Here is a 72089-nt window from a genome sequence, read left to right as displayed (position 1 = left end):
CACGGAATCCACTGTGGTCTCACAGAATCCACTGTGGAATATGCCTCCTGATGCTTATCAGCTTCGCGATTATGCTTCTCTTGTGTCCTTTGGATAGAAACTTTTACATGAGTGAAAGCTATATCAATGTCTCTAAGAAACTCATTTGCAGTACTAGAGTGCATCATGTCATTGTATTCAAACTCTACTAAGGGAAAATACTTTTCCCATTCTCTTTTATTATCAGAGATATAGGATTTCAAAAGGTCCAAAACAATATAATTAGCACTTTCACTCTGCCCATTCGTTTAAGGATGATAAGAGGATGAAGACTTTAACTAAGTCCCAAGGTTCTCGAAGAGAGCTCGCCAAAAGAGGCTAGTCATGCAGGGATCTCGATCACTTATAATGGACTTAGGCATGCCATGATGCTTGAAAATATGATCAATGAATAGCTTAGCCATATGATTGTCTTTGATTGTCTTTCACACATGTATAAAGTGAGCTTGCTTTACTGAATCTATCAATGATAGTCTAGATTGCATCGTTGTGTGCTTGTGTGTGAGGAAGCTCCATGATAAAGTCCATGGCTATGCTTTCCCAAGGCTCATTAGGAATAGGTAATGGCTTCAATAGACCAGGTAGTTTATGCCTATCATACTTTACTTTTTGGCATATCTTGCACTCACGGACATATCTTTCAATGTCAGCTCTAAGAGTGGGCCAAAAGAAATATATTTCCAATGTGTGAGTAGTGGGTAGAATACTCCTATGTACAACATATGGAGATGCATGTGCTTCATCCATTACCTTGTGTCGCAATGGTAATGCTATATAATTTTCTTGATGATAATACAAATAACCATCTTGAATCGAGTAAGGTGTAATTGAGTGACCTGAGTTAAGCTGATCCCATATGGTTAGAAGTTGGAATCACCTGCATACATTTTGAGTAAATCCATGAATTGGTTATGGTAAACAATTGCGATTTCATTCACTCAAGGTTGCTGTGAAAGAGAATCTTCTACCACATTCTTAGTTCCAGATGTGTGAAGGATTTGGAAGTGAAACATAGATAAGAAATTTTCCCAATGCATCGGTTTTCCTAAGAGCTTCTTCTAAGTGAGGAAGTATCTTAGACTTTGGTGAACTGTTTTAATAACAAAATTTGCACCAAGTAAATAGTTATTCCATACTTGAAGAGCATGTACCATATCCATAAGCTCTTTATCATATACTAGAGCATGTAGCTCATGATCCTTGAGGTGTTAGCTCTCAAATATTATTGCATGATGCTCTTGGTTAAGCACAGCTCCAATGCAATCCCTAGAAGCATTACAGTGAACTTCAAAAGGTTTTTGAAGATCCGAAACTATGAGAACTGATTCTTGAGTCAATTCTTTCAAAGGCTCGTAGTTGCTTTGATCCCCAGTGAAAAGGCATTCACTTCTTAGTAAGGTCATGTAGAGGAGATGCAACATGCGCAAAACCTCGTATGAACCTCTTGTAGTATGAACATAGGCCCAAGAAACTTCTAACTTCATGTACATAAGTAGATGTAGGCCAATCAACAATGGCTCAAATCTTCTCAGGATCCATTCTCACCAGATTGTGAGAAATAATATGGCCCAAGTAATGAATTTCTATGAACTTTGAATGAGGTTTGAAAATTCTCTCCATCATTCTATTGAATGTGGCGGGTGCATTAGTCAAAACAAATGGGCATGACTAAGAACTTGTATAGTCCAAACGTTGTATGAAAAGTTATCTTATGAACATCTTCAAGTGCTATCCGTATCTGGTGATAGCCGCTCTTGAGATCAATGTGACTAAAGATACTAGCCCCTTGCAAATTATCCAAGATATCATATATCCTTGGGATAGGAAAACAATTCTTGATTGTGATCTTGTTCAAAGATATGTAGTCTATGCATATACAAAAAGAACCATCTTTCTTTTGAACAAATAAGACTGGGGAGCAGTATGGAGAAAAGCTAGGTTGAACTAATCCTTTTTCCAACAATTCGTTTACTTGTTTTAGGATCTCCTCTTGCTAACTTACACTTATTTGGTAAGGCAGTTGGTTAGGTGGTAAGCTGCCTGGGATAAGATCAATTGTGTGATCTTCTGCGCACTTAGGAGGTAACTCTCTTGGAAGTGAATCACCAAAATAGTCTTCATATTGTTTAACAAAATCATGTCTCGCTTGATCAATTAAAGAAAGGGATTCTTTTAAAGTATGAGACTTAGAAGCATTAGTTGGTATTGTGTGTTTATTAGATGCATCAAAGTGCCCTTGAATCATTAGCTTCTTTTGACTCTCTCACAAAAATCATGTATGTAGAAATAGCTTTGTTCATTTCTTTAGAAATACTAACATGACTAACCATTGGCATAGGCCAATCTCCATCATCTGCAACGTTAGCTATATATAGTCTGTCTATATATAGTGCCCTAGGTCCCCTCTATATATTTCTATCATGTGTGCTCAGTTGACACACTTCTGGGGTTCCAATTTCAGTGTCTCATATCTCTCTTCTCTCCTCTCTTCCTTTCATCTCTCGTCTTCCTCACAGTTTCCAACATGGTATCAAAGTGCCCCTCCATCTTCATGGCCTCCAACCATAGCTCCTTCCCGGACAATCAGCAGACAGAGCGCTACAAGGTTGTCGCTGCTAATAAGAAGATGGAGAAGCACAAGGTCATGGCCTGCGCTTTTGTCGCCAAGTCCCAGAAGGTGCTGTTGATATCTCCCTCCCCTCTGTTGTGACCTCAAATTGAATTCCCCAAAGTTGCAGATGCTGGCGACGAGCATGTCTCGCTCTCACCTCTCGGCAGTGGAAGCGGAAGCACAGATTGGGAGCTTGTTGCATCCGAGGACCCTAGTTCCCCCTTGCCTCTCTCACCTCCCAGCAGTGGAAGCGGGTCGTTGAGCAAGACAAGCTAAAAACGATGTTTATTATAGTCTTTGGTACCTTTGCGTACAGTCTACAAAAGCAAAACTCTCACTCAGATGGTGATGGTTTCGAGGATGAGTTCATCGGTTCTGAGGGCTCAGATTTTGGAGTTGCACTGGTGAAAACCTCGGATGAGATTGATGCGATTTCTTTATCATTTTAGGAGGTGGGAGGGATCATGAGGTTGGAGGGTTTAGAAGGAGAACGAGCATATCAGGTTGAATCACTCGAGAACAACCTTGGGACTTCTCATGTCGTTTTAACCCATGTTGCGGTAACCCCTGAAGCTGTGTATGATGCTATACATGCACAAGGGATTGAAGAAGACATCAGAAGCACAGAGGAAGATCAGTTGGTTTGTTTTTGAAGAGAGCTCCTCCTCGGTTGTGCAGCCTGGAGACAGCAGGGGTCGAGAAGAGGAGGTGGCTATGCGTAGTGAGGGCATAGAGCATACCTTTGCCCTTCAAGAGTTTCTTGCACTGGACTCGAGATTTGTAGTCACAATATCTGAGAATGATGATTTAGATAGCCCTCCACGGACGATGGGTGATGATTTAGACAGCCCTCCATGGACGATGGGTCATGAGAGGTCATTCAAGTCCAAATTCTCTCTAGCCTGGTTACACAAACAATTGATCCGGTGGAAGGTTTACATTGGCGGTCATGCAAAGATTCTCTGGTCAATTGATTGAAATGAAAGATGTCCTATCAAGGAAATAGAGAATTCATGTGATAAGACAGATTCTGACTTTGGACTAGATGTTTAAAAGGAGTAAGCATGCCCCTTATTATGGTACAGTCGATTATCTGAAGGTCTTGCACAGTTAATACTATGGTGCAGAGCTTACTTTTTGCATTGGCTCCCAAACTCAAAAGCTTGTGGAGATGCCAACCCACTTCCCATCTGCAGCTGATCTTCACAATTGTGGTCTCAAATTCCAACCTGTAGCACCAGGTTACATGAACTTAGTTAGTTTCGATTCTAAGAAGGCCATTCTGTATTTGCCCAAAATAAGAGTGGGAGATGATATAGAGAGGTTGTTTAGAAACCTGGTAGCTTACAAGAGCCACTTAGCAGATAAGCTTCCTCTCTCTCTCTCTCTCTACATTTCAACATCAACATTACTTTTGGATGTGGATATTGACATGCTTCATGATGATCGTCCTCGTTCGTTATTCCATTGATGAGCATTTATATTCTAACTGACGATACATTGTTTCGTTTATATTCTTTCCAGCTGATGAGCATCTATATTCCAGCTAATGAAAAATTGTTTCATTTATATTCTGTTCATGGGGCCCCACATGTGTTATGTTGTCTATAGAGCGGTGTCGTGAACCGTCTCTATAGACCTTGTGTTGTTCTAATGTCACTGTAATGTTTTTCTTTAAGTTTTGATGTGATAGATATACTGCTTACATCCCAAGTTCAATTGAAGGAATTTCTTGTAGATTTTATCTTTTACAGTGATGTCACTTATCCTTATTTTACATGTTGTATATTAAGGAGTGATAAAGCTCTTTTGATGCCTCTCAATAGGCTGTTGTAATTCAGGAGTGATGTATCTATCTTGGTTCTCTTTCTTTCTGAGTATAATTTTTGAACTAAATGCCTTTCCTTGCAAGATAGCTTCTACATACGATTTGTTGTGTTGCACTCTCATCTCATTGTTTCGTATATGGTGTGAAAATTTTGTGATCTCAGATTATGCATATTCTCTTAGCCTGATATGTCAAATTTGATCATTGTCAACGGATTTCCTTCTAGATAACGTTCCATTCCTCACTTTCAAGGACAAGGATTCCTTGGGTGAAAAGTAAAAATGCTGCTAATTCTTGAAGGCAATGACTTGCATGATCTTGTTCTTGGTAATTATTAATGTCCGCCTCAACCAATTGATTAGGCTCATGATAATACCCTTGTAACTGAAGGACCTATCTTTGAAGAATGCAAAACTATTTATAATGAGTGGATCAAATGTGACAAAGTAGCTCGTCAGTAGATTCTTTCTACTCTTCAAGAATCTCTTATGCTTGATCAATGTAATCTTTCAACCTCACAAGCTATATGGGAGTATTTGATAGCAAATTTTGAGAAGAAATCTATTATAGAAATACGTTATCTTCGTAGTCAGCTCACTAATTTACAATACAACATTGGAACTTCTATGACAACACATATCGAATCATTCAAGAATATTATCAATCACCTTGCTGATGGTGATGCTATTCCATGAAAGCAATTGGTAACATAGCTTCTTGATACTATAAATGATCATGCTTATGATAATATTGTTACCATATCATCTAACAAAGATGGGATCCATTTTGATCAAGCTTTTATATCTTTGATTGAATATTCACAACAACATGAACGATGACAACACAAATCAAGAAATAGTTATGATCTCACAAGAGGACATACAATCAGAACAAATCAACCAAGCTTTACTTGCTCAAAGGCATCCCTTTCCACGCTCTACATGTAGTGGAAGTCGTCATGGTGGTAACTTTGCTCATCTCAAGTTTCCTAATAGACATTGTTCTTATTGCAATAGAAATGGTCACACTACAGATAATTGTTGGGCAAAAAAATATGATGAAAAACATGGTATTACAAATAAAGAACCACGTTTATGCAGAGATTATTTTTCTTTTTGTTACTACTACAAAAAGAGTGATCATCCAACCCATATATGTTTCAAGTGGCATTTTTATTCAAATTGTAATAGAGCATATGTTGCCATACATGACAACACTACTGAAGAAGAAAATTGTGTGAGTTATTCTATCTCTCCAGAAAGGATACTTCATGTTTGTGATGGATCTCTTTTTATTATTGATTCTGGTGCTACGGGAAACATGACATATCAGTCCCAATGGTTACATAATTATCATTTTATTTCTGTAAAGAAATTATTTTATCTTGCTCATGACACAACCTACCAATTCAAAGGTATAGGTGATTTATATTTGGGTACTCTTTCTTCAACAAGAATTTTGCGTGGAGTTTTACATGTCGTAGATCTACAAAGGAATCTTCTTTCAGTTGTAAGACTTGTGGATCTTGGTGACTTTGTCAATTTTGACCATACAAACTGTCCCATTGAAAGAGATGGCCAAACCATAGTTGTTTCTTCTCAAAATGGTAATCTTTTTTAGTTATCTTTAAATGAAGATGTTGCAAATGTTCTTACAACCCCTAGTGATCTTAACAGCAAAATATGATATCATCACTTTGTTCACTCTGATATTTCAAAGCTTGTACATATTTATCGGTGTGACCATGTTCAAGGTATGGAATTCAATGCTCATCCTCATATGGGTATTTGTGACTATTGTGCACTTGGAAAGCATTTTCGCAAACCCTTTTCCATTTCCACCACAACTCATTTTGGAGATTTTTTTGATATTATTCACAGTGATATTTGTGGACATTTTCCTCCATCAAAATCTCAATATTGGTATTTCATGACTCTTATTGATGACTTTTCAAGATACACCACTATTTTTCTCTTGCGACACAATCAAAAGCTTTATTATCTTTTAAGCAATATCAAAAAGCTGCAAAACTTCATATTGGTCGTTACATCAAGAAACTTCATAGTGATAATGGTGGAGAATAGATTTCAAATGATTTTGATGATTATTGTAATAATCAAGGTATTTATCGTGAATATATGATTCCCTACTCTCCTCAATAGAATGGTATTTTTGAACGTAAAAACAAGACTATTCTCAATTCCATGTGATGTATGCTCATTCATTGTGGCTTATATTGATGTTTCTAGATTGAAGTAGTGTAAACAGTGGCATTTGTGCAAAATCATCTTCCTACAGCTACTCCTTCTAGTAAAATATAGATTACTACTTAGACATGTGAAATTACTTTTGTTTCATATTTTCAAACTTTTGGATGTTTTGCTTATATTTATGTACTCAAAGAGACTCACATAAAACTTGATCCTCTTACTTTGAAAGTTATTTTCATTGGATATTCAATTTTTTCTAAGGGATACAAGTTTTATGATCCATCTTCCAAGAAGGTAATCATAAGTCATGTTGTTATTTTCAATGAGCAACTTATGGGCATCACATGATCTCAGGAAGATCTTGGGTGGATGTGGTCACTAGAGGACATTGATGATACAAAGTCATCTCACTTCTCTTCCTTTTCTATATGATGATGAATCTCCTTCACAGGATAATATTGACTCTTCAAATTAGGATTCACAACTTGCACCTATTATTGCTGATGATGACCTTGGCTTTGATCTTTATGTTAATTTCCCAATTGATTATGAGCATGGTTCTTGTCATGTTTATGATGTTGATATTCTTGAGAATGCTCTCAATATTTGTGAAGACCTTGTCTCTTATAGTGATGCCATGTCATCTCCACAAAATGAACAATGGCAGGAGGCCATGGAAGCTAAGTATGAATCTCTTCTCTCTAAAGGTACATGGGTTCTAACTAAGTTGCCACTTGGATGTACCACTATTAAATGCAAGTGGGTTTATAAGACTTAAACAAAACTAGATGGAACATTTGAAAAATTTAAAGCAAGGCTAGTTGCCAAAGGTTTCTCACAAATTGCACGAGTTGATTATCAAGAAACTTTCTCACTTGTTGTTCATATTACCAGTATTCAGGTCTTGTTAGTTTTTGCCGTTGAGTTTGATTTGAAATGGATGTGAGACCCACTTTTCTTAATGGTGATTTAAAGGAAGAGATATACATGGAGCAACTAGAGGGATTTATAGTCAAACATAGGGAAAATCTTGCTTACAGACTTCATCGGGCACTCTATGGTCTCAAAAAATCTTCACGAGCTTGGTATCAAAAGATTGATCTCTTCCTTACAAAACAAGGTTTTATCTCTTGTTCTTCAAAACCTAAGTTATATATCAAGCGTTGCAATGATAGTTTTGTTATTCTTGCTCTATATGTGGATGATACCATACTTGTTTCTAAAAATGTCAACTTCCTTCAACAAGTAAAGAAGGTTTTATCTGCTATGTTTGACATGGTTGATCTTGGAGACATACACTCATGTCTTGGTATTTGGATTCAACGCTATTAAGAAAAGGGTGTTTGATTACCGCATCAAACAAAGTTGATTGATGATACTATTGAAAAGTTTGGTTTGGGTTCTGCACATCTTGCTAGTACTCCTTTTCTTGTGAGCTCTACAAAAAATGCTTACTTTTTACATAATGACAAACAATTAGCATTACATCAACCTTATGCTAATCTTTTTGGATGTCTTCAATTTGTTGGCTTAGATTCTCACTCAGACATTCTTTTTGCTACAAATTTTCTTGGACAACATCTTAGTTCTCCATGCCTTAAAACATTGGACTACATCTAAACAAGTTTTGAAGTATTTGAAAGGCACTAAAGATTTTGTGTTGGTTTATCGGTGCCAAAAAAATTGTTATTCTCTACATTCACTTCAACTTTTGGGTTATACAGCTGCAGATTGGTCAATCTCTCACTTATCTATGCATTCTACAAGTGGAAATTTTTTCTTTATCAATGGTTGTCTTATTTCTTGGACTAGCAAGAAAGAATGTTGTGTTGTTGATTCCACTACCGGAGGTTGAATATGTAGCTGCATCTTTAGTGGCTCAAGAGTTAGTATGGCCTTGACAAGTTCTATCAGGTATTGGCCATGCTCCTCTCTCCATCACACCACTTCGATGTGATAACCAAAGTGCTATTAGTCTTGCTAAATACTATGTTCAACATAACAAGTCTAAACATATTGTCGTGCATTATCATTATGTTTGATATGAAGTAAAGAAAGGCACAATCATGATTGAACATTGTCCAAGTGATCAAATGACTTCAGATATATTCACCAAAGGACTCAATGAAGCATGCTTCACTCAGCTGTGCAGGGAACTTGGAGTTGTCTCAACTTTAATCTTTGGGACTTAATCTACTATGACATTGTCATGGCATTTTACATACTCCTTGTAGGAACCATACACTTCACATATGCACATACACCTCAAACCTCTTGGTCATCTTTGTACATACATATTCAGTTTCACTTCACATGCACGGATTCACTTTACATGCACACAATAATCCTTCTTAATATGTTTGTACATTTGTGTATAGGATCTTGGGTTTTTCCCTTGTGCTCCCCAAGGGAAAAACCCAAGATCCTATACACAAATGTACAAACATATTAAGAAGGATTATTGTGTGCATGTAAAGTGAATCCGTGCATGTGAAGTGAAACTGAATATGTATGTACAAAGATGACCAAGAGGTTTGAGGTGTATGTGCATATGTGAAGTGTATGCTCAAGGAGTATGTAAAATGCCATGACAATGTCATAGTAGATTAAGTCCCAAAGATTAAAGTTGAGACAACTCCAAGTTCCCTGCACAGCTGAGTGAAGCATCTTCATTGAGTGTTGGTGAATATATCTGAAGTGCTGTCTTGTAGGTGTTGTTGCTTTGTCCTCTAGGTCTTGTTCAAGCCTTTTGAGCTAGCATTGAGTGATTTTTTGAGTCCTTCCATGTTGAACTAGAACATATTACTGAGTTCATTTATGGGATACATTTATTTTTTTATAGTTTTGCTATGACTAGTGATGTTCCTCTTTTATCATTTTCTTTTTCTTATAATTACTACTATGTTTGCTTCAACCTTATAATAGCTAAGTATTTTCCATTAAGATCCTCTTGCAATATTATTTCATAGAGATCCAAATGATCCTCATGGAGTATTTCCAATAAAATGATCTTGCTATGAGAACTAGATCATGTTGAGCTTTCTAGTTATTCTACTTTCTTTATGAAATTCCATGTTTCTATTTACTAAGGACAATGGTTTGTTTCTAAGGGAGCAACTTTTGGGGAAGGAGAACTTGACCCCAGTACTTAGTATCTATACAGATACAGCTACAAACAGAATCTCCATTCTAAGCTAGAATGTAGATGGTTTGTGCATATCACATATAAAGAAACCTTGTGGGAGATTAATCAGATATTGTAAACTTCATATTATACATTTTTAAGAAACCAAACTAGATGAGAATGATGTTGTGAATACTTAGTTGATAGGGTGCTCTTTCTATAATAATCTTGAATGCAAAGGTAGAGATCATACTAATGGAAATTCATAAGGACTTATCATTGCTTGAAACTTATAATGATAATAAAAGAAGCATTTTGGCTACAAAGAAAAGTATACTAATGAGGAGTTGGATGTATTCTCTTGTCATAAAGCTATAAGTTGGAAATGGATGGTAAGATCCATATTAAAAAAAGAAACTATCTTATTTGGAAACTAGAATGTAACTAAGGATAGCCATGATAGGTGTTATGGAAGTGGCTTGCTTGAATTAGATAAGTTATCATGGAAATCTTTTAAATTGAGGGTTGGTTTGCTAGATAATGTCATACTATCTAGGAATTGCACCTAGACTATCACTTGGCATAATAAAATCTAAGCTTGTGGTAGAGGCAACTAATTGTCCTCTAAACTCTCATTGGGTATATTGGGTGATGTAGGAGATTCAAATCACCTCCCACTTTTAATTATATTTGAAAAAATATACTTAATTAGGTCCCTTCCTCCCTTCAAGCTAAATATCTATTTTATCTTTGAGAAGAAATACATTGACTAATACTACAAGGATTTGAGCTAGTAGCGACGCCGATTAGCGACGGCGGGTAGCGGCGTCACTATTGGCATTGCTTATTGCGTCGTTATTTGCGTCGCATTTGCGACGCAAATAGCGACGCTCCACAGGGAAAAAAAGCGGGCCGAAACCGAGCACGGTTTCATTTCGCATTTGCGGCTTGTGTATTTTGAGAGCGAGAGCGAGGGAGAGAGCGACCGTCGTGAGAGAAAGAGAGGAAGAAGACTTGCCACCGCCGTTGTCGCCGCCGCCGCCGCCGCCGTTGTTCGCGAAGGAGAGGAGGAGCCTTCATCGCAAAGAGGAGCCGCCCCACACTCGCCATATCTCATTGAGTCTCCCTCTCTCTTTCTTTTGCTTGTTTAGGAGAGGAAATGAGAGAGAAAGAGAGGGAGAGGGAGAGAGAGGGAGAGAAAGAGAAAGAGAGGGAGAGGGAGAGGGAGAGTGCATTCTCTCTCTCCCTCTCCCTTTTGCTTGTTTAAGGTTTAACTCAAATTCTTTTTTGCTTGTTTAGAAGAGGAAATGTGAGAGAAAGAGAGAAAGAGAGGGAGAGAGGGAGAGGGAGATAAAGAGAAAGAGAGGGAGAGGGAGAGGGAGGGGGAGGAAATGAGAGAGGGAGAGAAAGAGAAAGAGAGGGAGAAGGAGAGGGAAAGGGAGGAAGAGTGCATTCTTTCTCTCCCTCTCCCTTTTGCTTGTTTAATGTTTAAATCACTTTCTTTTTTTCTTGTTTAGGAGAGGAAATGAGAGAGAAACAGAGAAAGAGAGGGAGAGGGAGAGAGAGGGAGAGAAAGAGAGGGAGGGGAAGGAAATGAGAGAGGGAGAGAAAGAGAAAGAGAGCGAGATGGAGAGGGAGGGAGAGTGCATTCTCTCTCTCCCTCTCCCTTTTGCTTATTAAAGGTTTAAATCACTTTCTTTTTTGCTTGTTTAGGAGAGGAAATGAGAGAGAATGAGAGAAAAAGAGGGAGAGGGAGAGAGAGGGAGAGAGAGAGAAAGAGAGGGAGAGGGAGAGGGAGGAAATGAGAGAGGGAGATAAAGAGAAAGAGAGGAAGAGGGAGGGAGAGTGCATTCTCTCTCTCCCTCTCCCTTTTGCTTGTGGAGAGTGTTAAGATATATTGTGAGAGGGAGAGGAAATGCGAGAGAAAGAGAAAGAGAGGGAGAGAGAGGGAGAGAAAGGGAAATATAACATATATTGGAATGATAGCATATCCATGATTATGGTAATGGTATCCACTTTGCTTTTTTTATGGGTACCATTACATCGACTCCTTAAGAGGGCTAAAAATTAGACATACACTTTATAAAGTCTAATTAGGAGATTTAAGATGCAGGATAATAGACTTATCGATAATGGTATGCAATGTGCTTTGCCATGGGCCACGTACATTGGTGACTCTTTAAGATGGCTTAAAATTGGTCATGTCCTTCATAATGTCCAAGTAGGGGATCTAATTGTGATATGCATAATTCATCATTTTTGTATTAACTTTATAGGCATAACAAATTAGAAATCATGCCAACTAGTCAACGGAAGGACTAAAAGAAAATGATACCCTAGCTAATGGTCATTACGGTACTTCATCAAAATGAACCCAAAAGTATTGTTATAGAAGAAGAATCCCTTAAATTGAGTATAGTATATTTTCTCTCAGGTCTTATGACTATGAGTAGAATTGATTGAAACAAATTTTATTACTATAGTTGATAAATTTCATAGATGGCATTAATTTTAATACGCGATCCCAGGACAAAAAAACCACATTTCTAAGATGCTTTTTGTTGAGACTGATTTATTATTAGACTAAGAGATCGTCAATGATGCTCATAAATGGATTACTTATACTCAAAGCCCTCTAGAGCAGTTTTTTACAATAACGAATAATTATCTACCGGGACAAATAAATCCTTGAGTATGATATAGGGCCGAGATATAACATCAATAAATCTCGCAACTACTATGTACAATGCAAGATTTATGGTCAACTTGCAACTTGACATACATCTTCATAAAGCTATCCATTTGAGCCTCATTTGTTGTAGTGTAGATAAGATGGAAAACGAAGGTCTTATTGTTCAAGATCGCGAGGCGTATCTTAATCAGCGTGTCCCATGTCCTTGCTCTCAATGCAAGTTGACAATTAGACAAAAACGCCGATTGTCTATAGAACACGTACAACGATTTGGCGAGTTTCAATTTGAGATCATTGATCAGGCGATTTCAAATTTTCAGCAAACGGTAATTTGAAGTTAATATTAATCATGCATTGTACTCGCAAGCTAATTGAAAATGGAGTACACAATAAGATTGGGTCTTGTTGGAAAATTTTCTATCGAGGGGGGTGATGTCTCGACCCAAGGGGGAGTGTACCCTTTGCGGCCAATTAGAAGAGTTCGTGGACGTGCGATGGATGGATTGCAGGAGCCAATCCACCACTTGCAAGGCCCATCTATACTATCAATGCCAGAGGAGACAGACAACCTTCTCGACCTACCTACAATCTTGGAGCCTGAGATGGAGGCAATGATCAATGCATTGATTCCCATGGATGTCGAGACATCTGACCCGCTTAGAGAGGAAGCATCCATACCATTATATGATGGGTGCCAAGTATCTCGGTTGAAGACATTGCTTGCACTCTTAAGTGTGCAAGAAAAATATGGGTGGAGCGATACGAGTGTGACCGAGTTATTCAGGTACCTTGCACATAGGCTTCATTGATTTTTTTTTTGACACTATTATTACAAACATTTGTGCTTTTTCAAGGTGTTTTATGATTTTTTTCAGGTTACTGAAATATCATATATTACCACCTACAAATACCATGCCTGAGTCTCGTGATGATGTATGACATGTTTTACGGAAGCTTGGTATGGACTACAATAACATCCATGCATGTATCAACGACTGCATATTGTTTCAAGATGAATATGAGACTATGGAGACATGTCCAAAGTGTGGTGCTCACAGGTATCGACAGGACTTGCAAGGACAAACCATCCCTCAAAAAGTTCTCAGACACTTTCCGCTCATCCCCCGCATAAACCACATGTTTCGCACGTCCGACATGGCAAGCTTGACAACGTGGCATGTGCAGAATAGGTCCACGGATGGAGTTCAATAAATATCAGCGGATTCGCGCGCATGGAGCCACATTGACTCTACCTTCCCAGGCTTTGCGCGAGAGCCAAGGAATCTTCGGCTCGGTCTCGCAATGGATGGTGTGAACCCATTCGGTCTGCGCTCAACTTCTTACAGTGTGTGGCCTATAGTGCTTGTCAACTACAACATCTCTCCATGGCTTTCTACGAAGAAAGGACATCTCATCCTTAGCTTGCTCGTCCCAGGCCATTACAAAGTAAAAAATATGGACGTGTATCTTCGTCCATTAGTCGATGAGCTTAAGATATTGTGGGAGGAGGGGGTCACTGTGCAAGATATAAGCAGGCGCGATGGTCGGCGGTCAGCCAACATTTGAGCCATTCTCATGTGGACGATGCATGACTTTCTGGGATTGGGAGAGTGCTCAGGTGAGCAGATCTCCATTCTCGCTGGTAATATCTATATTTTATCTCATTCAATTAAGTATTCACTAGGTCGTGGCTTGCCTTACAGGTCTGGTTACCTTAGGTTATCATGCATGTCCATTGTGTGGGCCATAGTTAGACTCCCGAAGGTCACAAACCATGAAGAAGATGGTATATCAAGGACACGCCGCTTTCTTGCCGGAGGATCATGAACTTAGGGAAGGTTTTCTTGTATGATCTCCAACACGTATGAACATCGCAAGATGGTATGAGCTGAAAATGGTAAACCCGGAATCACATCCAAATGGAATGCGACGGTTCTTTGTTTTCTATGAGTTGCCATATTGGACCCACTTACACGTCAACCACTTGTTGGATCCCATGCATATTTTCAAGAATGTGGGCAGCTTGCTATGAGACCACATCACAGGAAAGAAAGACACTATACGGTCATGAATGGATTTGAAGGAGGTAGGTAAGATGGAGGCGCTTTGGCCACAGTCGAGTGCTGATGGTGGAGTGCAGCTTCCTCGTGCTCCTTGGGTTTTGTCCACTAAAGAAGAGCGCATTGTGAAGCAAGTAATCAAGTCTATCCACACTCCGACGGGTATGATGCGTTCTCTCAGATCCGCATTTTCTAAAGATGACCAATTGTCGGGGCTAAAATCTCATGATTGGCATAAGATATGTCATGTTTGTGAACAGAACAGATTGTAATTAGCGTGGGCATTTTGCAATTTGAAAAGTGGCCATTATTCATAATGCTTTCTCATTTGTGGCAGTTTGTCCTACCGATCGCGATCGCAGGATGCCTTACTCCAGAAATTTGTGGGGCAATTTATAAGTTGTCAACTTTGGTGCAATGGATCTCACAGAAAGAGATTAAGACGTCCTCTATTGAATCCACGAGGCAGGGAGCAGTGGAGACGGTCTGTCTCTTTGAGAAATACCTGCCCACTAGCATGCTCACGATACAAGTCCACCTTCTTGTGCATCTTGTGGACGAAGTGGAGATTGCTGGACCTGTCCATACGCGATGGATGTTCCTCCTAGAGCGCTTCATGAGAACCCTGAAAGGCTTTGTGCGACAATGAGCTCGGCCAGAAGGAAGCATGGCCGAAGGTTGGTTGGTGTCAGAGGCGTTAGTGCATATCTCACAATGGCTACCAACGGTGGAACGAGATAATGAAATGCTATGGACGCTGAAGGACGATGATAGATTGACTAGAGATGTGGTGGTTAGAAATGGGGTAGAAAAAATAATGGATGCCTCAATGGAAGAGAAGGTGAATCGCTTTTGTATGTTGCACCATGCCTCCATGGAGACGTGGCTCACCAAGTACCAGATTGCAAGGCAAGATCGAGAGGAAGCGCGAGCTGAATTCCGAAACAGTACGCGTCATCGACCAATTCGATATCCCAAAGGCATGGAGGAGATGCTGCGGTTTATGTCAACACGATGGTTGTATGGAGCCTTGACCGCCGTAGCATCCAGCGAAGGGATAGAGGTCTCAATGGAGGAGTGGGAATTCTCGAGGGGATGTAGTCCAAAGGTGATGAGGGGTTTAGAATATGTCGTATCTAAATTTTATATGCGACATCTAATTTGAGTGTTTCAATGTACAGTACAAAATATGTAGTGCAGCGTGGTTGCGCGGACGACATTTTCGCGTGGAGCATATCTGAACACGGTTGTGGATGAGATAGAGTATTTTGGAAACTTGCAAAGTATTATTACGGTGGATTACCGTAGCTTCTCCATTATACTATTCGATGTGCAGTGGTTCAAAGTGGTACTTGGAGGAGCTGGAGTAACAGTTTGATAAGGTCCATCTGGATTTCTCGAAATAGATTCCGAAAAAAATGGACGGATATGCGCGACACCTTTGTGTTGCCGACCCATTGTGAACAGGTGCATAGAGTCATTTGCTTGCTAATTGTAATACGACATGGTTTATGTCACAATGGTTTGAACTCGCTTTGTACATGTTTGTGAACAAGTAATCTTCTATCCAAACCCCCGACAACCTCGATGGTGGTATGTTATACCCTCAACTCCTTGAAGTGCGAGAGTATATGATCAAAGCGATGTTCCAGGCATAGATGAAGATAATATGCAAATAGAGGGGTCGATATTACAAGGGGTGGAGGCCACCGCAAGCTTGGAGCCCACATCGGCTAACAATGATGGAAATACTAGAGTCCAAGAATTTTTTGAGAACGAGGCAGACTCATTCTTTTGTGGTGACATGTCTATCGACCTTCTAGTGTATGCAGAGTTGTGTCAGGAGATTAACATGAGACCATAGGATACTTCATTCTTGGAGCATCCACTTACTCAATTCGTTGTTTAGATCTCTTATAAAGGTACATAAGATATGCATTTTAAGAGGGATTTTTAAAAAATGATTTATATTACTGTGCTTTGTATAGTTTAAATTGATTATTCTAACATCATTTTTATTTGTGCAGGTGACATTTTCAGGATGAGTCGAGGGATGAGCAATGAGGAGTTTCAGGACATGATGGCACGCATGTCTCCAGACCAACTCACAAGATTTAGAGAGATGGCAGACCAGGAGCTGTCTCGTTCTTCGTCACGGCGCTCTACTAGATCTGCTTCAGCACGATTAGATGTTTCAGCTTCGAGTAGACAATCTCGACGCTCACGACTTGGGCGAGAGGGAGGGATTGCATCGGGATCAAGGGGATGCTGCTGTGGAGACACAGATGTGGTGTCTCCGTCTCGTCGTTCAGCTGGAGCTGCATCACCTTCAGGATTTGTCACACCTGTGGGGACATCTACTCCAGTTACTCCGGCTTTTGCGCAGCCGTCAGCAGGTGGCACCCCTTTTGGTGGCACCCCTTTGAGTGGCACTCCGAGAGAGGTTACCCTCGTCGGTACACCGGATGTAGAGGGGTCTCTTGGATATGCCCAGGAGCGTGGACAGAGATGGGAGAGGACCCATCTTAGGTAGACTCCTAGGGGTTATGGATATCTGGTTGATAGTAGGTCAGGAGCCATCATCATGAATGATGAGGGGAGGAGGGTGATGGCTCGCATGAGAGAGTTGTGCCAACAAGTTTTTCGGCACAATGTCCTGGATCATTGGAAGAACATACCAGAGGGAAGCAAGGACTACATAGTACCATCCTTGCATGAGGAGTTTCCAGTGCCAGCCGCAGTAGATAGATTCTCTACGGGCTGGATGATGGATTGCATGCATGCATACATGTCACATAGACGATCCAACGCACGCAAGGCAATCAAGAGTGGGGCTGCAAAGCCCGAGTGGTTAGATGCAGACGAATGGCGCCGACTGAGGGAGGAGGCTACAGATTCGCCAGGACATTGGAGTCAGCAACGCGAGGCGGCGAGGGCACGACTCGAGGCCGGAGTGGTCCATCATCTTGGGAGTGGTGGCCACAGGACATATTTGGAGGACTTTGTAAGTTTCTCTTTTGTTTTGCTTGTTTGTTCTTTTGAAATATTCTTTTTACTGACAATCATGTTTCTAACAGTAAGCATTTTGTTTTCTTTGCAACACTCCATTACAAATCGCGATCCGCAAGGCCTTGAGACTCGATATGCAGAGAGGCACGGTCTCAATGCATTGATCAACCGATTGTATAGACGCGGCGGCCCTGTAAGTCACTCATCTTTCTTGTCTGTAGTTACCATGAGATATTTGAAGGCATTATTGTATGGTGGATTGATGTGTTGTTTCTTTTTCTGCAAAAACCATTCGATGCTCCTTTGCGGCGGGACTAGCTTTCGGGGGATGAGGATTTGTAGCTCGCCCTTGGATCCTTGGAGCTCACACACCTTTATTTTTTAGTCGCCTGATCTATGTAGACATTTTCTATGTATTAGTGATATCTTGTCATGATTGTACCAATCGCTTTTTATGCGATCATGTATTTATTTCATGTATCTGTTTTATGATTTAAGTATACATTCTTTTTTTTTGCAAGCACTTTGTATACAGTAGTGCAGAAACTATTTTGTATGGCTCTCATACAGCACACAGTGCTGTATGTGGCAGGGCAGCTTGCTGCCTTGCCACAAATTTTTTTTTTCCCTATTACCGTCGCTATTTGTGTCGCAAATTTACTGCTCACGTCGCTATGTCCATCACAAATTTACTGGTTGCGTCGCTATTGGTGTGCTATTTGCGACGCATATAGCGACACCAATAGCGACGTTTCTATGGCGTCGTCAATAACGACGCTTTTTGCGACGGCGGGGGCAAATTTTTTTGTTTGTATTTTCGTCGCTTTAAACATTGGTATAAGGTCTATATCTTGTAGTGTAATACTTCTTCATTTATGGTAGATTCAAGTTGATACCTTTATTAGATGGATCTTTTCAATCCAAATGGAATATGTTTGTGCTGATAATAGTGAAAATTGGTTGTAAGATTTATGGTAGATTCTAGTGAAAATTGGTTGTAAGATTCAAGTTGGTTTTATTAAAGGTATCCTTTTACCAAATTATCAACATTTTCATCATAATTATTAATTGATAATAACTTCAATATTGTAGGAGTTCAAAGCTCATCCATTTGAGCTTCTAAGAACTTATAATGTTTTTCCTAAAGTCAATGGATCTTTAAGTAACAAAGAGAATATTGAATCCATTGTTGAGCTAGAATGAATGCATTCTCCCTACTAAACTATTGAGCTTCAGAATCCTTCGAAAGGGCCAAATATTTAGATACTTCGGTGCTCCCAACAAGGTGAGTGTCAACTTGTCTCATAGAGATTTGAGCCAAAAGGGTGTACCTTATAGAATATGTGTAAGATACTACGCGAGTCAAAAGAAATGGTATTTTAGTTAATAAAATTTGTAATATTATATTTACAAAAGGGATTTTTTAAACTATAATTGAATAATATCAATAAGTTTACTAAAGTAAACGGGATCATTTTAAGGGATTATAGCATAAGAAATAATATTCCTTAATACCCTTTTCAATTAATGCATTGAAAGTATGAGGTTGTTGGGGGCGGTGATGGTTATGCATAAGCAGGTGCTATTGCTTCCTCATCCTCGTCCACTATCTCTATAATTGTGGAAACTCGTACATTCATAGGGAACTCTAGCATCAGAGGCTCATGCAGTGGATTCGTCGGAGGATAGTACTTCTTTATGTGGCTATCGTTGAAGAAGCCTATGCCCCCTCTATCTAGGGTTTTGAGCTCTACATTGCCGGTTGATTGATCATGTGCACTCTGAAGGGCCGTAATCCCCTAGACTTCATCTTTTGTTTATGTCCTTTCACTAAGTACAACAATACTAGGTCACCTTGGTTGAAGTATCATTGGTTTACATACTTGTCAAACTAGCTCATGCATCACACCTTTTTGTAGATTAGTGCATGGGTAGCTATAAATTGAGCCTTGGATAGGTTTTCTAGCTCAACTAGGCATTCTTTCCATGCCTCCTTTCCATCCAGTCTCTCTTGGATGGCTACCCTCAGGCTAGGGACAAGTAACTCCACTAGTAGAATGACTTCAGTGCTGTAGGTCCACTTAAAGGGGGTCTACCCCACAACCATTTTATAGGTTGTTCGATAGGCCCATAAGGTTGCCATTAGCTTGTTGTCCCAGTCACTGCACGAAGCAAAGACTACCTTGGTTAGGACACTCACTAAGATCTTATTTATGGATTCGTCCTAGTCGTTTGCTTGAGGGTAGTAGGGTGAAGATTTCTTATGGATGATCAGGAAGGTAGAAAGAAGGTGTGCTATCACTTTGTTGATGAAGTGCGTACCTCTGTCACTAACTAGTTCAATGGGATAGTCGAATTGTGAGATCACCTACTCCCAAAGAAACTTGGATATGTTCCTAGTATCATTTTTCCTAGTGGCTCATGCTTCTTCCAACTTTGTGATGTAGTCTATGGCGGCAACTATGATATACTTGGCCTGCAAAGATTGTGTTGTAGGACTAATCGGCCCAATGAAATCAATCCCCCATTTTTTGAATGGTTTCCTCGTGATGATTGGGGTTATCTCCATCCTATCCTTGCAAATGGGGACCTTGGTTCATTGACACTCATCACAGTGCTTCACAAATCGTGCTACATCACAAAAAAGCATGGGGCACCATAGTTGAGACTACACAACCTTGCACATTGTCGTGTCTCTACTGAAGGGTTCTTCAGTGATTTTGTCATGTGCCTCTAAAAGTATGCCATGCATTTCATGTTTGCACACGCATCTTCGTAGTAAGCCATCTTTCCCTAGTCTATAGAGCTGACTAACTATTAGCTGGTAGAGCTTTATTTTGAGGATAAGTCACCTAAGCCGGTGGGCCTTCTCGATAGGTCTTTCATGTAGTCCATACTCTAATACCTAGCTCGGGGGGGTCACTCATGAATATGTATATATAAAATGAGTTCAAAATAAGGGGTTTTTAAAAAACCATTTTTATACATTTTTTACATACAGAAGGGTGTCATATAAAGGGGCTACTTACAGATTGAATAGAAAAGGGTTGTGTTTTATTAAAGGAAAATTCACAGATTAGGATATTTATAAATAGGCCATGAACGCACGTTATATAGAGAATATATATATAGTGAACCCCCCGAGATACTTGGACTATGTCATCTTTCCAATATGGCATCAAGTTGGCTCTAAATAAATCCTTCTCACTAGACAGGTTAAAAAGATGCACATATGGCAAATCCTCTATGATACCTTGTCCAGCAGCTTCTCCCATGGGTATACAGGATATGTGATTGACCATGTACTACTACTTCTCTTTACATGCAACCATGGACAAGTCAAATTCTAGCTGAAGTAGTAGCCACTTGGCTATGTGTCTTCAGTAGTGCAAGGTTTGTTTACAAGATACAATAGAGCCGAATGGTCTACGAAGAATGAGAAAGGTGTAACTAAAAGATATCCAATATTGTATACATGGAAAACAAATCCCACAGAAAACTTTGAGGAATCCATATATACGTGAAAGATTATGGTCCAGTATAGGACTCTTAGGATTGGCGCAGTTGTCAGAGCCTTCTTCAACCCTTCATAGGCGAGTTGGCATTCCTCGGTCCATTTGAATACTATGAGTAGTTTGTAGATTGGTCTAGCGATTAGTGCATAGTTCAACACGAATCACTGATAGTACCCTATATGTCCTAGGAAGCACTAAAATTCCTTGTAGTTGGTTGGTAGTTGAAGGTCCATAATAACCTTGAATTTTGAGAAGTCGATGGCAATGCCATTCTTGGACACCACGTGCTCCAAGATGCATCCATGTTTCACCCAAAATTGGCACTTAAGGAGGTTCAATGAGAGATGATACAATCTGCATCGTTCAGAGACTGTGCGGAGTTTGTCTAAGTGTTCCTCCAACTAGAGTGAATGCACAAATAATGAATGAACACGTCTAGCTTGTGCCTAAGCATGTCCTTGAAGCTTGTGTGTTTATCAACTTGAAGGGCATTACTATGTATGCAAAGATGCCCCACTCGGTAGCGAATGTAGTCTTATGCCTCTCATCAGGATGCACTTCAACTTGATTGTAACTTGAGAAGCCCTTCAAGAAATTGTAGGCTTCTTTGCCAGCCACTCTCTCGAGCATATGCTTTGTGTATAGTAGTGGATAGTTATCTCTCTTCGTAGCAGCAATGACTTTCATATAATTCACGTACACTCTGATTTTTTTGTTCTTCTTCAAGATGATTACCAAGGGAAGAACCCAGCCTGTGTGCTCAATTTAATAGATGAATCTTGCTCTTAACATCTTGTCTATCTCTTCCTTGATTGAATAAGCATGCTTGGGATTCATTAGATAGGGCCACTTCTTAACCGATGTTGTGCATGGTGTCATGGGGATATCATGAGTCACCACACTCAGATCTACTCCTTTCAGCTTGTCAAGGGACCAAGTGAATATATCTATGTACTCTCGTAGGAGTGCAATGAGATTTACTTCTTCCTACTTGGTCAAGTCATGTTCATTTGCTTATCCTTGCCTCTTAGCACTAAGAAAGTTCACTACCCTATCGCCCTTCTTGAACTTCCTGAATTGCTTCGGTAGATCTTGCAGTTTTTTTTGCTCCTCAACTTTTCGACTCCCTAGGTTGTCTCCTCCTCGCCTCCCTGAGCTGTCTACATCTTAGATACACTGCTAGCCCCCCTTCGTGCATTTGGTCTCAGGTGGTCAGGGTATTTCAGGATCGCTATCTGAGCTTACTTTTCAACTCAAAATTGAACTCTTCATCTTTGCTAGAAGAGGGAGTTTTTCTTGGTGGTCGTAGCTCTAAATGTGATTCCGTTCTAAAAATCTATGCGGCACTTGGGTAGGTGAGCCCTGCTCATTCATGTTCAATTGCCCCTAACTGTTCCAACCACGTGTGATTGCACTCCATTTGCATGATTTCTCTCTCAAATTTAAAGGTATCTCCCTTCCACGAGTTGAAATCTACTTGTATTTTCTCGATCACATACCCATCAATGTCATAATCTATTGTGCCAATATCTGTTTGGCTCTCTTCACTCGCGAAACAACATTCTTCGTACTCCTCATCTGAATTGTCCTCCTCCGACTGCTCGTTATCTCCTAGGTTGCCATGCCTTCCTTCTTTCTCATCTGTGACCAAGTCCCAATTGTATGTCAGGTTGAGATCATGTACATTGGTCCACTTCCACTTAGGTTTGTCCCTGAGATCTTTGAGGGCTTTAAGGTTAGCTTCAAGGTTGCCAGCTAGCTTCTTCATCAAGTTCTCCAAGATCTTGGTGGAGCTCTAGCTTGTTTTTCAAGACATGGAACATGGTAGAGGTGGGCTCTCTACAAGAGCTTCTAGTTATCATGTATAATGGTATTGAGGGCTTCTTTGTGGGCTCACCAACTGTCTCCATAGCCTGCTTGTATTCCTCCTCCTCATCCAAGAATGGTGGATCTATGGTGGCTAGATCATGTGTCCAATCTCGCTCATCCTCAAGGCTAGGGATATATTTCATTAGTGGCACGTCAGACTTCCTAGCTTCTTGAGTATCACTCTTCAGCATAACAGAGATGGCATTTAGGTTGATTGGCATTGTCTCACTACTTCCATTCAGTTGCACTCTTGGCATCTAAGATCATCCTTCTCTCAATTGGCTTGCTCCCTCTTGAGACAACGCGAAGAAATATGCCTTGAGTGACCACAACTCCAACATGCAATCGGCTCTCGGGTCTGCCTTCCTAGGCCTCTACCTCTACCTCTACCTAATGCCATCACTGGCATGGGTTGATAGTCCATGAGAATAGGAATACTGTCTTCATCATAAGAGACGTAAGGATTAACATATGCTTCCTTGTCATTCTGCTCCTCCATGTAGTGGATTGGGGCATCGCTCGATGGGTGAGTCACGAAAGGTCAAGGTGGCCTAAGTGTGCCTATGGGATTAATCTCCATTCTAGGGATGGCTAGTTTCATATCATTAGGTGCTAGGAGAGTCAACAGGGCTCGCCTTTTGAATAAGTTTATTGGCATATTCCCTAAGTATGGTTGGTTGTAAAGAAGTACTCTAACTATAGTATCATAGCCAAACCTATCGCAATTGGCACAAGGTTGGGACCAAGGGTCCTAAAATTCTACTCTAAAATGTGGTTTTTTCACATTGCACGCATTCGACATGTGAACACATAGGTCTCCTTACCATCTCTTGTAGCCTAGCTAGCTCCAACTTCATCTCTGCTAGCTCTTGGCTCTAATAAACGTTTTCCCCTTTGTCTTGGGAACTTGGGATTGCCTATTTGCTAGGTGTCATGGCCTTCTCAAGGGCCTAGAACTAGCATTATCTCGGGTTGAGCTCCTTGAAATTCTCTTCTTGAGTTGGTTATCCACTCGTATGACCTCTTTGAAGACTCTGGTGAGTACGTCTCTCTGCAAGCTCGAGTTGCTTCATAAGGCCTTGTAGAGTTCCTCACTATAAATTTCATTTATAAACACTGTGGAGACCATTTTTTCATAGGGTCATTCGTTAGATGGGATTCCCTTAAAGAGACTCCACACATGGGTAATGTAATCGCTAATGTCCTCCTTGTTCTTTTGCTTGATATTCTCATCAATCATACTATGAGGTTGTTAAAATACCTAGCCTCCAAGAAACTCTTGATGAAAAGATCCTTGAGGTTGTTGAAGTTATTCTGTTCCACTATGTCTAAGTTGGTGTACCATGTCCTACCCTTGTCACCTAGGCAAAGGTGGAAGGCTTGCAAGCACTGGACAAGATTCATTGGCCTGACATACTTGCTCAATTTGCTCTACGAAGTTGTATGAGGTCATCAACCGACTGATATTTTTCTAACTCCTTTTTGACTTTAGGGATCTTTGAGTCACTCTTCGAGCTCTAGTTGATTCCTACCCTAGAAGAAACAAGGTTGCTAGGGCTGCTGCGCACTAATCTGAGGTTGTATTATCTATGATCCGCTTGGTGAGAATCTCACACAATGTCAAGTCTACTTCTAGAGCTCTCTCCCTCTATGCACGTTAGGTCCTATCCAATTCCTATTGGCTAAAGCTAGCATGCGTTGGATGTTCCGCATTTCTATGTTTTGCTACAACCTCCTAGCCCACTGCTCATGGTTGTATGCTACCATGTCCTATAGGGTTTGCCTTGCTAATCTCCTCTCCTCCTTGAGGTCCACTATGATGTCCTTGATTGGCCTACCATGGTGCTGCATTTTGGTTTGCAAGTCATATTTATTAACCATCTGTTGAATATCGATTGAAAAATCACCCAATTGAGCTGGTCATTCTTGCCACTTGTAGAAGCTTGATCTTGACATGTCGGGATCTTCTTGCTCAACTAGGATGTTGATAAGGCTGATTAAGTTTGGCAACAATGTGTCTTTGTAATATTTCCACGCAATAAAAGTCAGTTGGTTAGTTCAAAAGTTAGTTAGTCAATTAATAAGTTAGTAAGATTACCAACTAAAGACTAACTAGAGTAAAAAACTAATTAGCATTAATAATTAATGATTTTTATTTTAAAATATATATATGCTAAAAAATCGAGAGTTATAAATTTGATATTTTTCTCTGATTGACAAGGACCATAGACACCCTTCACGGATGTTACAATGTGAATGTAATATTCCCACCCGTGAATATTGACTTCCCGCACACGACTGCTGCTGCCATCGCCGTAGACCAGAGCGGCGTGGAAATAGAAGGGGGGGAGTCGCTATCCGCTGGGGAGCCGCCGTCAGGGTGCCGCCGCCTTGCAGGAAACCACCAGGCCGCCGCCCGTCCTCGCCTCGACCACGCCTTTTCTTCCCAATCATTGGGACCCCCCCCCCCCCCGACGTTGCTGCAAACTCCCAGAAGCTTCTTTAAGAAGCTTCTAAGGGAAGGCCATAAGCCTTGGTCCTATGCGGGCTTCTCAGTCTTAAAACCGGGCCTTCCATACTCCCAAAAACCCGTGAGGCCGGTACTCTCAAGGGTCCGCACTAGGGAAGGGATCTCCGGCGTACGATTTTGAAGCTGCTCGCAACAACTGGAGAAGACTCATCGAACGTGTAAGGCTAAAGGCAAACCGGAAGTCCGTAAGCACGCTAATGATGGCTCCCAAGAAGTTGCAAGGCGCGCCTGCGGGAGGTTCATCTCCTAGCATTCAAGTGGACATCTCCCCGAGCCCACAGACCCAGGTTTCTATGATTTTTGATTCTACACAAAAGTAATGCATTAGGTATGATAACTCTCACGGAATAGAAAGCACCTATGCATGTTCAAATTTACCAAGCCGAATTAAAAGGCAATTGAGGAAAATTTGTCTATTTGATCGATTACTAGAACTATCTCATGACATGAAATGGAGTTATTAACATTTTCAATATGATGAACGTGAGTTGTCTATCCATCTTACGACCTTAGTATTATGTTGCCTTATCATGCATTTCAAAGTGACGAGCCTAGAACACCTACCGCCTATCATTATAAGGCTGAAGTTATTAAGTGTATTTTTGACTAGACATGGAAAGAATAAGCTTATGTCGCAATTTAGGAAAAATCTTTATTGTAATGGTTCATGGGGAAAAGTTGTTAACACCCATAGGAGGTTATCCGAAAAGTAGTGGTGGTGTATCAAAAATGAATCTATGGATTGGCATGTGGCATGTGCTTGCAAGAAAGAATATACCAACACTAACTCTACCATAACCTCATGTAACTACGTTGTAGTTATGAAAGGGTTGCATGTTGCACTTTCATCGTGCATAAAATTCATTCATCAAGTGTTGCATTTGGGAAAGGTTGCAGGATTTAAACAAAGCATGAGATTCTAAAGTGTAGATAACAAGGTAGTAGATATGATTATTTGAAGTAAGTCCTAGTAGGTCCTAAGAAAGTTGGTATCCAGCTTATCATGTATTTTTACTTTACCAATGAAAGATAGATTGAGTCGCATGTTTACATGTATTGCGGTAGTCGAAACTATTTTTTTTTTAAGATCTAGTTTATTATCTCTAGGGAAGGATTCATCCTTGTCGCAAGACAAGCATAGTGAATTACCCAAATCACCTAACCCGCAAGGGATTCGTATGGGCATGGTTCAGTCAATATGATAGATACCCCAAACACTAACTAGGGATTAGCACGTTAAGGATTCGGCCAAGTTTTCCAATTGTCGCTAAGTCGAAACCTTCATGCCCAATGGTCCTAACCACGTTCCCGAAATGTTGGGTCAATTGGATGCTCATGCAAACAATAATCTAGGGTTCCTACCCTAAGGACCAATCGTTCAAAATGATGAAACCCGAGTTGAGTTGGAACCCTAGGACTAAACGTTGTCGATCTAGTGAAATTAGGGATGGGTTGGGTAAAAAGACACCCTAAACCCTGCTTCTCGTCTGAAGATAATTCCGTGACCAGAAAACGCCATTCAATAGGTGAAATGATCTCTTGGAATGGAGACGACACTTGTGCAACAAGTTGCAACGTCGCATAGCCTTGTGGTTTGATCACAAGAAAGTTTTGCCAATCCTTGGAATGAGGTTGGTAGGTTCTTGCGCAAGTTTAACTTGCAAGGGGATGGGTAGTCATCCTGTTACATCGCCCTCATTAGGGAAAATTTGTCAAGTTAAGGGAAGTTAGGTAATTGCTCGGACGCAAATGATTAATCAATAAATTAAAGCGACATGGCCGCCGGGATTTACTATTAATAAAACCTAAGGTATTGGTTAAGTTGGGTTAATAGGGTATGACCCTAACCCAAGGACGATAGGAATCTTGCCAAGTTGCAATTGATTCCGGATCGAATGCGGGATGCATTCGGAGAGAAGGAGTCACTCCTTAACAGTTTGCCAACTAAACGACCACTGGAATTGATTGTGCTTGTAACAGTTTAGAAAGCACTATTTGCATTGTTTGTTCAAGGAACTAAAGGATGAAAGATATATAAATACTTCAGGTTGAAGGCCTGAAGGGAGTGGCAGCTCAGTTACCCCCGACTGCCTGCCTGACCCTAACCAAGGGGGTTGTTGACCGCGCCGAGAACGTGGACCGAACCCGCCACGAGAGGTCTTTCCGTTGAGCTCTACTTGGAGCAGGAGGACGCTTGGGTGCCAAGGGGGGCTCTGGCCGTAAATCCCTCGCCTTCCGGGTCCTGCACAAGAGACTGACGTGACTCGGGATTGGATCTCGAGGCACGCATACTAGTCTACGGGCAGAAGCTTGGAATAGTGATCCCTAGTGGATTACTGAATAAGCCTTCGGGCGGATTATGAACAAGCCTACGGGCGGAATCCTCTGTATTTCAAAGATAAAATGATGATATGATAATAAAGAAGTTGTTTGATATTGTTTTTCTATGTCACGTGATAAGATTACGTGAAGGAACCAGTGCTTAACAGGGCTAATCAAAGAAGCTGTTTGTTATATTAATGTGTTAGGTAATTACATAACTAAAACAAACCGAGGAAAGTGCGGAGGATGGACCATGGGTCCGTCCTATGGATGGGTGGTCCCGGTTAGCCGAGAACTTTTCTCAAAATCACTTGACGAATAGCAGGATGATCATCATCATCAAAGCTAATAATGAGAACGATGACCTAGAGTTACATCCTACCCGGTTTATGCTGTTTTAGGGGAACGGAATGGGACTATGCTTTATGGCAGAGAGGTTGAGCCTTGCATCCCTCTCGTTTCCCATTCTCCTTGAACCAAGTGTAGCGTGAATCCGCTTCGGACCTGGCATTTCTGCGTAAAGTAGTTCGCTCGGGTCTGACGCTAGTAGCTGTAGCTAATGACCAAACAGGGAAACCTTAATTCCGGTCGATCCTAAGTGGGAAACGGCCAGGACACTTCCGCTACGTGGCAGACGCGGGAAGACCTAGATTGCAAAGCCCGTAACATTCTGTGGGAGTGCCGGGCGGAGTTTTCTAGACAGCCTTTCCGATGGACTGCCAAGACGTGTCCTAGAGGATTCTAGTGGACACGTTACAGTTGGTATCAGAGCCAACCAACAACGGAATTGTTTTCGTGAGATCTCAATAAAATGAAGTAAAGAAATTGTTACTGTCCAAACATTTCCTCATCTACAATACTGTCTTGCAGAACTATGAAGCGTGGAACAAGTTTTTGGTGTTCCGGATCATGTTTATGACTGCAATGCATTCTCCGCATTATAGGCAGAGAATTGAAATGATGAACATCTTGGAGAATATTTATAATCCATCACCTTTATTTATAGAACGAAGATGGACTGGGTCTTCAGGAATCTACTACATAGCTGCCCACCGGTTCGCTTATCTACAAACCAACCTAAAGAGGATCAAGTGGTTCGAAGATTTGAAAGTCGTGAAGCTGTTCATTTTTGTGGAAGCTCACGTAAATTCGACTTTGCATATTCAAGGTCGGAGGGTTGAATTGAACTCATATATATATGAGGAAGTAACCCGTGTAATCCCAGCCGACAGGATTAAGGTGTTGGGCCGCCATGGGAAATATGGATTCCAGCGGAAAGGATATCCTGAACTTCCAATGAAGTATCGATTCCTAAAGATTCATGACCCAAAACCCTACTATTACACAGTTCCCGTAGACAAATCCAATACAATGTTGTTCTCCCCAAACTAAATGTAATGATTGGATTATCATTGCACGAGATGTTGTATAAGGCTACGCCCATGTAAATATAAATAAGGACTTCTTTTATCAATATCCGATTGTGCATCAGGGTTGTTACGAAAAGCTAAGTAGCTTCATGATTTACGAGATAGCTGAACTAAAGATAAGCTAATGTCAATTATCATACAATAATGTTAAGAAAACTTTTACTCAGGCACAACCCCAGGTACAGGTTCCAAATTCGCCCCCTACATCAAGTACTACTGTGATCCAGGAGAAGAAGTTCCTCCTCAAACAGATAAAGCCACCCGAGTTTGATGGGAGAGGCAGATTCGTCCAGTCTGATGCTTAGATTTGGATTGAGTCTATGGAGGATTACTTCGAAGCAGCTGGTACTGCACCTACCAATCAGGCCATGCTCGCCAAATTAAAACTCACTGGTGAAGCTAGATTATGGTGGAAACAATGGTGCAGGGATCAAGGGACTTCAGAGGGGTCCGTTACCTGGGAGAAGTTAAAGCAAGCCGTGCAGGGAAGATATTTGCCACCTGCATATCGTACACAGAAAATGAATGAGTTCTATGAGCTAAAACAGTTAGGACTCACCCTTGACGCATACTACTCTAAATTTGTCTCACTCTTAAAGTATGCGCCACAAATGGACACGACACAGCAAGTGTCCAAATTTTGCGCGGGCTTAAATCCACCTGTAAATACCCGTCTCGAATCTATGCGACCATCAGATCTTCAGGATGCACTCATTCGAGCGGCACCTATAATTCAAGAAGTGCAAGCTAGACCGAGGGGTAACAAAAATTGGTCTTATAGCGACCCGAACAGAGGGGCATTCAGACCCCAAGTTAAGAGAGTTCAAGGCCACAATCAGGGACAAAGGAAGAAAGCAAGGACAAATAATGTCAATAACTTTGTTCCTACTCACAGTAATGGCCGAAACCTCCGATGTTTCCACTGTAACGAACTCGGTCACTTCAAAAGACAATGTCCCAAGCTCAGCGAGGGTCACCGTCAAGGTGCAGGCCGCGGTCAGGGAGCCGCCACCCGTGGAAGAGGAAGAACTGCCTGCATTACCAATAGGCAAAGGTGTGAAGAAGAAGAGGAAGATCCGACTATGGAAGCGGAATTTGAACGAGCGACAGTCCATGCCGCTTTACACAAGAAGGGGCCGAATCGCCAGTTCTCGGTGATTCAAACACCGTCGGACTATCAAGGTAAAGGTTTCAAAACCTTGATTGATTGTGGCAGTACACATTCCTTTATCTCACCAGCGTGTGCAAAAAGATTAGGAATAGCCACAGTAGAAGCTCCCACCCTACTTGTGGAATTGGCAAACGGTCGTGAGGTAACTTGTACCAGGCAAAGCTAAGGAGGAGTTCTATCTGGGAGGAAAGAAAACCTCAGTCAAATTTAGAGTCATGAGTTTAGGTATCCATGAGTGTCTACTCGGGATGGATTGGCTTAAGCCTAATGACGCTCACATCCACTGTGGGAAGGGTCAAGTTTCCTTTCGAAACTCTGAAAGTGAGTTTGTTACGACTCAAGGTGAGGCAGGAGTGCCAAGAATCCAGTTAGCCAAAATATCGCGGATCATAAAAAGGGTTAGAAAAGGATTACCTGTTTACCTGATCAAACTCAACAAATTAGATCAAAGGCAAGAGTTTCATGAGGGACCCTCTTGGCTAAAGGAATACGCTGACGTATTCCCTGAGGAATTAACTGAACTTCCATCTCCAAGAGAAGTCGATCATGAAATAAGGCTAATGCCTGGAGCTGCGCCAATTGCAAAGAGACCTTATAGAATGTCCATACCAGAAGCTATAGAGTTGAAGGAACAACTCAAGCAACTGTTAGACCAGGGTTACATCCGGCCTAGCAACTCACCATGGGGAGCTCCAGTACTATTCCAGAAAAAGAAAGATGGGACACTTCGACTATGTATTGATTACCGTGGGTTGAATCAATCAACAGTCAAGAACAAGTATCCTATTCCTAGAATAGATGAGCTTCTTGATCGCCTTCAAGGTGCAAAGATCTTCTCCAAAATTGATCTCAGGTCAGGTTACTATCAAATCAGGATCAAGGATGAAGATATTCCAAAAACGGCCTTCAATACAAGATATGGGCACTTTGAGTTCTTGGTTATGTCATTCGGGCTTACAAATGCACCTGCCACCTTCAATAGATTAATGCAGGATATTTTTAGACCATATCTTGATGATTTTGCTTGTCTTCTTCGATGATACGTTAGTCTATTCTAAACAGGAAGAAGATCATGAACCTCAACTTCGGATTGTCCTTGAAACAATGAGGTCTCATAAGCTGTATGCAAAAATGAAGAAGTGTGCATTCTTCAAACGTCAGATTGAATATCTAGGATTCATAGTATCATCAGAAGGGATATCAGTAGACCCAGCCAAAGTCAGAGATGTGCTTGAATGGCCAATACCAGTATCCGTCAAAGAAATACGTAGTTTTCTTGGCTTGACAGGATGGTATAGGGTCTTTATCAAAAACTATGCTTTGATTGCAGCACCTCTTACCGACTTACTAAAGAAGCAGACTTCTATTACATGGTTAACTCCCGAACAAAATAGCTTCGACCAATTGAAGCAATGTTTGGTATCAGCACCTATTCTAAAACTTCCTGACCTCAATAAGGAGTTCGAGGTAGTAACTGATGCCAGCATTCTTGCCTTGGGGTGTGTACTCATGCAGGAAGGTCATCCAGTAGCATATTCTTCAAGGAAATTGAGGAGTCATGAAAAGAATTATGCCACGCATGATCTGGAATTATTAGCTGTCATCCATGCTCTAAAGCTTTGGAGACACTACCTGTTGGGTAACAAGTTTACTCTAGTAACCGATCATAAGAGTCTCAAATGGATTTTTACCCAGAACGAGCTCAACATGAGGCAACGTCGATGGATTGTAGTATTGGAGGAGTATGATTTTGAAATCAAGTATCGACCAAGGAAAGAGAATGTAGTTGCCGATGCACTCAGTCGCAAGGCATTCCTAAATTCCCTAATCTTGCAGAATCCATCAACGGCCAGATCTCTGGCTACAAAGGTATCTATGCCAAGCAACCCTATACTCGAACTAGCTAGAGAGGAAGCATGCCATGATTTGGCCTACCAAACCATGATAAAAGAAATATCTACCAAGGAGCAGAATCTGAAGTCACAAGCTAAGTATCGGGAATTTTCCATTGATAATGGACTTGTCTACTACAGAACAAGGCTATGTATACCAACAAGCCAGTCACTTAAGCAGAAGATATTATGGGAAGCTCATGATTCCCCCTTCGCAGGACATCCTGGCTATGCAAAGACTCTTAATGCAGTTAGGAAGAGCTACCATTGGGAGAGGCTCAAAGGTGACATTCTCAAATATGTCACTGAATATTTGTCTTGCCAACGTATCAAGGCTAAACATGTCAGGATGCCAGGAAAATTGCAACCACTTGACATTCCCCAAATGAAATGGGAATTCATCAGTATGGATTTTGTGGTGGGCTTACCCCAAGTCCAAGGAGGATACAACTCCATTATGGTTGTAGTTGACATGCTTACTAAGGTTGCACACCTGATTCCAGTAAAGACAAACTATAAAGCCTCCGACATTGCAAGAGTGTTTATCAAAGAGATATTCAAGCTACATGGGTTACCTAGAAGGATCATTAGCGATCGAGACTCTCTCTTCACTTCACACTTCTGGAGAGCTATCTTTGAAGCTATTGGAACTCAACTCTGTTTTAGCACTGCCTACCATCCCCAAACGGATGGACAAACAGAGCGAGTAAATCAAATCATTGAGGATATGCTTAGGGCATACTGCTGTCGGGAGCCAAAGAGGTGGATTCAGTACTTGCCGTTAGTGGAATTTGCCTACAATGCTTCTTACCAGCAGAGCATTCAAATGACCCCTTTCCAGGCATTGTATGGTCATGATTGTCGAAGTCCCCTAAACTTTTCTGATCCAACCCTAAGAGTTGAGGCTTCAAGACAAATGTTGGAAGACATGGATGACCAAATAAGGTCAATAAGACAAGACATACAAGTAGCCAAAGATAGACAAAAGGCATATGCGGATTTGAAGCGCCAAGAGAGGATCTTCGGAGAAGGAGACATGGTCTTCATTCGTGTATGCCCTAAAAGCAGTTCTTTATCTCTAGGACAATGCAAGAAGCTAAGTCCAAGGTATTGTGGGCCGTATAAAATCCTCAAATGCCTGGGACCCAATGCTTATAAATTGCAACTTCCGGATAACCTAAAAGTTCACAATGTATTCCATATTAGTCTCTTAAAAAAATATGTGCCCAACCCTAATCATGTACTCAATGACCAACAAATTGTAATGCCTAGTCAAGGAGTCCTTGAACTAAAACCGGAAAAGATTTTAGATGTCAGGGAGAGACAGTTAAGATCTAGAACCTTGAAAGAATGCCTCGTCCAGTGGAAGGATTATCCCGAAGAGGATGCTACCTGGATGGATGAAAGCTCTCTCAACCTTCAATATCCCCAATTTATCTCGAGATGAGGACATCTCGATTCTTCTAAGGGGGAGAGAATGTAATATTCCCACCCGTGAATATTGACTTCCCGCACACGACGTAAACCTTGTGCAAAGGTTATCTCTCGTATTGAAATTATCGGCGGTGTAATGTGTGACCTGCACGCGAGAAATGGGGTCCTCCGCATTGGTAAATCAAACCCGAAGGTTCAAAACCGAAATTCACGCATAAACACCCTCTTGGGAGGGGCAAAATAGTTATTATTAAAGCAAATTTTTTTTACTTTTATCCCTTTTCCCCAGCCGATGCATGGCTGGAGAAGAGGGAGCGTGGGGGGATGGGACATGGAAGAGTCGTGGCCTGCATGGGAGGGGGGGAACCCATGCAAGGGGCCACGTGGTGGAGGCCTTCTCTCCCCCCCCCCTCTGCCTATATATACTCCTTCTAAGGAGAGAAGGAGAAAAAGGGGAAGAAACGGACGCTGCTGCCATCGCCGTAGACCAGAGCGGCGTGGAAATAGAAGGGGGGGAGTCGCTATCCGCTGGGGAGCCGCCGTCAGGGTGCCGCCGCCTTGCAGGAAACCACCAAGCCGCCGCCCGTCCTCGCCTCGACCACGCCTTTTCTTCCCAATCATTGGGACCCCCCTCCCGACGTTGCTGCAAACTCCCAGAAGCTTCTTAGAAGCTTCTTTAAGAAGCTTCTAAGGGAAGGCCATAAGCCTTGGTCCTATGCGGGCTTCTCAGTCTTAAAACCGGGCCTTCCATACTCCCAAAAACCCGTGAGGCCGGTACTCTCAAGGGTCCGCACTAGGGAAGGGATCTCCGGCGTACGATTTTGAAGCTGCTCGCAACAACTGGAGAAGACTCATCGAACGTGTAAGGGTAAAGGCAAACCGGAAGTCCGTAAGCACGCTAACGATGGCTCCCAAGAAGTTGCAAGGCGCGCCTCCAGGAGGTTCATCTCCTAGCATTCAAGTGGACATCTCCCCGAGCCCACAGACCCAGGTTTTTATGATTTTTGATTCTACGCAAAAGTAATGCATTAGGTATGATAACTCTCATGGAATAGAAAGCACCTATGCATGTTCAAATTTACCAAGCCGAATTAAAAGGCAATTGAGGAAAATTTGTCTATTTGATCGATTACTAGAATTATCTCATGACATGAAATGGAGTTATTAACATTTTCAATATGATGAACGTGAGTTGTCTATCCATCTTACGACCTTAGTATTATGTTGCCTTATCATGCATTTCAAAGTGACGAGCCTAGAACACCTACCGCCTATCATTATAAGGCTGAAGTTATTAAGTGTATTTTTGACTAGACATGGAAAGAATAAGCTTATGTCGCAATTTAGGAAAAATCTTTATTGTAATGGTTCATGGGGAAAAGTTGTTAACACCCGTAGGAGGTTATCTGAAAAGTAGTGGTGGTGTATCAAAAATGAATCTATGGATTGGCATGTGGCATGTGCTTGCAAGAAAGAATATACCAACACTAACTCTACCATAACCTCATGTAACTACGTTGTAGTTATGAAAGGGTTGCATGTTGCACTTTCATCGTGCATAAAATTCATTCATCAAGTGTTGCATTTGGGAAAGGTTGCAGGATTTAAACAAAGCATGAGATTCTAAAGTGTAGATAACAAGGTAGTAGATATGATTATTTGAAGTAAGTCCTAGTAGGTCCTAAGAAAGTTGGTATCCAGCTTATCATGTATTTTTACTTTACCAATGAAAGATAGATTGAGTCGCATGTTTACATGTATTGCGGTAGTCGAAACTATTTTTTTTAAAAGATCTAGTTTATTATCTCTAGGGAAGGATTCATCCTTGTCGCAAGACAAGCATAGTGAATTACCCAAATCACCTAACCCGCAAGGGATTCGTATGGGCATGGTTCAGTCAATATGATAGATACCCCAAACACTAACTAGGGATTAGCACGTTAAGGATTCGGCCAAGTTTTCCAATTGTCGCTAAGTCGAAACCTTCATGCCCAATGGTCCTAACCACATTCCCGAAATGTTGGGTCAATTGGATGCTCATGCAAACAATAATCTAGGGTTCCTACCCTAAGGACCAATCGTTCAAAATGATGAAACTCGAGTTGAGTTGGAACCCTAGGACTAAACGTTGTCGATCTAGTGAAATTAGGGATGGGTTGGGTAAAAAGACACCCTAAACCCTGCTTCTCGTCTGAAGATAATTCCGTGACCAGAAAACGCCATTCAATAGGTGAAATGATCTCTTGGAATGGAGACGACACTTGTGCAACAAGTTGCAACGTCGCATAGCCTTGTGGTTTGATCACAAGAAAGTTTTGCCAATCCTTGGAATGAGGTTGGTAGGTTCTTGCGCAAGTTTAACTTGCAAGGGGATGGGTAGTCATCCTGTTACATCGCCCTCATTAGGGAAAATTTGCCAAGTTAAGGGAAGTTAGGTAATTGCTCGGACGCAAATGATTAATCAATAAATTAAAGCGACATGGCCGCCGGGATTTACTATTAATAAAACCTAAGGTATTGGTTAAGTTGGGTTAACAGGGTATGACCCTAACCCAAGGACGATAGGAATCTTGCCAAGTTGCAATTGATTCCGGATCGAATGCGGGATGCATTCGGAGAGAAGGAGTCACTCCTTAACAGTTTGCCAACTAAACGACCACTGGAATTGATTGTGCTTGTAACAGTTTAGAAAGCACTGTTTGCATTGTTTGTTCAAGGAACTAAAGGATGAAAGATATATAAATACTTCAGGTTGAAGGCCTGAAGGGAGTGGCAGCTCAGTTACCCCCGACTGCCTGCTTGACCCTAACCAAGGGGGTTGTTGACCGCGCCGAGAACGTGGACCGAACCCGCCGCGAGAGGTCTTTCCGTTGAGCTCTACTTGGATCAGGAGGACGCTTGGGTGCCAGGGGGGGCTCTGGCCGTAAATCCCTCGCCTTCCGGGTCCTGCACAAGAGACTGACGTGACTCGGGATTGGATCTCGAGGCACGCATACTAGTCTACGGGCAGAAGCTTGGAATAGTGATCCCTAGTGGATTACTGAATAAGCCTTCGGGCGGATTATGAACAAGCCTACGGGCGGAATCCTCTGTATTTCAAAGATAAAATGATGATATGATAATAAAGAAGTTGTTTGATATTGTTTTTCTATGTCACGTGATAAGATTACGTGAAGGAACCAGTGCTTAACAGGGCTAATCAAAGAAGCTGTTTGTTATATTAATGTGTTAGGTAATTACATAACTAAAACAAACCGAGGAAAGTGCGGAGGATGGACCATGGGTCCGTCCTATGGATGGGTGGTCCCGGTTAGCCGAGAACTTTTCTCAAAATCACTCGACGAATAGCAGGATGATCATCATCATCAAAGCTAATAATGAGAACGATGACCTAGAGTTACATCCTACCCGGTTTATGCTGTTTTAGGGGAACGGAATGGGACTATGCTTTATGGCAGAGAGGTTGAGCCTTGCATCCCTCTCGTTTCCCATTCTCCTTGAACCAAGTGCAGCGTGAATCCGCTTCGGACCTGGCATTTCTGCGTAAAGTAGTTCGCTCGGGTCTGACGCTAGTAGCTGTAGCTAATGACCAAACAGGGAAACCTTAATTCCGGTCGATCCTAAGTGGGAAACGGCCAGGACACTTCCACTACGTGGCAGACGCGGGAAGACCTAGATTGCAAAGCCCGTAACATTCTGTGGGAGTGCCGGGCGGAGTTTTCTAGACAGCCTTTCCGATGGACTGCCAAGACGTGTCCTAGAGGATTCTAGTGGACACGTTACAGTTGGTATCAGAGCCGACCAACAACGGAATTGTTTTCGTGAGATCTCAATAAAATGAAGTAAAGAAATTGTTGCTGTCCAAACATTTCCTCATCTACAATACTGTCTTGCAGAACTATGAAGCGTGGAACAAGTTTTTGGTGTTCCGGATCATGTTTATGACTGCAATGCATTCTCCGCATTATAGGCAGAGAATTGAAATGATGAACATCCTGGAGCAGATTTATAATCCATCACCTTTATTTATAGAACGAAGATGGACTGGGTCTTCAGGAATCTACTACATAGCTGCCCACCGGTTCGCTTATCTACAAACCAACTTAAAGAGGATCAAGTGGTTCGAAGATTTGAAAGTCGTGAAGCTGTTCATTTTTGTGGAAGCTCACGTAAATTCGACTTTGCATATTCAAGGTCGGAGGGTTGAATTGAACTCATATATATATGAGGAAGTAACCCGTGTAATCCCAGCCGACAGGATTAAGGTGTTGGGCCGCCATGGGAAATATGGATTCCAGCGGAAAGGATATCCTGAACTTCCAATGAAGTATCGATTCCTAAAGATTCATGACCCAAAACCCTACTATTACACAGTTCCCGTAGACAAATCCAATACAATGTTGTTCTCCCCAAACTAAATGTAATGATTGGATTATCATTGCACGAGATGTTGTATAAGGCTACGCCCATGTAAATATAAATAAGGACTTCTTTTATCAATATCCGATTGTGCATCAGGGTTGTTACGAAAAGCTAAGTAGCTTCATGATTTACGAGATAGCTGAACTAAAGATAAGCTAATGTCAATTATCATACAATAATGTTAAGAAAACTTTTACTCAGGCACAACCCCAGGTACAGGTTCCAAATTCGCCCCCTACATCAAGTACTACTGTGATCCAGGAGAAGAAGTTCCTCCTCAAACAGATAAAGCCACCCGAGTTTGATGGGAGAGGCAGATTCGTCCAGTCTGATGCTTAGATTTGGATTGAGTCTATGGAGGATTACTTCGAAGCAGCTGGTACTGCACCTACCAATCAGGCCATGCTCGCCAAATTAAAACTCACCGGTGAAGCTAGATTATGGTGGAAACAATGGTGCAGGGATCAAGGGACTTCAGAGGGGTCCGTTACCTGGGAGAAGTTAAAGCAAGCCGTGCAGGGAAGATATTTGCCACCTGCATATCGTACACATAAAATGAATGAGTTCTATGAGCTAAAACAGTTAGGACTCACCCTTGACGCATACTACTCTAAATTTGTCTCACTCTTAAAGTATGCGCCACAAATGGACACGACACAGCAGGTGTCCAAATTTTGCGCGGGCTTAAATCCACCTGTAAATACCCGTCTCGAATCTATGCGACCATCAGATCTTCAGGATGCACTCATTCGAGCGGCACCTATAATTCAAGAAGTGCAAGCTAGACCGAGGGGTAACAAAAATTGGTCTTATAGCGACCCGAACAAAGGGGCATTCAGACCCCAAGTTAAGAGAGTTCAAGGCCACAATCAGGGACAAAGGAAGAAAGCAAGGACAAATAACGTCAATAACTTTGTTCCTACTCACAGTAATGGCCGAAACCTCCGATGTTTCCACTGTAACGAACTCGGTCACTTCAAAAGACAATGTCCCAAGCTCAGCGAGGGTCACCGTCAAGGTGCAGGCCGCGGTCAGGGAGCCGCCACCCGTGGAAGAGGAAGAACTGCCTGCATTACCAATAGGCAAAGGTGTGAAGAAGAAGAGGAAGATCCGACTATGGAAGCGGAATTTGAACGAGCGACAGTCCATGCCGCTTTACACAAGAAGGGGCCGAATCGCCAGTTCTCGGTGATTCAAACACCGTCGGACTATCAAGGTAAAGGTTTCAAAACCTTGATTGATTGTGGCAGTACACATTCCTTTATCTCACCAGCGTGTGCAAAAAGATTAGGAATAGCCACAGTAGAAGCTCCCACCCTACTTGTGGAATTGGCAAACGGTCGTGAGGTAACTTGTACCAGGCAAAGCTAAGGAGGAGTTCTATCTGGGAGGAAAGAAAACCTCAGTCAAATTTAGAGTCATGAGTTTAGGTATCCATGAGTGTCTACTCGGGATGGATTGGCTTAAGCCTAATGACGCTCACATCCACTGTGGGAAGGGTCAAGTTTCCTTTCGAAACTCTGAAAGTGAGTTTGTTACGACTCAAGGTGAGGCAGGAGTGCCAAGAATCCAGTTAGCCAAAATATCGCGGATCATAAAAAGGGTTAGAAAAGGATTACCTGTTTACCTGATCAAACTCAACAAATTAGATCAAAGGCAAGAGTTTCATGAGGGACCCTCTTGGCTAAAGGAATACGCTGACGTATTCCCTGAGGAATTAACTGAACTTCCACCTCCAAGAGAAGTCGATCATGAAATAAGGCTAATGCCTGGAGCTGCGCCAATTGCAAAGAGACCTTATAGAATGTCCATACCAGAAGCTATAGAGTTGAAGGAACAACTCAAGCAACTGTTAGACCAGGGTTACATCCGGCCTAGCAACTCACCATGGGGAGCTCCAGTACTATTCCAGAAAAAGAAAGATGGGACACTTCGACTATGTATTGATTACCGTGGGTTGAATCAATCAACAGTCAAGAACAAGTATCCTATTCCTAGAATAGATGAGCTTCTTGATCGCCTTCAAGGTGCAAAGATCTTCTCCAAAATTGATCTCAGGTCAGGTTACTATCAAATCAGGATCAAGGATGAAGATATTCCAAAAACGGCCTTCAATACAAGATATGGGCACTTTGAGTTCTTGGTTATGTCATTCGGGCTTACAAATGCACCTGCCACCTTCAATAGATTAATGCAGGATATTTTTAGACCATATCTTGATGATTTTGCTTGTCTTCTTCGATGATACGTTAGTCTATTCTAAACAGGAAGAAGATCATGAACCTCAACTTCGGATTGTCCTTGAAACAATGAGGTCTCATAAGCTGTATGCAAAAATGAAGAAGTGTGCATTCTTCAAACGTCAGATTGAATATCTAGGATTCATAGTATCATCAGAAGGGATATCAGTAGACCCAGCCAAAGTCAGAGATGTGCTTGAATGGCCAATACCAGTATCCGTCAAAGAAATACGCAGTTTTCTTGGCTTGACAGGATGGTATAGGGTCTTTATCAAAAACTATGCTTTGATTGCAGCACCTCTTACCGACTTACTAAAGAAGCAGACTTCTATTACATGGTTAACTCCCGAACAAAATAGCTTCGACCAATTGAAGCAATGTTTGGTATCAGCACCTATTCTAAAAATTCCTGACCTCAATAAGGAGTTCGAGGTAGTAACTGATGCCAGCATTCTTGCCTTGGGGTGTGTACTCATGCAGGAAGGTCATCCAGTAGCATATTCTTCAAGGAAATTGAGGAGTCATGAAAAGAATTATGCCACGCATGATCTGGAATTATTAGCTGTCATCCATGCTCTAAAGCTTTGGAGACACTACCTGTTGGGTAACAAGTTTACTCTAGTAACCGATCATAAGAGTCTCAAATGGATTTTTACCCAGAACGAGCTCAACATGAGGCAACGTCGATGGATTGTAGTATTGGAGGAGTATGATTTTGAAATCAAGTATCGACCAGGGAAAGAGAATGTAGTTGCCGATGCACTCAGTCGCAAGGCATTCCTAAATTCCCTAATCTTGCAGAATCCATCAACGGCCAGATCTCTGGCTACAAAGGTATCTATGCCAAGCAACCCTATACTCGAACTAGCTAGAGAGGAAGCATGCCATGATTTGGCCTACCAAACCATGATAAAAGAAATATCTACCAAGGAGCAGAATCTGAAGTCACAAGCTAAGTATCGGGAATTTTCCATTGATAATGGACTTGTCTACTACAGAACAAGGCTATGTATACCAACAAGCCAGTCACTTAAGCAGAAGATATTATGGGAAGCTCATGATTCCCCCTTCGCAGGACATCCTGGCTATGCAAAGACTCTTAATGCAGTTAGGAAGAGCTACCATTGGGAGAGGCTCAAAGGTGACATTCTCAAATATGTCACTGAATATTTGTCTTGCCAACGTATCAAGGCTAAACATGTCAGGATGCCAGGAAAATTGCAACCACTTGACATTCCCCAAATGAAATGGGAATTCATCAGTATGGATTTTGTGGTGGGCTTACCCCAAGTCCAAGGAGGATACAACTCCATTATGGTTGTAGTTGACATGCTTACTAAGGTTGCACACCTGATTCCAGTAAAGACAAACTATAAAGCCTCCGACATTGCAAGAGTGTTTATCAAAGAGATATTCAAGCTACATGGGTTACCTAGAAGGATCATTAGCGATCGAGACTCTCTCTTCACTTCACACTTCTGGAGAGCTATCTTTGAAGCTATTGGAACTCAACTCTGTTTTAGCACTGCCTACCATCCCCAAACGGATGGACAAACAGAGCGAGTAAATCAAATCATTGAGGATATGCTTAGGGCATACTGCTGTCGGGAGCCAAAGAGGTGGATTCAGTACTTGCCGTTAGTGGAATTTGCCTACAATGCTTCTTACCAGCAGAGCATTCAAATGACCCCTTTCCAGGCATTGTATGGTCATGATTGTCGAAGTCCCCTAAACTTTTCTGATCCAACCCTAAGAGTTGAGGCTTCAAGACAAATGTTGGAAGACATGGATGACCAAATAAGGTCAATAAGACAAGACATACAAGTAGCCAAAGATAGACAAAAGGCATATGCGGATTTGAAGCGCCAAGAGAGGATCTTCGGAGAAGGAGACATGGTCTTCATTCGTGTATGCCCTAAAAGCAGTTCTTTATCTCTAGGACAATGCAAGAAGCTAAGTCCAAGGTATTGTGGGCCGTATAAAATCCTCAAATGCCTGGGACCCAATGCTTATAAATTGCAACTTCCGGATAACCTAAAAGTTCACAATGTATTCCATATTAGTCTCTTAAAAAAATATGTGCCCAACCCTAATCATGTACTCAATGACCAACAAATTGTAATGCCTAGTCAAGGAGTCCTTGAACTAAAACCGGAAAAGATTTTAGATGTCAGGGAGAGACAGTTAAGATCTAGAACCTTGAAAGAATGCCTCGTCCAGTGGAAGGATTATCCCGAAGAGGATGCTACCTGGATGGATGAAAGCTCTCTCAACCTTCAATATCCCCAATTTATCTCGAGATGAGGACATCTCGATTCTTCTAAGGGGGAGAGAATGTAATATTCCCACCCGTGAATATTGACTTCCCGCACACGACGTAAACCTTGTGCAAAGGTTATCTCTCGTATTGAAATTATCGGCGGTGTAATGTGTGACCTGCACGCGAGAAATGGGGTCCTCCGCATTGGTAAATCAAACCCGAAGGTTCAAAACCGAAATTCACGCATAAACACCCTCTTGGGAGGGGCAAAATAGTTATTATTAAAGCAAATTTTTTTTACTTTTATCCCTTTTCCCCAGCCGATGCATGGCTGGAGAAGAGGGAGCGTGGGGGGATGGGACATGGAAGAGTCGTGGCCTGCATGGGAGGGGGGGAACCCATGCAAGGGGCCACGTGGTGGAGGCCTTCTCTCCCCCCCCCCTCTGCCTATATATACTCCTTCTAAGGAGAGAAGGAGAAAAAGGGGAAGAAACGGACGCTGCTGCCATCGCCGTAGACCAGAGCGGCGTGGAAATAGAAGGGGGGGAGTCGCTATCCGCTGGGGAGCCGCCGTCAGGGTGCCGCCGCCTTGCAGGAAACCACCAAGCCGCCGCCCGTCCTCGCCTCGACCACGCCTTTTCTTCCCAATCATTGGGATCTCCGGCGTACGATTTTGAAGCTGCTCGCAACAACTGGAGAAGACTCATCGAACGTGTAAGGGTAAAGGCAAACGGGAAGTCCGTAAGCACGCTAACGATGGCTCCCAAGAAGTTGCAAGGCGCGCCTCCAGGAGGTTCATCTCCTAGCATTCAAGTGGACATCTCCCCGAGCCCACAGACCCAGGTTTTTATGATTTTTGATTCTACGCAAAAGTAATGCATTAGGTATGATAACTCTCATGGAATAGAAAGCACCTATGCATGTTCAAATTTACCAAGCCGAATTAAAAGGCAATTGAGGAAAATTTGTCTATTTGATCGATTACTAGAATTATCTCATGACATGAAATGGAGTTATTAACATTTTCAATATGATGAACGTGAGTTGTCTATCCATCTTACGACCTTAGTATTATGTTGCCTTATCATGCATTTCAAAGTGACGAGCCTAGAACACCTACCGCCTATCATTATAAGGCTGAAGTTATTAAGTGTATTTTTGACTAGACATGGAAAGAATAAGCTTATGTCGCAATTTAGGAAAAATCTTTATTGTAATGGTTCATGGGGAAAAGTTGTTAACACCCGTAGGAGGTTATCTGAAAAGTAGTGGTGGTGTATCAAAAATGAATCTATGGATTGGCATGTGGCATGTGCTTGCAAGAAAGAATATACCAACACTAACTCTACCATAACCTCATGTAACTACGTTGTAGTTATGAAAGGGTTGCATGTTGCACTTTCATCGTGCATAAAATTCATTCATCAAGTGTTGCATTTGGGAAAGGTTGCAGGATTTAAACAAAGCATGAGATTCTAAAGTGTAGATAACAAGGTAGTAGATATGATTATTTGAAGTAAGTCCTAGTAGGTCCTAAGAAAGTTGGTATCCAGCTTATCATGTATTTTTACTTTACCAATGAAAGATAGAGTGAGTCGCATGTTTACATGTATTGCGGTAGTCGAAACTATTTTTTTTTAAAGATCTAGTTTATTATCTCTAGGGAAGGATTCATCCTTGTCGCGAGACAAGCATAGTGAATTACCCAAATCACCTAACCCGCAAGGGATTCGTATGGGCATGGTTCAGTCAATACGATAGATATCCCAAACACTAACTAGGGATTAGCACGTTAAGGATTCGGCCAAGTTTTCCAATTGTCGCTAAGTCGAAACCTTCATGCCCAATGGTCCTAACCACATTCCCGAAATGTTGAGTCAATTGGATGCTCATGCAAACAATAATCTAGGGTTCCTACCCTAAGGACCAATCGTTCAAAATGATGAAACTCGAGTTGAGTTGGAACCCTAGGACTAAACGTTGTCGATCTAGTGAAATTAGGGATGGGTTGGGTAAAAAGACACCCTAAACCCTGCTTCTCGTCTGAAGATAATTCCGTGACCAGAAAACACCATTCAATAGGTGAAATGATCTCTTGGAATGGAGGCGACACTTGTGCAACAAGTTGCAACGTCGCATAGCCTTGTGGTTTGATCACAAGAAAGTTTTGCCAATCCTTGGAATGAGGTTGGCAGGTTCTTGCGCAAGTTTAACTTGCAAGGGGATGGGTAGTCATCCTGTTACATCGCCCTCATTAGGGAAAATTTGCCAAGTTAAGGGAAGTTAGGTAATTGCTCGGACGCAAATGATTAATCAATAAATTAAAGCGACATGGCCGCCGGGATTTACTATTAATAAAACCTAAGGTATTGGTTAAGTTGGGTTAACAGGGTATGACCCTAACCCAAGGACGATAGGAATCTTGCCAAGTTGCAATTGATTCCGGATCGAATGCGGGATGCATTCGGAGAGAAGGAGTCACTCCTTAACAGCTTGCCAACTAAACGACCACTGGAATTGATTGTGCTTGTAACAGTTTAGAAAGCACTGTTTGCATTGTTTGTTCAAGGAACTAAAGGATGAAAGATATATAAATGCTTCAGGTTGAAGGCCTGAAGGGAGTGGCAGCTCAGTTACCCTCGACTGCCTGCCTGACCCTAACCAAGGGGGTTGTTGACCGCGCCGGGAACGTGGACCGAACCCGCCGCGAGAGGTCGTTCCGTTGAGCTCTACTCGGAGCAGGAGGATGCTTGGGTGCCAGGGGGGGCTCTGGCCGTAAATCCCTTGCCTTCCGGGTCCTGCACAAGAGACTGACGTGACTCGGGATTGGATCTCGAGGCGCGCATACTAGTCTACAGGCAGAAGCTTGGAATAGTGATCCCTAGTGGATTACTGAATAAGCCTTCGGGCGGATTATGAACAAGCCTACGGGCGGAACCCTCTGTATTTCAAAGATAAAATGATGATATGATAATAAAGAAGTTGTTTGATATTGTTTTTCTATGTCACGTGATAAGATTACGTGAAGGAACCAGTGCTTAACAGGGCTAATCAAAGAAGCTGTTTGTTATATTAATGTGTTAGGTAATTACATAACTAAAACAAACCGAGGAAAGTGCGGAGGATGGACCATGGGTCCGTCCTATGGATGGGTGGTCCCGGTTAGCCGAGAACTTTTCTCAAAATCACTCGACGAATAGCGGGATGATCATCATCATCAAAGCTAATAATGAGAACGATGACCTAGAGTTACATCCTACTCGATTTACGCTATTTTAGGGGAACGGAATGGGACTATGCTTTATGGCAGAGAGGTTGAGGCTTGCATCCCTCTCGTTTCCCATTCTCCTTGAACCAAGTGCAGTGTGAATCCGCTTCGGACCTGGCATTTCTGCGTAAAGTAGTTCGCTCGGGTCTGACGCTAGTAGCTGTAGCTAATGACCAAACAGGGAAACCTTAATTCCGGTCGATCCTAAGTGGGAAACGGCCAGGACACTTCCGCTACGTGGTAGACGCGAGAAGACCTAGATTGCAAAGCCCGTAACATTCCGTGGGAGTGCCGGGCGGAGTTTTCTAGACAGCCTTTCTGATGGACTGCCAAGACGTGTCCTAGAGGATTCTAGTGGACACGTTACAGCGAACGAGACTTATGAGCTATATTAATCACTAGTATTAATGTGTATAGTTTGGATGGTTCAAAAATATTAGATTTTGGGCAAAACTAGCATATTTTAGATATTTTAGATATTATCCTAAAAAGATATGGAGATTTCTAGAACTGGATGTCATTTAAAAGAAAAGACAAGTGATGTTTTAGTTAGTTTTGGAGATTTTATAAAAAGAAAAAAATCAATAGAGGGATTTGCGAAATCATGTGCGGCGCGATCGTAGTCTACATATAGAAAACAACACTTCGAATAGAGAAAAGAAGAATGAGTGAACTGAGAGATTTCTAATCAAGTATCTTGGAGTTTTACCCCCCTTTCGGAGCCAATGGAACCATCAAAGTTATGATATGAGCATTAGATCACTGATTTTTTTCAAGATCCCCCTCCACAAAGAGCTCCTCTTCTCAACCACAAGCCTTTTTCTCTAAGTCACTATAAATATGAGGCATGGGGAGGCACAAGGAAGCATAAGGAGATCTCGAGAGGCTGAGAGAGAGGTAGAGAGAAGGATACCCCTCCAAGAGATTATGAGAAGGAGCTATATATATATATATATATATATATATAGAGAGAGAGAGAGAGAGGAGTTATCCTGAGAGATTACAAAGGAGAGACTTAGTTTAAATTTTCTCTATCTTTGTCTTCGACTTAGCCATCTTCTCTTACGCTCCCATCTCAAATCTATTATGCCTTCTTAATCTCTTGAGTCTACTTGCGGACAATGGCCCCTAAGCAAAGAATGTCATGTGTGGATAGGCAATCACATTACCAAGAACGAGGCTTCAAGCGAAGTCATCACTGTCAATCCAGTGGCGGTACCAGTCGTAAGTAATTTATTTCCAAATTGATAAATGCTTGTTTTGATTCTCATACGAGATACATTGGAAACGGATATTAGGGCCGAATGCCTTGTTGTGCTAGATTCTTAAAGGATCTAATTAAGGAAAGATATATTGCACGAGTGGATCACCTCCATGATCGCACCGCAGATAAACCCGAGAGGGCACTGCTCGATTCATGGGCCGAAGGTTGAGTAGTGAAAAGGCCAACCATGGGAATGATGTTTCGCTCCTAGAGAGCTTCTAGGTTAGGTGGAGCTTTGGACACCCCTTGCTAGTCTAGAATGGAGTTAAAGACCTCCGATTTCATGTCTGTGTTGTAAGTTATGTGAACGAACCAACGTTCCTAAAAGGCTTAATTAATGAAGCTGACTTTAAGTGTCACACATAAATGTGGTAGGACCTATTTAGAAAACTAAAACTATTGAGGGAAGTGGGTTGACAAAACCCCCAATGGGTCTGTCCTACACCGAAGGGTGGTCCCAAAGAACTGGGAAGCTTCTCACAAGGTTTTACCATCTTTGACCTTAGAGATTGTTAGGATATAACCCTGATTCATGTCGTTTTAGGGGGCCAAAAAATGGGACTATGCCCTACGGGCAGAGAGATCGAACACCGCATCCCTCTTGTTTCCCATTCTCTTTAAACCAAGTGCAATATGGGTCTGCTTTGCCTTGGGTATCTTTGCGTAAAGTAGGATGTCCAGGATCTGATGCTAGAATGCTGGAGACCTCGGCCACTAGGAGCCCAAAATTCAGGTTGATCCTAGTGGATTTGTCCGTGAACGTTCCATTGCGAGGTGGATTCAGGAAACCCTAGGCGACAAAACCCAGAACATTCCATGGGACTGCGGGCAACCACACTTAGATTCCTTTCTTGATAGACCGCAAAAAAGCGTACTTGGGGGCGGGTACCTTACAGTCTCCAATGATGTCGGTTCGTCTATGCTCTTGAGCTTTTAGTGTCTTGACTCTCTCTTTAGTCCTACTAGTCGGGGTTCTTAGTCATCCGTCTAAGTCTGAGGGTCATCTCCTATTAGTGGATTTGATTTGTTTATTATGTCTTGGTGTGTTCCTTCATATTGAAAATAGCCCTTAGCTTATGCATGCATGGTTCTCTTTTTTGTGTGTGGTGCAAAATCAGGCTTTCAGCTTTTCAAGTGCACTTCTAGTGTTGAAATAGTGTGAGGTGTGAGCGCTAGATGAACAATGCAGCTCTTGCTCTCCCCTCATTCCAATTTCGGCCAAACATGGCTTTAAGTGCGAGTGCTGGTAGCTCCTCTCAAGACTGATTAGGGTCTCTACTATGTCTCCTAGCTTGGTTAGGGTGTAATAAGGTTTTGCGGCTTAATTTGAGACACTAAGCAAGGGTGGATAGCTAACGGGTTAGTTAATGGTCGCTTTTGGGTTATTAGGTCATTTTTTCTTTTGTTCCTCCCATTTGGAAGCTGTTCAACTTGTCTATAAGGCTTTTGGAGGTTCATCAAGCTTAGATCCAAGTTTGTTAGGGTGAGAGAATGTCAATTTAGCCTAATTTCACATTCGGCTCAAGTGGTGATGCTAGGAGGCATATTCCACGGTGGATTCTGTGAGGTTTTTATTCCACGGTGGATTCCGTTAGGTTTTTCGATGGATTTCATAAAACTATATTTATTTGTCGGGGCTTATACACAAGGTGGATTCATTGTGTGAGAAGTTGACGAAGGCCTATCCTTTTCGAGTATCACGTTAATTTAATGTGCACGTGGGTGATAAAACAAAAATGCATATTAAACTAATGGGTGTTTTTTATTTTAGAGTACACACGTGTTAAACTAAGGTTAGGATAGAGTTCCAATCTATTTAGTTATTTGTAGCTAAAGACTACTAGGTATTCACTATTGTTTGTTTTTTTAATTTATAAACAATTCTGAATGTTTCAGTTGATGTGTAGAGCAGGTAGTGGTGGCTTTGGGTAGCACTAGGCATTAGCGTAAGTCCAAACGTAAATTTCATAATTATGATTAGTTATCTTAAGTATAATATAAAATATTATATATTTACACGATATTTTATTATTAAAATTATTACTCTATTTATAAGCTATAAGTTAAAACTTCTTTAGTAATAATTAGATCATTGTCCTTAGTGCTATTAATTTATTTATTTTTAATATAGATTATTTAAGAATATGAGATTTAAGATATGCTTTTATTGAAATGAGCTTTCTTTATGGAATACTTTGCTATTTTCTTAATGTGGTTAAGTTTTAAAAGGCTTTTCTAGCTTTCTTTATAAAAGCAATAGGATCGCGCGCAAAAGAGGAGAACATGATGATAGCTGAGTTATTTCATTTGTCCCTCATCCAGAATCGAAATTCAGAGATTCAAGAGTCGTTTTGGGAGTTTTGGCATGCTTCAAACGCGATGGTGATGTCAAAACGTCAAGATTCAGAGCATAGAATTTTCTGCAACAAAATTGCAAAATGTTACAAGATACCTCTTGACTCTTAAAACTCTGTATTTTAATTGATATTTGTACTTTCTTTGTGATTATATGTATAATACGAATGTAAATATTCATGTAAAACTATAATACATAATTAAGGATGGCAAACTATGGCTTTTGCCATAGGGGAGGTTGGGCCCAATCATGCGTTTTTCTCTTGTCTTTCTCAATCTATTGAGTTATTCAAATCCTCTTATATATTATAATGTTGTTTTATTTAATAGTTGAGATGTTTTATTTGTTAGATTTTTTCACTAAGTTCTATTATGTGTGTCATAAAGTTCTTTATGATTGAGATTTGATTTGCTAGATTTTTCACTTATTCTGTTTCGTAACATTGGTATCAAAGCTTGGCTACGCTCTGAGTTTTCAATTGTATCATATCAGTGTATAAAGGCAAACACCGTTGAACAATCACAATCTAAAAGACAAATAACTGCAAATGAATATTGCAATTGCATTTCTCGTGTTTTGAACAGCCTTATATCCACAATTGATGGACTTGAATCAATCCAATTTGTTCTTCTTCGAATTTGGATTATAGCATGGACTTGGCTATGCAAAAAGGATGTTATAGCCAAAAAGCTTTTGAAGTTTATTTCATAGTAAATCATATCTTTGTTTTATTTTATAAAAGTTTCAATTTTAAGCATATTAAGTTTTTATTTATGTAACAGGCTATATAGAAAAGGCACTTGAAAGTAGTCTAGCTATTGCATATGCTTCACCATAAAAATCCTCTTGAATAACTATTTTTTGGGTAATGTAACATTTTATTGGTTCATATTTTGAGGATCGTGTAAAAACAAAAGTTTTAGTTCCTAAAAAGATTTACAAATGTTATTGGACACAGATTCTCCAAATTCTGAATATTTAGAGAGTTATTTTAGTCCTAAAGTTACTCTGAATGCAAATTTCACAATAGTATGCAAAAAACTGTGTAGTAGCCAACTTTGAGCCCTATTTTTTATGACCTTACTCTTAGATTTGGTAATCCACCATGGGGACATGAATTGTATACCTTTTTGTTGTCTATAACTCTCTAGTTATCATCATGACCTGATTCTATCTACAAAGAAAGTTATTTATCTTGAAAGTAGGTCTCATAGTTAACCCATACTTGGTGAAATTTGTAAATTTCAACCTAAACATACATCTAATTTTCTAGTAGGATAGCTTTTAATCCATTTGTAATTTGAGTATACTCCAAAAACAAATTTTTTAGCAAAGATCTAAAACTTATATTAGACATGATTTTTTCTAAATATGCATATATTAAAATATAATCATATCTAAATATGCATATATTAAAAGATAATCATGTCTAAATATGCCATAGAACTTGAATATTACTATTTTTTTTAACCAAGAGACTAGTATTTTATCCAACTTTAGCCTTATCTTTAACATGTTTCTTTTTAAATTTTAGTCTTAATCCTAAGTAAATGTTTTCTAAAATTCCTTATAAGCTCCAACTCTCTAGTTATAGACTAACTTAATTCATAAGAAGATATATGTTGTTTTTATTCAAAGTAGGCATTTAATATGATTCTCACTCTAATTTTTGATGATTATAGTATGCCTTTAATGTTGTTATCTTTTGATTTGATAAACATTGCGACTAACGAATTTTTCTTAAAAGTACTTTGGAAAATTCTTCAACTTCATAATTCTGTTTGCGAATTTACACTTTCTAGTAAAGATAGAGATCTCCAATCAAGGTAAGATAGGTAAGTGTTTTACTATTTTTTATTTTTTTCTAGAATTCTTAATTAAATTTTTACTTACTACTAAACTAGAATAACAATTTCATTTGTTATTGTCGATGCTTTGAGTATGAGACCTAGCATTCATAATATTTCTATCTTATCTCTTGACTCTCTTACTCCCATGAAAGATATCTATGGCACTAACACTAGTTTTTAATCTTACTAGGATCAATTGTTTGCTAATAATTAGACTCCAATTGATTCATTGTCCTATACTAGATACTTGGTAAAAGTTTAAAAAAAAATCATTCATTTGAAGATGCGTGCAATGGATGACCACCCGCGCCCTTAGTGCTTACCCCTCATTTCTCGCTCCACATTGAGCTAATAGCAATTGAGGACAATTACTATCCTACCTCGGGGGTATGATGCGAGGAGACATATTCCATGGTGGATTCCATGAGGTTTTTATTCCATGGTGGATTTCATGAGGTTTTTCAGTGGATTCTGTAAAACTATATTTATTTGTCGAGGCTCCTACACAAGGTGGATTCCTTGTGCGAGAAGTTGACGGGGACGCAGGTCCTTTTCGGGCATCAGGTTAATTTAATGTGCACGTGGGTGATTCCATAGTGAGTGACTCCACAAAAAACATATTAAATTAATGGATGTTTATGAGTTTAGAGTGCACACGTATTAAATTAAGGTTAGGATAGAGTTCCAACCTATTTAATTATTTGTAGCTAAAGATTGCTAGATATTTACTATTATCTGTTTATTTATTTATAAATAATTCTGAATGCTTCAGTTGATGTGTAGAGCACGTAGTGGTGGCTTTGGGTAGCACTAGGCATTAGCGTAAGTCCAAGAATAGATTTCATAATTATGATTAGTTATCTTAAGTATAATATATAATATTATATATTTATATGATATTGCATTATTAAAATTATTACTCTATTTGTAAGTTATAAGTTTAAACTTCTCTAGTAATAATTAGATCATTGTCCTTAGTGTTATTAATTTATTTATTTTTAATATAAATTATTTTAGAATATAAGATTTAAGATATGATTTTATTGAAATACGTTTTATATATGGAATACCTTGTTGTTTTTTTAATGTAGTTAAGTAAGGCTTTTCTAGCTTTCTTTATAGAAGCAATAGGATCACGCACAAAATAGGAGACTAGGGTAAAAACTAAGTTTTTTCATTTGTCCCTCATCCTGAATCAAAATTCAGAGCTTAAGGAGCAATTTTAGGGGTTTGGGCATGCGCTGGACGCGATGGTGATGTCAAAACATCAAGAGTCACAGCACAAAATTTTTTGCAGCAACTACGCATATTACAAGATACCTCTTGACTCTTAGAACTATGTATTTCATATAATATTTGTACTTTCTTTGTAATTATATGTAATATATTAATGCAAATATCCATGTAAAACTATAATATATAATTAAAGATGGCAAACCATGGCTTTTGCCATAGGAGAGGTTGGGCCCAATCGTGCATTTTTCTCTTATTTTTCTCAATCTATTTAGTTATTCAAATCCTCTTATGTATTATAATGTTGTTTGTATTTAATAGTCGAGATATTTGATTTGTTAGATTTTTCCACTAAGTTCTATTATGTGTGTCATAAAGTTGTTTATGATTGAGATTTGAATTGCTAGATTTGCCACGTGTTCCGCTTCGTAACAAGTGATCCGAATTGCAAAGGTTTGAGTTGTAGAGGTCCGAATCCTAGACTCAGATTGTCCAAGGCTGAGTAAGCTGAATCAAGATGGGCCGAATGGCTGAAGGTGGAGTTCTACTCTTTGAGTGATAGATGACTGGGTGGGATGAATCTGAGTGTTTGAGGCCAAAATTTGGCCGTGGTCTAAGGCCGAGTTGTCCGAGTGGACACTAGTGACTCGAACATCCGAGTTTGGTCAAGACTCTCAGCCGTTCGAAGCCTGCAGTTGCCATCCAAGTGCAGCAGTGAGTTGTCGAATGACGAAAAATCCTAAAAAAACCTACTCGCGTCTTGCCAAAACGATTGCAACAAAAGAGTGTTGACACTTATTAACAAGCCTCAAACAACATCTAGAACATACATGGAGGGCTCCGGAATGCAAGAATGTGGATTAATATATGCATATGTGCTCCTGACTTGTAGATCTCTCTATCTCTAAAGCTCTCTCTCTCTCTCACACAAATGAGCTCTCTCTTTGCCCTCTTGGCCTTTTAAACACCTGGTTATTTTGTCTTCCACTCCCCCTCTTCTCTCTTATGAATTGAAGCTCTCTTTTGCCTATTTTTTTCATGTTTTGAGCATGCTATTACAACAAATACCCTATTGTGTATTTCTCCAATTTTAAAATTTTTTCTTATCTAAATGCATTTAAAAACCGCAAGTAAAAACTCACACTACTCCAACCTATTTTCCTAAATCCTAAAAAACCAAAAAAACTTAATTGCGAAGGAGATCAAATACCTCTTCAACTCCCTCGCTTTCTACCTATCTCAAGCACTGATTTAGAGAAAACCCTACTTCAATGCTCCTTTTGAAGTGCATAAGCACTCAAAGCTTGAATTCCTTGGTCCTAGAAATAGAACCAAAATGTGGAAGCCTTCCCTTGACCACCTAGACCCATAGACTACTTATTGCTTCAAGCGTTTCAAGAAGCCAAATGCTATGGCTACCTCTCACATAGCCATACATGCTCTCTCGATCCTACGAGTGTAGTGAGCTTAGCTTGATGCCCAATTGAGTAGCCTCCTTTGTCAAGCACTCAGGTAGCTCCAGGATTCGAGATGCAAGATCCATCCTCCATAGTTGTGCGCACGAGACAAGAGAAGAGAAGAGAAGAGAAGAGAAGAAGAGAGAAAAAGATAAAGAGCTTCTCCACCATGGTCCTCCCTCACCCTCACTCACTCACTCCCTCACACTCCCTCTCTCAAACACAAGCACGAGCACAAGTGCAAGTGGGATTTAAAGGAAACTGCAGGAAAGACGTTGAGAAGAGAAATTTTAAGATGGAATTTGACCTCATTAGAAGCAGTAAAGAAGGATGTGCCAATTTTTACGAGCCGCAGAAGATGGGGTTTCAAAGTGGTTTCGAAGAGCACTTGTGGATTTTTCATACTTTTTTGAGACACCCAATCGAGCCAAAGCTAGTGACCGACAGTGTGGGACTTGGAGCCGAGTAGGCAAAATTTTCCAAAAGCCAAAACAGAGATCGAAAAATCAAATTGTGTGAGGCCGGATAGGACAAAGTCAAAAGGGTGTCGTGATGCTGCCACCCACCCTCCATTGGCGACGATTTTTGATGCCATGGCTCATGGGGGGTTACAAAGAACCTATCAAGCAGAGATCATCAGGCGATTCTTCAATTTATCTCACTCCCAATTGCTGCCTCTGGCTCATGCAATGGTTGCATGGTTGCTAAGATCCAAACTCTATCTTTCTCTCTCCTCCTCCTCTCTCCTCTAAGGGATTGATCACACAGAAGATAAAGAAGAGGATAAGATGAAGGATGCTTATCCAGCGTGGACCAAATCGCTCCAAGATCGAAGGGAGGATGAGAGGTAATGTCCAACACTGACATGGAACAAATGATGGATCCATGGGCTGCTCAAATTGGTTTCATAAAAGCACCTAACACGCAAATAAGTGGTATGCCTAAATTTTACAAAGAAAATTGCATTTTTTAAATGTTTGATGGAGTTAATGATGTGCGCATGGAAAGAAAATTTGTATGAGTCATGTTTTAGGTATGTTTGAGGGCTATGCATGAAAAAATGGAAAACCCATAGTCGTACATAGTTGCAGTTGGTAATTTCAAACCCGAAATGTGTATTAAATGAAGGAAAATGAGAATTTCTTCTGTTTCGTATTGGGGAATGGAATGCATATGGGATAAAAAATTGAGATAAATCAATGTTCAATCAAAATGATCAGTCAAGACACATAGATAAGAAAATATCACATTTTTATGAAGAAATAAATGAAAAAAATAGAAAAAATAGTGAAAGTTTAGTTTTTTGTGCTAGAAAATTAGAAAAGAATACATTTTATGTGCCTAAGTGTATAACAAGGCTGGATCATGAAGATTATGCCTCATTCAAGCCTTGTTTCCATGTTATAGTGTGTTTTTATTGATTTTTATGTGAAAATTTACATAAAATTGAGCCTTACACCTACACAACAAATGCAAAACCTAATCGGTAGGAGGCAAGAGGGATTATGAAAGTGAGTGGTCGTTGAATTTTTTTCATTTTTTATTTATTTGATAATTCATAGAATACATGCTGATCACTATTTAAATTTAAGAGAGACTAGTAGTATGAGGAAACACAGTGCTAGTCTCCATTAATGCCCCAATTATGAGTAGCCTGGAAATAATTAAAGGATTGGTTTTGCAACTCACATGGATGGTTTTCTTTTATCATAATATACTTGAGCACAATTAACAAATAGGTGGGTGATTTTGCACTCTTGGCATCTAAGATCGGCCTTCTCTCGATCGGCTTGCTGCATCTCAGGACATCGCGAAGAAATATACCCTGGGTGACCATAAGTTCAACATGAAATCGACTCTTTGGTCTACCCTGCTAGGCCTCTATCCCTACCTCTGCCTAATGCCATCACTGGCATGTAATGATAGTCCATGAGAATAGGACTACCCTCTTCATCATAAGAGACATAAGGATTCATGTATGCTTCCTTGTCATTCAGCTCCTCCACGTAGTGGATTGGGGGATCGCTCGATGGGTGGGTCACGAAAGGTCCAGGTGGCCTAAGTATGCCTATGGGATTAAACTCCATTCTAGGGATGGCTAGTTTCATTTCATTAAGTGCTAGGAGATCCAACAAGGCTCCCCTTTGAATAAGTTTATTGGCCTATTCCCTAAGTATGGTTGGTTGTAAGGAACTTCTCTAAGTATAGCATCATGGCCGAACCTACTGCAATTGGCGCAAGGTTGGGACCGAGGGTCCTAACATTCTAATGTGAAAGTGGTCTCTGTCACATTGCACGCATTGGACATGTGGACACATAGGTCCCCTCACCATCTCTTGTAGCCTAGTTAGCTCCAACTTCATCTCTGGGCTCTGATAAACACTTTTCCCTTTGTCTTGGGAACTTGGGATTGCGTCTTTGCTAGGTGTCATGGCCTTCTCAAGGGCCTAAAACTAGCATTATCTTGGATTGAGCTCCTTGAACTTCTCTTCTTGAGCTGGTTGTTCACTCGTATGGCCTGTTTGAAGACTCTAGTGCTCTCTACAAGCTCAAGTTTCTTGTTAAGGCCTTGTAGAATTCCTCACTATAAATTTCGTCTATAAACACTATGGAGACCATTCTTCCATTGGGTCATTCGTTAGATGGGATTCTCTTAAAGACACTTCACACATGGGTAACATAATCCCTAATGTCCTCCTTGGTTTTTTGCTTGATGTTCTCATCAATCGTACTATGAGATTATTAGAATACCTAGCCTCCTCGGAGAACCTCTTGATGAAAAGATCCTTGAGGTTGTTGAAGTTATTCTGTTCCACTATGTCTAAGCTAGTGTACTGTGTCCTACCCTTGTCGCCTAGGCAAAGGCCAAAGGCTTGTGAGTGTTGGAAAAGATTCATTGGCTTCATAGATTTGCTCGAACTGCTCTATGAAGTTGTATGGGTCATCAGCCGCCGCCGACTGGTATTTTTCTTACTACTTTACGACTATGGGGATCTTTGAGCGACTCTTTGAGCTCTCGTTGATTCCTACCTTGCAAGCAACAAGGTTGCTAGGGCTTTTGCACACTACTCTAAGGTTGTATTGTCTATGAGCCGCTTCGTGAGCTCGCTCAATGTCAAGTCTACTTCTAGAGCTCTCTCCCTCTCTACAAGTTAGGTCCTATCTGTTTCCTATTGGCTAAAGCTAGCACACATTGGACTTTTTGCATTTCTATGTTTTCCTACAACTTCCTAGCCCATTGTTTTGGGTTGTATACTACCATGTCCTATAAGGCTTGTCGTGCTAGTCTCCTCTCCTCCTTGAGATTTGCTATGATGTCCTTGGCCGGCCTACCATGGTGCTCCATTTCAGTTTGCAAGTCGTATTTATTGACCATCTACTAGATATCGACTCAAAAATCACCCAATTGAGCTAGTTGTTCTTGCCACCCACTAGAGGTCGATCATGACATGTCGGCAGCTTCTTGCTCAACTCTCTCTTTAGTCCTACTAGTCTAGGTTCTTAGTCATTCGTCTAAGTTTGAGAGGGTTGTCTCCTATTAGTGGATTTGATTCGTTTATTACGTCTTGGTGTGTTTCTTCTTATTGGAAATAGCCCTTAGCTTATGCGTGCATGGTGCTCTTTTTTGTGTGTAGTGCAAAATCAAGCTTTCGGCTTTCTGATGCACTTCCAGTGTTGAAATAGTGCGAGGTGTGAGTGCTAGATGAATAATACAATTCTTGCTCTCCCCTCATTCTGGTTTTGGCCAAACATGGCTTTAAGTGCGATTGTTGGTAGCTCCTCTCAAGGGTGATTAGGGTCTCTACTATGTCTCCCATCTTGGTGAGGGTGTAATCAAGGTTTGGGAGTCAATTTGGGAAACTAAGCAAGGGTGGATACCTAAGGAGTTAGCTAATGGTATTTTTTGGGTTATTAGGTTATTGTTTCTTATGTTTCTCCTATCTGGAAGCTATTCACTGGAAGCTGTTCAACTTGTCCATAAGGCTTTTAGAGGTCCGTCGAGCTTAGGTCTCAATCTTAGGCCTAAGTTTGTCAGGGTGTGAGGATGTCAATTCAACCTAATTTCAACTTCAATCCAAGTGGTCTGAATTGTAGAGATTTGAGTTGTAGAGGTCCGAGTCCTATCCAATGCCCAAGGTTGAGTAGGCCGAATCCAAATGGGCTGAATGGCCAAAGGGTCGAGTTCTAATCTTTGAATGATACATGGCCGGATGGTTTGAATCTGAGTGTGCACAGCCCAGACTCGACCGTCCAAGGCCGAGTAGTCTTGTCCAAAATGTGGTCATCTGAGGAGGCCGAGTTGAGTGAGTGTGCGCAGCCCAGACTCAGCCGTCCAAGGCCGAGTAGTCTTGTCCAAAATGTGGTCATCTGAGGCCGAGTTGACTGAGTGGACACTAGTGATTGGGGCATCCAAGTCTAGTCAAGTCTCTCAGCCGCTCAAAGTCTGTGGTTGCCATCCAAGTGCAATTGTGAGTTTCCAAATGACAAAAAATCCTAAAAAACTCATGCCTTACCAAAATGATTGCAACCAAAATTCTAAAATTGATTAACAAGCCTCAAACAACATCTAAAACATACCTGGAGGGCTCCGAAATGTAGGAATGTGAATCAATATACAGACTTGTGCCCCTGACTTGTAGCTCTCATTCTATCTAAAGCTCTCTCTCCCAACTGAATGCACACAAATGATCTCTCTCTTTGCCCTCTTGGCCTTCCTAGTTATTCAGTCTTCCACTCCCCTTCTTCTCTCTTATGAATTGAAGCTCTCTTTTCCTTGTTTTGAGCGTGCTATTACAACATATACCATGTTGTGTATTTCTATATTTTTTCTAATTTTTTCTTACCAAAATGCATTCAAACCACAAGTCAAAACTCACACTGCTCCAATCTATTTCCCTATAGCTTTTTAAAAAAAGAAAAACTTAATTGCAAAGGAGATTGAATACCTCTTCAACTCCCTTGCTTGCTACCTCTCAAGCATTGGTTCATGGAAAACCCTACTTCAATGCTCGTTTCGGAGTGTGTAGGCACTCAAGGCTTGATGGTTCTAGCAATGGAACCAAAATGTGAGTGCCTTCACTCGACCACCAAGACCCACAGACTACTTATTGCTTCAACCATTTCAAGAAGTTGAATGCTATGGCTACCTCTCACATAGCCATATGTGTTGTCTTGATCCTACGAGTGTAGTGAGCTTAGCTTGATGCCCAATTGAGTAGCTTTCTCCGTCAAGCACTCAGATAGCTCTACGACATGAGATACAAGCTCCATCCTCCATAGCCACATGCGCGAGACAAGAGAAGAGAGAAGAGAAGAGAAAAAGAGAGGAGAAGATGAAGAGCTTCTCCACTACGGTCCTCCCTCACCCTCACTCACTCACTCCCTCACACTCCCTCTCTCTCAAACACAAGCATGAGCACAAGTGCGAGTTGAATTTAAAGGTAATTAAACTGCAGGAAAGATGCAAAGAAGAGAAAATTTACGATGGAATTTGACCTCATCAGAAGTAGTAAAGACAAATGTGCCAATTTTTATGAGCCTCAGAAGATGGGGTTTCAAAGCAATTTCAAAGAGCACTTGTGGATTTTTCGTAATTTTTGAAACACCCAATCGAGCCAAAGTGAGTGATCATCAGTGTGGGACCCTGAGCCAGGCAGGAAAATTTTTTCAAAAGCCAAAATGGAGATTGGGAAGTCAAATTGGATGAGGCTAGACAAGACAAAGTCAAAAGGGCATTGTGATGCTGCTGCCCCCCCTCCATTGGCGATGATTTTTTATGGATGGCTCATTGGGGGTTAAAAAGAACCTATCAAACAGAGATCATCAAGCAATTCTTCCATTTTCAAACCTATCAAAACAAAGATCATGAAGCAATTCTTCCATTTTCTTTCTCCTAATCGTTGCCTCCGGCTCGTGCAATGGCTGTGTAGTTGCCAAGATCCAAACTCTATCTTTCTCTCTCCTCCTCTCTCCTGGAGGGGTTGATCACACACAAAAGATAAAGAAGAGGATAAGATGAAGGACACTTGTCCAACGTGGATCAGATTGCTCCAAGATCAAAGGGAGGATGAGACGAAATGCCCAACGCTAATAAGGAAGAAATGATGGATCCATGGGCTGCCTGAAATGGTTTCATAAAAACATGTAACACACAAATAAGCGGTATAAACACCATATTGGAGAATATGGGAATTTTCCATAAGTTTGGGACACGTGGTCATCTTTGGATTTGTCATAACTTGAACAGTACTATAACTCCAAATTGAGTGCTCTATAGCTCAATAGATTCCATTTTTCAAGCACTTTCCAATGATAGGTCATATCATATGGTTTTGAGAAACTTATGGGCATGTTAGCCGTGTGCCACCTTTTTAGTATTCAAAAAATGGGAATTGGGAGATTCCCAAACTCACTAATATTGTGTTTATACCTAAAATTTACAAAGAAAATTGCATTGTTTTGATGTTTGATGGCTTTAATGATGTGGGCATGGAAAAAAAATCTATATGAGTCATGTTTAAGGTATGTTTGAGGGTTGTCCATGAAAAAATGCAAAACCCATAGTTGTACATAGTTGCAATTAGTAATTAAAAACCCAAAATCGTCTCAAATGAGAATTTCTTTCATTTTGGGTTGGGGAATGGAATGTGTATGGGATAAAAAACTGAGACAAATCAATGTTTAGTCAACATGAGCACTGAAGACACATTAATTTAAAAATATTATATTTTTATGAATAAATAAATGAAGATAAATAGGAAAAATTAGTTTTTAATGCTAGAAAATTAGGAAAAAATAATTTTATGTGTGTGAGCATAAAAGAAGGTTGGAGCATGAAGATTAATCCTCATTCAAGAATTTTTTCTATGTTATAGTATGTTTTTATTGATTTTATATAAAAATTTACATAAAAATGAACCTTACACCTACCCAACGAATGTAATACCTAACCGGTAGGAGGGAAGAGGGATTATGAAAGTAAGTGGTCACTAAAAATGCTTTAAATTGTGATTTATTTGATTATGCATAGCATATAGACCGATCACTATTTAATTTTAAGAGAAACTAGTAGCACGAGGAAACTTTGTGCTTGTCTTCAACAACGCCGCAATTATGAGTAGCTTGGAAATCATTAAAGGATTGGTTTTGCGCCTCAGGTGGCTAGTTTTATTTTATCATAAAATGCTTGAGCACAATGATCATCCACATTTGCATTGAGTATGGCATGATAACTCCTAGATGCATAGCAATTGATTGTCAAGCACATGACCTACGTTGACTTGTGAGGAAACCCAAGCTATAGACTAGACGATCGAATCTTTGGAAAATCATAAAGTGAGGAAATTAAATCTTCTGGATCATTCAAAATATATAAGAGTGGATATTGTTCATGTATTCTTTGTGTTAGAGCAGCACATTGAGAGGCCAATCCTCTCAGTGTAGAAGAGCCACAGTGGGGCCACGACATTTAGCCGAAGGGGTGCCTCCTTTATGTTTGTGTTATGTGGTATATTATACCAAGATGTGTGGAATATCCCTCTGAGGAGTAAGGAAGGGCAATCCTTGGACTACGTTGTCATGATGTTATGAGTGTTGAGATATCCAACTCCACTCGTGATACGCCAGGGTGATCGTTGTGTATTTATGTCACCGACTTGTCAGTTGCAGACGCGGTTGGTACACCGCCCATGAATAATAGCTACATGATAGCTATCCTTATCTACTCTTGTTCGTGGCTCAGTTAGTATGCCACCTTAGTTAGTTGAGTTTGGTTTGAGACCCATATATAGGATTCTTCTATTTCTTTGTATGAGACTTTCTTTTTGGCTTACACAACTAAGAAGAGGAAAACTGTTTTTAGCCTCCACCTCTGTGTGTATTCCCCCATTGTGCAAGTAAGAAAGCTACAAGTGAGACTCCTTCCTTCTCTCCCACAATCTTGACATGGTATCAGAGCCTTGTTCGTGGTAAGGAGCTCAAGAAAGCAAGCCAAGCTCGCGGTGTTCTGGTAAGAGGAGCAGTTTTGCTTTCATTTTCTGTGTTGGGAGCAGATCTTTGTAGGTAGCACAGCCGGAAATTGCAAGAGTGCATTGTCTCAGGTTGAGACGCCCTTCGCGGTGAAGCAAGAGGGCAGTATATGCTGCGGGTGAGGGCTTTAGCCCATGCCGACCTTGTTTTTTTTATTTGAGGCCATTTCGGGGCATGTTTTGAAGGCGGAAGTTTTCTGCATGCACTCAGGAAAAGGCCCTGTTTTATCCTGTGCGACCACTGTTCTACAGGTCGGTGAAAAGTTACCACAGAGATTGCATCGTATGCTTGTGTGCAGAGACATTGGGAGTTACAGAATCATCCCTACTACCTGTTGATGCAAAATCGTCACTAGGAAGTGATTGTGTGGTCAAATACCACTTTCACCAATTTTGCAGATTTGCCCTTGTGAGGGTGAAGCTGTGTTTTTTGCAGTGACAAAATTTTTTGCAGTATTCTGTAATGGCATCTGATTCTCTCTCACAGATTGTCACTGAAAAGCTTGACAAGAACAACTTCCAAGCATGGAAGTTTAGAATGACGAATTTCCTTATGGGAAAAGGATATTGGGAATTTGTTGCATGAAATGAAGAAGAACCAGTTCTTCCTGATGTTCCCAATCAACAGCAAATGCAGGCATTTAAAGCATGGCATGAGAGAGCCAGGAAAGTTATGTACTGGCTGTCTATCAGTATTTCAGACTCTATGATTGTGCATATTCAGGATGCAAGTACGCCAAAGGAGGCATGGGATACTTTGTCAAAAATGTATAGCACAAATACACAAGCCAGGAAAATGCAGCTCAAGCAAGAGTTTCATAATGTGCAAAGAGAAAGTATGAGCATCAATGACTACCACATGAAGGTGAAGAAGATTGCAGATGCACTTGCTTCCATTGGGTCGCCAGTGGAAGATGATGATTTATTTTTTGTGACCTTGAATGGTCTAGGAAAGGATTATGCACAGTTTCGAACATCCATTTCAGTTCATAAAAGATTTCTTGATTTTGAGGAGTTGATTGCTCTTCTAATTTCTGAGGAGCAGAGAAACGGTGGTGCATCTTCTTCAGGAGAAACTTCGAAAGAAGCTGTCTTCTACTCAAATGCTAGAAGAAGTAGAGGCAGAGGTAGAGGAGGCCGATTTGGAGGCTGTGGTAGAAATCAGAATATGCAGCAAACTCAAGAAAACCATTCCTATGGAGGAGGACGTGGTAACTCTAGAGGCAGGGGGAGCCAAAGAGGTCATGGTGGATGGCAAAGAGGCCAAAATGCAAACAACAATGTTGAATGCTACTACTGTGGTAAAATGGGTCATATGGCCAAAGACTGCTATAAAAAGCAGAATGACATCATGAATGGGAAATTGCAACAAGGGAATTATGCATCTTCTAGTAGTGTGGGTGTGGACTACTAAAGCTGCATCTCTTGGAGGCTGTCATTATTTTGTCAGTTTTATTGATGACTATAGCAGAAAAGTTTGGGTGTATTTTATGAAAAAGAAAAGTGAAGTTTTTGGGCATTTCAAAACTCTTAAAGCTATGGTTGAAAAAGAAACAGGCCTGCAAATAAAATGCCTAAGGTCAGATGGAGGGGGAGAGTACCTCTCAAATGAGTTTGCAAGGTTCCTGCAGGAGCATGGCATAAAGCAGCAATATTCATGCAGTCATACCCCACAACAAAATGGAGTTGCAGAAAGGAAAAACAGGCATATTGGAGAGGTATCTCGTGCCATGCTCAATGAAAAAGACCTGCCAGATTTTTATTGAGCTGAAGCAGTTGCTACAGCAGTCTATATAATGAACAGGACTCCCACTGCAGCAATACATGGGATGACTCCAGAGGAGAGGTATACTGGTAGGAAACCAGATATTTCTCATTTGAAAATTTTTTGTTGCATTGCCTATGTACATGTGCCAGATGAGTTGAGATCCAAGTTGGATCCAAAAGCTCAGAAGTGCATCTTTATTGCTTACTCTCTGCAGCAAAAAGGGTATAGATGCTATAACTCTTCTACTCATAAGTTTACAGTGAGCAGAGATGTTGTTTTTGATGAGATGAGTAGCTGGTATAAACCAGTAAATGTGATTGATGATGTAGATGCACAAAATGGTAATGCTGCTCAAAATTCACAGCAGCAGTCACAAAATATTAGTGGACCTGGAGCGTCTTCTAGCAGTGGTTCACATTCTTCACCATGGAAAGGTAGATTGAGATCAGGAGAATCTTCTCAAAGCAATGCAGATAGTGGTATGCAGGTATCACGAAAAGGAAAAGAGAAGGTTGATCAGCCCATGTTTGATGTGAATGCAGGTCACTCTTATGTGGATGGTGAATCCAGTGGCTCAGAACAGAGCATTGATGATGAGTTGGGTATTCATTCTATTGTTACACCTGGAGTAAGGAAGACCATGGATGTTTTGAAAGCACCTGGGAGTGAACCTACTTTGCGCAGGTCTACGAGAAACACAATATTAGTGAGTTTGAGAATCTCCCAATTCCCATTTTTTGAATACTAAAAAGGTGGCACCCGGATAACATGCTGATAAGTTTCTCAAAACCATATAATGTGACCTATCATTGGAAAGTTCTTGAAAAATGGAATCTATTGAGCTATAGAGCACTCGATTTGGAGTTATAGTGTTCAACTTATGACAAATCCAAAGATTTGACCACGTGTCCCAAACTTATGGGAAATTCCCATATTCCCCAATATGGTGTTGAGAGCTAGGTATCCTGTGGATAGGCTGAAATATGATGGATTTACAGCCATTCACTATGCATATATGGTCAAAGTGATACAGGAACCAGAACCCACTTCTTTTGAGCAAGCCATGGGAAAAGAAAAATGGGAGAAAGCCATGGATGAAGAAATGGATGCCTTGGAAGCAAATGCTACATGGGAATTGGTACCTTTGCCTAAAGGTAAGAATGCAATTGGCTGTAAGTGGGTTTATAAGGTGAAGCACAATGCAGATGGTTCTGTGAACACATACAAGGCAAGATTAGTAGTCAAGGGGTATGCACAAACATATGGCATTGACTATGAAGAAACATTCAGTCCGGTTGCAAGGATGGCAACCGTAAGAGTAGTCATTGCTATGGCTGCATCAAAGGAATGGTCTCTACATCAGATGGATGTAAAGAATGCCTTCTTGCATGGTGACTTGCAAGAAGAGGTCTATATGGAGCAGCCACCAGGTTATGTGCATGCTGTTCATCCTGAGTTTGTTTGCAGGTTGAAGAAAGCCTTGTATGGCTTGAAGCAAGTACCTAGAGCATGGTTTGACAAGATAGGACAATATCTTGTCACTATTGGCTTTCAGATTTCCAAGGCAGATTTCTCACTTTATGTGAGAAAAACAGAGAAATGTATTATGCTACTTGTCATTTATGTTGATGATTTGATTATGACAGGTGACAGTGATGAGGATATCCTTCATGTGAAAATGCTATTGAAGCAGAAGTTTGAGATGAAGGATTTGGGAGAGCTGCGTTATTTCTTGGGCATTGAGGTGATTAGATCACCAAGTGGGATACAGCTCTTGCAGAGGCAGTATGGATTGGACATGCTGTCCAAATATGGGATGACAGGCTGTAAGCCTATTTCAGTTCCTTTGGAGCAGAATGTGAAGCTGAGCACAGATGCAGGTGAGCTTCTAGAAGACCCTACTATGTACAGACGCATAGTAGGAAGTTTAATTTATATGACTATTACCAGGCCAGATTTGAGCTATGCTGTTGGATTGGTAAGTCAGTTTATGCAGGCTCCAAGGAAACCGCATTTGGATGCGGCTAGACGCATACTCAGGTATGTGAAGTCCACATTGCAGTATGGACTATTTTATGAGACTGGGGTTCAGATACAGCTGCATGGATACACTGATGCTGATTGGGCTGGTAGTATTTCTGATAGACGATCTACCAATGGATATGTGTTCTCTTTTGGGAGTGCTGCAGTCACTTGGAGCAGCAAGAAATAGCCTACAGTTGCCTTTTCGAGCACAGAGGCTGAGTATAGGGGTGCAACAATGGCTGCATGTGAGGTAGCTTGGTTGCATAAGCTACTTTATGATATGCATCAGTCTACAGATGGGCCAGTTGTCATTTATTGTGACAACATGAGTAGTATACACTTGGCAAATAACCCAGTCTATCATGCTAGAACAAAGCACATTGAGGTGCATTATCACTATGTGCGAGAGAGGGTTTTACTAGGTCTTATTGATCTAGTTTATGTCAGCACAGAGGATCAGGTAGCTGACATATTCACGAAGGCATTGGGCGCAGAGAAGCTGCGCAAGTTCAGAGATCTGCTTGGTGTGCAGGACTTGGGATTGAGCTCGAGGGGGAGTGTTCAGATATCGAGCTCCACTCGTGATATGCCAGGGTGACCGTTGTGTATTTATGTCACTGACTTGTCAGTTGCAGACGCGGTTGGTACACCGCCCATGAATAATAGCTACATGATAGCTATCCTTATCTACTCTAGTTCGTGGCTCAGTTAGTATGCCACCTTAGTTAGTTGAGTTTGGCTTGAGACCCATATATAGGGTTCTTCTATTTCTTTGTATGAGACTTTCTTTTTGGCTTACACAACTAAGAAGAGGAAAACTGTTTTTAGCCTCCACCTCTGTGTGTATTCCTCCATTGTGCAAGCAAGAAAGCTACAAGTGAGACTCCTTCCTTCTCTCCCACAATCTTGACAATGAGGACATAGTGTGAAAAAGTATGGAATGCATCATCATCTGACTTCTTTATTGATCTAGAGAGTCAATGTGACCTGAGCCATTAGTACTAGTGTGAGTTGCATGGATTATCTGAAAATACTAGATTTTTGGATAATTTTAGCTTATTTTTTATATTATTTATTGTAAAAATCCCAAAAAAGTTAGAAAAAGCTTCTAGATTAGGATGGCATGCAAAAAGCTAGTTGCTTTTTTAGCCAATGATGGGATTTTCACAAGAGGGATAGATTGACGAAATCGTGCGCGTCGCGATTGTTGTAAACAGGCTGAAAATTGCAGATTGAACTGAAAGAAGAAGAAGGAGTGATCTGGAAGATCCGTGTGCAGGTATCCTTGGGTTTTACCCCCGTTTTGGAGCCAACGGAGCCATCAGATTTGGGTTCCGAGCAGTAGAGAAGGCTCCAAGAGATCTAATGCTTGGAGATTTCTTCTGAGTAGTGCAAAGATTCCAAGTTCTTTCAATACATATTGATTCAATTCATTGTGATTTGTTTTTGTAGTGTTTATCACTTGGGTATTCTCTATCTTCTCTTCCATATCCTATCTCTATTTCCTTCTACTTCTAATCCCCGGTGGATTCAACCTTTTGACAAAAACCCCTCCGACAATGTTCTACTACAAACACAATATCTATAGTAGCGACTAGGGTAGTGTGTCCCTTAGATGCTCCTAGCTACCGTGAGGCCATGTTGGATTGTCTTATGAGAGCTACAGAGGCCCGGCTCTTGCCTATAGCTATTGTTGGGCCTATTGTAGGTTCCGAAAGGTGGTGTGTTTGTTGAGAGCTGCCTACAAGTGGCAGTTTCCATGCCTTTTTTGATTGGGACCTATTCTCTAGTGTATGCCAAAATTAGTGATCTAGACTCACTAGAGCATCAAACGAAGCTCCAAAAGCAAGAAATGGCTAAACGAGCTAGATGGCAGGCTGAGATAAACAGAAGATAGTTTCCACGAAGGAGTGACCTGATATCTTTGTAAGGGTAGGGTTTTAATAACCCTAGCTTGACACACAATTAGTCACTTCACTTTAAGTGGAGCTCTAGTTTAGGTTATTGGAACCCCTGTAGTAGTAAATCCAACTGTTATCATGGTCGCACAACCTACTACTATACTTGCTAGAACTATGGATTTTCCATTTTTAGGTTCCCCCCTGCCTATCTTTAATGGGTTAGTGGAGGAAGATGTGGAGCTCCACATTAGGGAGTTTCAAAAGTTGATGTTCAAGTGTCATATCCAAGATGAAGGACATCTAAAGATGTTCTTTAATATGACTCTCAAAGGAAGAGCTCCCATATGGTATCATGGCCTAGAGGCCGGAACCATAACCACTATTGATTTATTTTTTGAAGCCTTTCGAAGGGATTTTGCCCTTGAAAGGGGTGACCAATATTAGCTATGTGTGCTAAATGTGATGCGTCAAGAGCCACATGAGGATATCCGAGCATATGCCAAGAAGTTAAAAGAGGTCTTTCACAAATTGCAAGCCTCTATCCCTATTCCATCAACTGCAATGTTTCTTGCATGGTATGGATTCCAAAATTTAGGTGCACTTGAGGAGTGTCACTTTGTCGGATGTAGAAACTGCCATTAGATGAGCACAAGAAGTAGAGTCATGACTACAAGTGGCCTATCCCTCTTGAACCAATCTTAATATGGGTCTAGTTTCAAGAAATAATCTAGCATTGACCAATGGAGATGGAAGTCAAGAGATAGCTATGACTAACCCAAATGTGAGAGGAAGCATGGTCCAAAACATGTCTTTATTTCTAGCTCCTCCCACTGTGACTATGTCTATGGCTAGTCTGATGGCTCCACGAAATGTTGGAGGCCAAGCATCAAACCCTAATGTTGTTCTTGTGAGTTAGCAACAACCAATGCCCAATCAAATTGTTAAGCTAATGGAATGACCAATAGAAGATCATGGCTATGAGTCAAGTGCATCAAATTTCCTTAGCAAAGTTAAGGATATGATGAAGCATTACACTAACATGATTTTCAAACAATATCAACAAATAGCCTTTGATATTAATTCCCTTAAAAAACAACAAAATCTGATAGGAAGTAGATGCCTTGAAGAGGGTGTACCCTCAATATTTAGTTGTAAATGGTGTGGTAGCTAGCACTACCCTAGAAATTGTCCAAACATCAAATGTGACATATGTGGGAAGTCTGGCCATTTGGCTACCACCTGTTGGAGTAAGATTAGCTCTCTACAGCAAGGTAGTAGACAGCTAGGACCTGTTAACTATCGTGTGCAAGGAAACAATCTTTAGCAAGATTGGGGGTCAAAACAAATACTTCAAAGAGATAAGGCTACTATAGAGGAGTTGCCTAGTGGTAGTGGAGTTAGGCTCATTGAGGCTGTACGGGTTAATGGCACTGAAGATTTTAATTTGCAGGCTTACAAAAGGTCAAAAGGGAAGAGAAGGTAACAAAGATAATGTAAAACCTGTCGATGGTAACCCTAAGCAAGACAACAAAGGAACGCAAGTCCTTAACCCCGATATGGAAGGGGGATCTTTAAAATCCATTGAGAGTAAAGTCGACGCTAAGAAGGATAAAGAATTACCAAGGAGAAATGAAAAAGCTAAAAAGGAAGCACTAAAAGCAGTTCAATAATCAAAAAAGAGAATAGTTTGGTGAGAGAAGAGAGCTCTTGTGAATTATCAAGAATTTGATTTGGCAAGCTCTCTCTGTGAAGTTAAACCAGATGTGGATCTCTTGCAGTTGATTAGTTGTCTCCAGGAGCGTGTAAGGAATTTAAAATGATCCTATGTACTAGGTATATTGTAGAACTTTTGGGCATAGCATGAGTAGGAGATGATTGGTGGGAGCATGCTGAAAAACATTGCCCAAGGTTTGTAGCCTACGTTGATGGAATACTAGTGGATCATGCTATCATAGATACATGATCATCTATTAATATGATAAGTTCAAAATTGATGGAGAGGCTAGGTTTAGCAATCCAAAAAGACACCTCCAAAATTTTGCGAATGGCTGATTACAATTTTGCGAATGACTGATGACAATTTAAGACAACCTGAAGGTTGTATTACCAAAGTCCTTGTGACTGTTTCTAGTGTGGATTGCATTATGGACTTTAGGGTTATTAGGTTCACAGGACGACCAAGATGTCAAGTATTGTTAGGAAGGCCATGGATCTTGCAATCCGATTGTCAAGTGGATATACCTGCTGCTCGATTGATATTTGGTAGAGGTGCCAATCACATGGTAGTAGATGCATATCCTAAGTCCCCTCAAAGCAAGAGAGCCCCTCTATTCTTTATGAAATTAGAGACATTAGAAAATGTATCTGCTAGTGAAATGTCATTGACTGATGAATCCAAATAAGGGTCCACTACAGAGCACATCTATCAAATAACTCTAAATGAGTCAATAGAGCCTCAAGATAGAAAAAGAGACACGGATGTAATTGAGTTGGATCTTGGTACACCAAATGATACACTGCCAATTAAATTAGGGTTCATGCTGAGTGTGGAAGAAAGGCAGCACTATGTGTCCCTTATCCAAGAGTTCCACGACATTTTTTCTTGGAGTTATGATAAGCTAAGAGGTATTCCTCTCAGCCTGATTGTTCATACCATTCCTCTAAAGGAAGGTAGAACACAATATTCGTGAGTTTGGGAATCTCCCAATTCCAATTTTTTGAATACTAAAAAGGTGGCACACGGATAACATGTCCCTAACTTTCTCAAAACCATATGATGTGACCTACAATTGAAAAGAGCTTGAAAAATGGAATCTATTGAGCTATAGAGCACTCAATTTAGAGTTATAGTATTCAAGTTATGACAAATCCAAAGATTTGACCACGTGTCCCAAACTTATGGGAAATTTCCATATTCCCCAATATGGTATTGTAGTTGACCTGTGCATCAAAAAGTAAGGTGTAAGCCTTTCGAGATGAGGGTCGAGCTGTTTGAATAGTTACAAAAATTGCAACAAGCTGGTTTGATCTTCCCTATTCAACACACTTGATGGTGTTCACCTGTTGTTATTAGGAAGAAGAAAAATAATTAAAATCTATCTTTGCATAGACTTTAGAGAGTTGAATACATAGACAATTAAGAACTACTACCCGTTGCTCTTTTTTGACCGGATTTCGGACTAGTTAGTGGGCAGGGAGATATATTCATTTATGGATTGCTTTGCGGAATAAACTAGATGGCGATTGCAAAAGAAGATAAGCTGAAAATAACTTTCATCATTGTCTTTGGTATCTTTGCGTACCATGTGATGGCCTTTGGTTTATGCAACACACCTAGTTTCTGGCAAAGAACAACAAACAAGACCTTTGGTGATATCTCCCCAGAGGAGTTGAAAGTATTTTTTGATGATCTAGGGGCATCCACCATATGAGAAATGTAGTTGATTATTTTAAGGAAGTGTTTTCAGCACTGCAGACAATTTTTCATAGCTCTTAACCCATGAAAGTGTGTCTTTGGGGTGCCATATGGGCTATTGCTAGGACATGTGGTTAGTTTAGTATGGATCGCAACTGACCCTGAAAAGATCAAGGTCATAGTCACCATGAGTCCGTCATGCACTCTGAAAGAAGTGCACATCTTTCTATCATCCGTAGGGCACTAGCATAGGCTCATAAATGCCTTGGCGGAAAGAGCATTTCCACTAACCAATATATTATCATTTAGCTGTCTATTCGAATGGAGTGACCTTGTAAGGTAGATTTTGATGATGTGAAATAGGAGCTAGTAAAAGCACTAGTTCTAAAAGCACCTAAAAGGGACGAAACATTCTACATATTTTTAGTAGCGACCATGCATAGTATCAGTTATTGTTTATCCCACATCTAGGAGGAAAAATGATATCACCTGATAGCCTTTGCTAGCCAGAAGTTGGGCATATTAGAAATCAACTACATCTACATGGAGAAGTTATGCCTTGCAATGGTGTTTGCAACTCAAAAATTCAAGCACTACATTATTTATGAGAATGTAATTTTATATATGAAGGCGGAGGGGCTTAGATTGTTGATGAAAAAGCTACAGCCGCTTGATCGCTTAGCAAAGTGGCTAATCACTTTTTAGGAATTCGACTATGAGATTGCTGATTGCTGATGAACAAGCTACAACGGCTTGATCGTTTAGCAAAGTGGCTAATAAGGAATTCGACTATGAGATTAGGAGTAAGCTACCAAAGCTGTAGAGTATTGTTGAATGCCTTGTAGATTTTGGGGAGCCAAAAGAGAC

This window comes from Lygodium microphyllum, chromosome 24 (assembly GCF_053477565.2).
Source record: "Lygodium microphyllum isolate KBCC chromosome 24, Lygodium_microphyllum_v1.1.10, whole genome shotgun sequence".
Lineage (NCBI taxonomy): Eukaryota > Viridiplantae > Streptophyta > Polypodiopsida > Schizaeales > Lygodiaceae > Lygodium > Lygodium microphyllum.
This window is presented reverse-complemented; position numbering follows the sequence as displayed.